At 42.4% G+C, this 71,057-nt stretch overlaps 3 protein-coding genes and 1 non-coding gene across 7 annotated transcripts; 3 read left to right on the forward strand and 1 right to left on the reverse strand.

Annotated features, from left to right (window-relative positions):
- Positions 1–17,789: 17,789 nt before the first annotated feature.
- Positions 17,790–22,571, reverse strand: MRPL32 (mitochondrial ribosomal protein L32). Its single transcript, XM_047694543.1, has 3 exons — positions 22,405–22,571; positions 20,822–21,003; positions 17,790–18,354 (listed from the first exon to the last, which is right to left on the reverse strand). Exons 1-3 carry the CDS (start codon positions 22,532–22,534, stop codon positions 18,100–18,102), a joined length of 567 nt encoding a protein of 188 aa, XP_047550499.1. The 5' UTR covers positions 22,535–22,571; the 3' UTR covers positions 17,790–18,099.
- Positions 22,572–22,707: 136 nt separating this feature from the next.
- Positions 22,708–33,189, forward strand: PSMA2 (proteasome 20S subunit alpha 2). The gene is made up of 8 exons (XM_047694542.1): positions 22,708–22,817; positions 26,461–26,537; positions 27,254–27,386; positions 29,167–29,289; positions 30,012–30,093; positions 31,623–31,696; positions 32,765–32,822; positions 32,908–33,189. The coding sequence occupies exons 1-8, from the start codon at positions 22,777–22,779 to the stop codon at positions 33,022–33,024; spliced, it is 705 nt and encodes a 234-aa protein (XP_047550498.1). The 5' UTR covers positions 22,708–22,776; the 3' UTR covers positions 33,025–33,189.
- Positions 33,190–37,820: 4,631 nt separating this feature from the next.
- C11H7orf25 (chromosome 11 C7orf25 homolog) lies at positions 37,821–41,422 on the forward strand. Of its 4 annotated transcripts, XM_047694539.1 has the most exons (3): positions 37,821–38,234; positions 38,846–39,006; positions 39,183–41,422. In XM_047694539.1, exon 3 carries the CDS (start codon positions 39,204–39,206, stop codon positions 40,479–40,481), a length of 1,278 nt encoding a protein of 425 aa, XP_047550495.1. In that variant the 5' UTR covers positions 37,821–38,234; positions 38,846–39,006; positions 39,183–39,203; the 3' UTR covers positions 40,482–41,422. The 4 variants fall into 4 exon arrangements, with proteins under 4 accessions (XP_047550495.1, XP_047550494.1, XP_047550496.1 ...); XM_047694538.1 differs by lacking the exon at positions 38,846–39,006 and having other exon boundaries at positions 37,824–38,234; positions 39,183–41,421; XM_047694540.1 differs by lacking the exons at positions 37,821–38,234; positions 38,846–39,006 and adding an exon at positions 38,249–38,434.
- A 1,216-nt stretch (positions 41,423–42,638) lies between these two features.
- Positions 42,639–42,745, forward strand: LOC125081507 (U6 spliceosomal RNA). Its single transcript, XR_007121712.1, has one exon. It is a non-coding gene; the product is annotated as a U6 spliceosomal RNA (small nuclear RNA).
- The last annotated feature ends 28,312 nt before the right edge of the window (positions 42,746–71,057 follow it).

The following is a 71,057-nucleotide window of genomic DNA, read 5'->3' on the forward strand; positions in this document are numbered from 1 at the left end:
GGTATGTTTAGTGATTGCTTCCAAAAAGCAGAGTACTGAAAGAGGGGGGGAAGTAGCCTGACAGTGGAGGAACTAGGCAAAAATTACCTCAGCTAGGTATTTTGTTATCGCAGTCTGAAGATACTAAACCTAGAGATGTGTATATACGTGTCCACGCACATGCTCACACACTCACACACATATATGAATTAATTATAAAGAATTGGCTCTTGAAATTATGAAGGCTGGCAAGTCCGAGATCTGCAGAGCCACTATTTGTCCCAGTTCAAGTCCAAAGCCTGGCATGGCAGATTGCTGTAGAGCCAGGAAGAGCTGATGCCTCAGTTAAAAGATCATCAGGCAAAAGAAATTCTGTGTCACTTGGGGGAGGGTCATCCCTTTGGTATATTTAAGCTTTCAACTGATTAGATGAGACCCACCACAGTTTGAGGGCGATTTGCTTTACTCAGTCTACTAATTTAAATGTTATTCTCATCTAAAAACATCCTCACAGAAACACCCAGTTGGTTTGCTCTGGGTTTCTGTGCAGAAAACAAGTAAACACACAAAGAGAAAAGCGAAAATAAAACCATCCAAACAAACAAAAATACCCAGAATAATGTTTGGCCATCAAATTAACCATAACAGAACCTAGAGAAACATGATGAATAAATGTGATGTGGTTTCCTAAATAGGATCTTGGAACAGAAAAGATCAGGCAAAATAAGGAAATCTGAGTACAGATTTTGTTTAATAACAATGTGTCAATATGGGCTTATTGAGGGACGAATGCACTATACTAATGTAAATTGCTACTAATAGAGGAAACTGTATGAGGGGTATATGGGAACTCTCTGTACTAATTTTGCAATCTTCCTGGAAATCTAAAACTATTCTAAAATTAAAAAAAAAACATTTAAAAAATGTGATAGAGTAGTATGTGTATAGGAAAGGCCACATCTGTCGAGGAAGTGTCAAGAAAGACTTCCTGGACAAGGTGGTTTTTGGAGTATCTATTTCAAATGCAGGTGAGCCCCAGAATGTGGAAGCCCTTCAATGTCAGGCTGGAAAGTTTTTATGTAAATGTCTTGGTTGGAGCACTAGATATTAAAAATTAGATCAGAGAAAAAGTGGGGAAAGGGAAGCCAAAAAGGTTATTGCTGGGTTCAGGGGAAAGTAAAGAGGGACCCAATAGGGTGCCAACTGTGGAAACAGAAAGAAACCAGTGGATCTGAGAGACACCAAGGAGTGAATTGATGGGATTTAGGAGCAGACTAGATATAATGAAAGACCCAAAGGATTTTAAAGGATTTTTCAGGGATTTTAACTTAAGAGACCTGAAGAATGGTGGTGACTAAAATGAAGGTGAGACAAGCCCAAGAGCAGATTTAGAGAAGAATGAGATTTTACACTTGCATTATCCTCCAACTATTCCGACAGGACATCTGGAAAGCCTTGAAAAATACACATGTGGTATTCGAGACAGTGCGTCTGGTTAGAGATCGAGGTATTGGAGTTATTGTCAGAGGTGGGAAATGGCTGGAGTCCTGGACGTAGAAGATACTAACCAAAAGAGAAGGAAGGAAGAAGGTGGAGGACACAGTGTTGGAAGACATGGGTGTATAAGGGGAAATAATATAGAAACCAGAGGACTTGAGGAGGTCGGAGGAGAAACAGTGATATGACTGAAGCTTGGTATAACCTACCTGCTCTCTACTTGAAGAAATAAAGCAAAAGAAAACCAATAGTCCTGTAAAATACACTGCAATTGATCTATCTAAAAAATGAGGAAAGGAGAAGTTATAACTTACTGGGAAGTCTTTTACTATTAAGTAAAAATGACCATTGAAGGTGTGGTTAACAAATTGAATGCAAAGGCATTTAAATTTACATTTAAAGAATAAGCAAAAGTTATTATATTATCCTGATATAGTTTATTATTTACTTGATACTCTTAAGAGCAAATGGTATTCAACTAATGGTTTAAAGCATGATTTCTAATATCTGTTACTTCAAGAGAGAAAATAAATGAAAATATATATCAGATAGAACACAAATCATACAGCAAAAGAAGAATAAAAAGGAGGAAACGATGTTTTAATATGCTTTAATAGGTACTGGAAATATAGACAATTTACTAATTTGACTCTAAGTGCAAGTCAGTTAATCAGCACTATTAAAATGCAAAAATACCAGATTGGGCTAAAAATGCTAGTTCTAAAGAAAACAGAATATTGTAACAGAAAAGTTAAAAAATAGGTACACCAGCAAAAATGTAAAAGGTAAACTGACTTGTACGCAATGTTGTTCATCAGGACATTAGTAATACCAAAGCAATACAAACACCCAATGTCTACTGCTATGACATTTGTTGGATGAACTTGGCACATCCACACAGTGTGGAGCTGTGTGCCCCACAGGCCTTTACTGGTCTAAAGACGATCTCTCTATCCTGCTGCAGAGATGCCTCCAGGACACACGGCCATGGGAGTCATTTAGCTCATTTATACACTCTCTCCCCAGACAGTGACAGGAGCGCACTTCTAGGCCCACTTGGATTTTGCCTTGGCCAATCCAGTGTGAGTGGATGAGTTATGCCTCACCTCTGTGTGGAGTTGTTGCAAGGCAGTGTGCGACTGGACTTTTTTTCTTTTCCTTCTGCTGAGCCCGCACAGTGTTCTAGATGGCAGGTGCTCCTTCGGCTTGGGTCCCAGAGTCAGGATGGCTGTGACACAAAATGGTGCTCCTAGCTGATTGGCAAGGGGCACGTAACATGAGTGAGCCACAGACTTTCGCTGCATAAAAGCCACTGAGATTTTGTGTCAGTTTGTTTCTGTCTCTTAACACAATATCTTAGCAGATACATAAACTTGTCACCAGAAGTAGGGAGCAGTGGTTAAAATTAAAAAAAAAAAAAAAAAAAAGTGGGGGGGATGGGATACTTTCTAAGGCCCAGCCGTAGGGGGTTTGGAAACTTAGTGGAAGCTGGAAGGATGGTGATTCCTGCTCTGTAGTGGTAAAACATCTGGTCACATTTGATCATAGAGGATAATGGGTAGAGAAGGACCTTCCTGAGATCCAGAGAGTCATAAAAAGAATGGCCTGGGAGCCCCTGCAGAGAGAGAGAGCATCCTGCTCAAGAAACAGCCCCTCTGTAGAGGGTCTTCATGACTGCAGTGTGATCCCAGAGTGCAGTAGGATCCCAGAGCTGCTACGGAGATTGCTCTGTGCCCCCCATTGGTCCACTTTCCAGATGGGGATGTCCACCATGACAGTCTTCCCCCAGCCCTTCAGGGTATGTTGGTGGGAGTATGAGTGTGTGTGGTGGGTGAATGTTCAGATAACTTGTCCTTTTGACTTGTAAGTCTCTGGGTCCAGGAATCATATCAAATGTGAAGAGATACAACCATCTTAGAGAACTATTTAATAGGTAAATATAAATATGGCATGAGTTACTACAAATAAAATATATTTCTGTCCTGGGGCACCTGGGTGGCTCAGTGGGTTAAGCCTCTGCCTTCGGCTCAGCTCATGATCCCAGGGTCCTGGGATCGAGCCCCGCATTGGGCTCTCTGCTCAGTGGGGAGTTTGTTTCCCTTCCTCTCTCTCTCTGCCTGCCTCTCTGCCTACTTATGATCTCTGTCAAATAAATAAATAAAAATCTTTAAAAATATATATATTTCTGTCCCAGAGCCCAGCAATTTCACTCTGAGATAAAAACCCAAGAATGTATATAACCACCAAAAGACAATACGGCATCTTTATCCAAGATAATCCAAAATAAGAAACCGTTGAAATGTCCATCAATAGTAGAATGAATAAATAAATTGTCGTATTTTTACAATAGAATAGAATTGAACAATATACAGGAATGAACACTATCTCATGGATATGATGTTGCGTGAAAGGAGTCTAACATAAAAGAGTATATATTGTATGATTCTATTTATATGAAATTCAAGAACAGCCAAACTATATTGGTAGAAATCAGCGTAGTAGCTATCGCTGTGTTGGGGAAATGGCACAAAGAAACCTCCCAGGGCTCTAGAGGTGTTCTGTTATACCTCAGCAACAAAATTTCAAGTAAAATAAAATATAAACAAAATAAGAAAAGCCACATCTGGATTCAGTGTAGAGACATACACTTGTAGGGGGTACCACCAATCATCCGAAGGGTCTGGACTTGGAGACTAATGCCAGGAATGGGTTAGCATCCTGAGGTCAGACAAGTGTATTTGTATGCAGGAAAGAATCTGAAGCAAGTATTTACTGCCAAGAAAAGTGGGCTGTGATAGTTCCTGTGGCTGTTCCCAGGTGGGCTGGCTTTCTCTCTTCCCAAGCATATAATAAAGTTGCACTTCTCGAAAACAGCTATGACCATACTTTCTACAGCCAGTGAAATGGGAGTGAAACGTGGTGAGTCCCTTGGAAAGCAGAGCAGGCCATGCCACATTCCCTTCCCTCTGCAACTCACCAGGTAGAGCTGTTCCCTCTGCTCCAGGCCAGAGGGAGCACAATGGGGGCAGCAGAGCCCCTGCCACCTAAGAGGGACATGGACTCTGAGATGACAAGTGGACTCGTGTTTCAAGCTACTGAGGGCTCAGTGTTGGAGGTGAACAGTACACACACAGGCAGACACCGGTCTATCCTGATAGCTAGCAATCCTTAAGTAGAAAAGGCGAGTGGTATGAGAAATGTATTTTTTAATGTATCCTTTTATAAAAGGGGGAGGAGTATGAATAGATATGGATGTTTGCTGGAAGAAACAGTGGAAGAAAGAAATAGTGGAATAACACCACAAAGACTAGTTTTTAAAAAATTACTGATGAGGGACAAGAAGAAAGAGTTAAGAGGACACAGAGAGAAGCCAGACTCCTCTGACTACACCTTAACGTATGGTTCTCACTTTTGAATCATGTAATGATCTCCCATATTCAAAATATGGAAGTAAATCAAAAGAAGCGTCCTTGTGGGTATGGAGCTGCTCAGTATCTTGACGGCAACAAAATTATTTAGAGCTATACACACACACACACACACACACACACACACACACACACACACACACGAGTCTAACTAAAACCGACAGAATCTGAACAAGATCAGTGGATTGAACAATGTTGATATCCTGGCTGTGCTATTACACTACAGTTTTACAGATGTTAGTGTTGAGGGAAACTGAGTGAGGGATGTGCATAACCTCTCTGTACTATTTCTTATAACTGGATGCAAATCTATGACTATTTCATTAAATATCAGAGTAAGTCAAGAAGAATAAAAATCATTCCCTAAGTATGAAAGCAAATTGTATAAAATGATTCAATTATATTTCAAGTTAGTGACATAATCATATGAAGAACAAAATTATTTCAAATAACTTTAGAACAAATATTTTGATTGCACATCCTTAGTGAAATATATTATAGAGACATATTAAGCAATGAAGAAATCTTTTTTTTTCTTTTTGTAAGATTTTGCTTTTCAGTAATCTCTACACCCAATGTGGGGCTCAAACTTACAACCCTGAGATCAAGAGTCACATGCTCTACTGACTGAGCCAGCCAGATGCTCTAGCTATGAAGAAATCTTAAACTGTTTTCCTTACCATCCTTAGGAATAGCAGTATGGTTATTTAATACATTTTTCTAAATTGTAAGTTAATGCAAATAAATGCTTATGTTAATATTGTTAGGAACTAAAATTCTCAGCATTCTGCAACAAAGCTGCACATGTAAAATCAAAGAAAGGAGAGTCCCACAACACGGCACTAAAATGAAAATAACAGTATAAAGTCGTTATTATTTTCCTTTTAAAAACAATATATTTCTTTTTTTTTTTTCAAAGATTTTATTTATTTATTTGACAGAGAGAGATCACAAGTAGACGGAGAGGCAGGCAGAGAGAGAGAGAGAGAGAGGGAAGCAGGCTCCCTGCTGAGCAGAGAGCCCGATGCGGGCCTCGATCCCAGGACCCTGAGATCATGACCTGAGCCGAAGGCAGCGGCTTAACCCACTGAGCCACCCAGGCGCCCAGAAACAATATATTTCTTATTAAGAATCCTGAAGGCAGTGACAACCTGAGAGCAACCAGCACTCCAGGCAAAAAGATCAGAAGCTCTAAGTACTACTCTGGGGACAGAAAGCTTGCAATAACGGTCACAACCATTCCCCTGGTGCTCATATGCTCAGGTGTTTCCGTTGGAGGCTAGACTTGGCCATGTGACTTGCTTTGGCCAATTGGACATTAGCAAATGTGATGCAAGCAGAGACTTGAAAGCACTTTCTCCTTGAGATTTATTCTCAGGGCTGCTCCTGGCGACTTGTTACTGTCAATATATGAAGAACCCCATAAACTGACTGGATAAAAGAAATATAGCCTATTTGCCCCTGGTGTTCTAGCCTACGGCCCACCAAAGTTTTGCCATGTGAGCAAGACCATCTATATAAGTTAGAGAAAGACAATTACCATATGATCTCACTGATACATGGAATTTAAGTAATAAGGCAGAGGACCATAGGGGAAGAGTAGAAAAAATTGAAACAAGACAAAACCAGAGAGGGAGTCATACCATAAGAGACTCTTAATCTCAGGAAACAAACTGAGGGTTGCTGGAGTGGAGGGGATTGGGGGCATAGGGTGGCTGGGTGATGGACATTGGGGAGGGTATGTGCTGTGGTGAGTGCTGTGAATTGTGTAAGACTGATGAATCACAGACCTGTACCCCTGAAACAGATAATACATTATATGTTATTTTAAAATTAATTAAAAAAGAATACAAATTTTAAAAAATTTAAAGACCATCTTCATAAATATCAGGGTTAGTACAAAGTGAAAATGTGGGGCCCTTTGTTTAAAACATAGTATGGACAGCATTTGTTATAATGAGCGCTGGGTGTTGTATGTAAGTGATGAATCACCGAATCCTACTCCAGAAACCAATATTGCACCGTACATTAACTACCTAAAATTTAAATTAAAAAAAAAAAAGGAAAGAAAGAAAGAAACAACAACAACAACAAAACCAGCAACAGCAGAGCCCTGCGGCCAAGTATAAGGCCCTTCAGAGCATGGGGCTCTGTGTGCCTGAAATGGTTACAGACCTGCCCTGCATGCAAATAAGACTATCTTGGATCGTTTGGGTACCTGCATTGTTTATGACAGATGTGTGTGTGAGCTCACAGAGACAAGGTGAGCAGTCTCCAGCAACCCGCAGAATCATGAGCTAACCAACTCGTTAGCTTCAGCCACTAGGTTTTGGGACAGTTGCAGGAGAAGCTACCTGACCTGGAGCACCAATGTCTAAAATATTATGAACTACTGTCTAAAGAACATCAGAGAAAAATTATAAATAAATATTGAAATCCAGTTAATAATATCCACAATGAAGTATTTAAGGGGGAAGTGTACTGATTTCTGCAACTTACTTTGAAATTCACTAGAAAAACAGCCAGGATTAGTGGATCAGTACAGCATGGAGAGACGGATACATGTGATAAAACAAGTATATTGAAATGTTAATGGCTGACTCTGGCAGATGAGCACTGTGAATTGTGTAAGACTGATGAAACACAGACCTGTACCCCTGAAACAAATAATACATTATATATTAATTAAAAAAAAAGAAACCCATCATTTTCCAAGTCCTAATAAACTAATTGATTCTGGCAAAGCTCCACCAATAGATGAAACCCTTAGATGAAAAGTTAATGGGGAACTTGACAGTGGAAGAATCAGACTGTTGCCAGCTGAGCCCACTGATCAGTGGGTCACTGAGAGCGGGTCAAACACACATTATGTGCCTCTGATGTAATATATCAAGGACACAGAACTAGCTAGGTATTAATTGTCTCAAATACAATTGAGGAGGGCCTGGGTGGCTCAGTCGTTAAGCATCTGCCTTCGGCTCAGGGTGTGGTCCCAGGGTCCTGGAGTTGAGCCCTGCATTGGGCTCCCTGCTCAGGGGGGAGCCTGCTACTCCCTCTTCCACTCTCCCTGCTTGTGTTCTCTCTCTCACTGTCTCTCTCTCTCTCTAAATAAATAAGATCTTTTTAAAAGGCACAATTGAGTTTGCATCCAATCAATCATTAAGGCTAACTTCTTGTTTACATGGAAGGGGACAGAAGAAAAAACTAAATAACATAAGGAAGTAAACATAAAAATTCAAAATGTGAAACATTCCACAGAACAATTAACCAAGGCGTGACAATGATGGGGTTGGGAACCACACTAGATTAGCAATATGTAAGAGAGCTAATGATCAAATGTAGCGAGTGGGTTTCTTTGCTTCCTAACTCAAACAACCCACCTATAAAATGATAAATTTTTAAATTAATTAATTTATTCTTTTTAAGCTGTGTGTGGAGCCCGATGTGGGGCTTCAACTCATGACCCTGAAATCAAGACCAGAGCTGAAATCGAGAGTTGGACACTTAACTAAGCCACCCAGGTGCCCCTAAAACGATATATTTAAGCAGAGAAATTTTCGTTTGGGTTGGGTATTTGAGGATAACAAGGAATTGGTATGTTTCGTTAAGTGTGATAACATTGTAACCATTAATAAAAATATCCATATTGATGAGGGTAAAATGATAAAATGTCTGGGATTTGCTTGAAAGACTTTAAGAAAAAAGTTAATTGAAAAAAGGAAAAATGAAGTAATATAGCAAAATATTGATACTTGTTGGCATATGGGAGATCGTTCTATTCCTTTTAAAAAAATATTTATTTATGTTTGAAAAACTTTTTCAAAATAAAAATAGTAGTTTCCTGGATATTTAGGTAAAAAATAGCATATCATCACAAGAAATTTTTAAATATTCAAAATGCAAGGAGAAAACTTCTGAAACTCAATTGTCACAGAACGATTTAACACATTACTCCTAGTCTGCGACAACAGATTAAAAACATATTTAGATTTGACTCATTTTATTATCCTTGGATGGATGGATATTTACAAAATAATGAAGGCAAAACTCTAATGGATTGGAGAAACAAAAGAGGGTTCATTTTATAAATGAGTAAATAAGTTGCTCCTTTTAAAGAAAACATAGTAAAACAGAAATAGGTCTATAAAATATACTCAGGGTTGGTGATGTTAACAATGAAATGGTTTTACATATAAGCCTGGGGAATTGTAAGCTAACCATTCATTTAACTGATATTGTCTTATGTATAGAGAAATGAGTACAAGATTTTTTTTTTTAAAGATGTTATTTATTTATTTGACAGAGAGAGATCACAAGTAGACGGAGAGGCAGGCAGAGAGAGAGAGGGAAGCAGGCTTCCTGCCGAGCAGAGAGCCCGATGCGGGACTCGATCCCAGGACCCCGAGATCACGACCTGAGCGGAAGGCAGCGGCTCAACCCACTGAGCCACCCAGGCGCCACATGAGTACAAGATGTTTTGACCTCAACATTTGACACTAAGAACATTTTGAAGATACTTGTTGGTGTTCAGAGTAAATTCCTTTAGGCCCACTTAATTCCGTGATCAATTTGTATCCCGCAGCGCTGACCAACAGAACGTTCTAGGTGATGGAAGTATTCTGTATCTGCACTACTTAAATGGTAGCCCATAGCCACACACAGCTACTGAAGACTTGGAAGGTGGCTATGGCAACTGAGAACATGAATTGTTAATCTAATTCTATTTTTAGTTATTATTTATTTATATGTAGATAGACACATGTGGCTCATTGCTACCAATCAGATCGGAGCTACCAACCACAATCAGACCAGTTACTTGAATATTTATTTTTATTTTACTAAAATAATTTTCACAGAGATGAACTATTTTCCATTAGTACTTTAGAAAAAGTGTTTGCTTCATTAGGCTTTATATGTTTATTTCTAACAAATTTTACACATTATAGCTTCTACCACGATGTCTGTTGTTTTCATTTTTGCATTCTTTCTCCCAAGCCCACTTTTCTCCAGTAAAAATGTTAAGATCTATATTTTATCAAGAAGAGTTAATTCTTCAACTAATTTTTATTTAAAACAAAGTTTACTTTTATAGTTTTGTCTGTTTTAGTGATAATCTTTAGTTACTATGAATTGAATACCAGATTACTAGTTTGTAACTATTTCTTAGACACTAAGAAAATTGTGAAAATTTTTGTGATAGGTATATAAATGAGATAAATAAAAAGACACAGAATCTGAGAAACAGATGGGCATAGGGTGAGGGGTGGCAGAGAAAGACACGGTGACACAGAGTGACAGATACACAGAGGAAAGCGTGAGCCGTAGCATTCTAGGCCTCACATCTGCAAACAAGGTAGGAGAGGAAAGAGATCTCCCCTGCAAGATACCCCAGAAGACTTCTGGAAACCTATCCTTACCCCTCACTGGGTGACATGCAGAATCTCGGTAACCAGGAGATTGCCATGATCTGACAGACATTCCTGAGCCAATTTCTCCTTTCATAATGAGGAGGAAAACTTCAAGCTCCCAAAATTACAGAGCCCAGCCCCACATGGATGCGAACAGAATGGCTGCTCCTTCATGGGGTCTGGGTGCCACAGATGTTTGAAAGGTAGGGTGATAGCTGGGATTGGCCTGGGACAATCCCTATGTAGGCCCATTGTCCCAGTATAATGATTTATATATCCCTCCATTTCATTTCACAAGCAACTTGGTTTAGAGGACAAATGACATGGTAATCCTACTATCAGGAGAAATCCACAAAGTCTATTACACTTACTACTTTTTGTATAAATTGGTACTAACTCTGAGAGAAGTATTGTTACTTTCAGAAGTTACAGTGAGAATGTGTGATTATCTCAATTTTCAGTGAATCTTGGTATATATAATGTTAAAGAATTAACACTTAAGGGACACCTGGGTGGTTCAGTCAGTTAAGTGTCTGCCTTCAGCTCAGGTCATGATCCCAGGGTCCTGGGATCGAGTCCCACACCGGGCTCCTTGCTCAGTGGGGAGCCTGCTTCTCTCTCTGCCTCTGCCTGCCGCTCCCCCCTGCTTGTGTACTCTCTCTCTCTCTCTCTGACAAATAAATAAATAAAATTTTAAAACAAAATAAACATTAAAAAAAAATCAAGTATAGCTGGATTGTGGTCAGAGCAGACAGTCCGAAACCCACCTCTAACATTCACCAGCTTTGTGATCTTGGTCTAGGCTTAAATTTCCTGAGCTCCAAAATGAAGCCACTGGACTACATCATTTTCTTTCAAGCTCTAACAACCTATTCTACTATAAATATCCATATGCCGTCTGGGAGGCTGGCCAACATTTGTTCTATAGAATTAAAAAGTACAGCTTTTAGATTAGCACGTGCCAACACCGAGCAGGCAATGAGGCACATGGGAGAGCCCTGGCTGGCTTGAGTGACAGGCTCCCCTCCAGAAGCTCCGGGCTGGGGGTGAGTTTGCGTCCTGTTTGCCATCCATAAATCCCAAGGCAGTCTACCATAGTGAGAGGGCCCCGAGGATTGAGGATTTATAATCGGTTTAATCTCAAACCTTAGCCTTTTTGCTGGTCTGACAACAGCAAGGTGTTGCTTGTGTGCCTAAGTCTACCTCACAGCATGGCTTAATTTCCATGGTGAGGATCCATTCTACCAGGTGATAGACGCACCCGCCAATTCAAGGTGAACAGATCCCACCATATACATACATGCAACCCGAAGAGTCATCCTTGGTTCCTGTCTGCCAGACCCTGTCAGGACCAGACTCTGGTCCTCCTTCCAGGAGTAGAGTTTGACGGGGACTGGGTGGGATGGGCAGGGCCCAGAAAAAGTTCTCAGAGTCCTGACCTCCCCTTCTCTGGCCCAGAGATATTTCATCTGGTCCCTGGGGCAGGGCAACCAACCTACTAAATAAATATGTACCTTCCACAATCATTTTCCCGGATTTAATCCTTTGCTTTCTCCCCTAAAGACCAAGAGTGAAAAAGTCTTTTTTCCCCCTCTCTTTCTGCTTATCTTTCCTTGAGAAAGTCAATACAATATTCTGGTTCCCTGAATTAGATAACGGCCAAAAGATACAGGAAGCATCACAGAAAAAGCATTAAATTTTTACAGCAATATATGCTCTAAAATTTTAATTAGTAGTCTATATAAAACATTCAGCACCGTGCCTTGTGCACTGTACACACTCAGCTGTAATTAGCAGTATCTGGTCTGCAATGTTAAAGCATATTTATAACATATGTAAAATGCCTGACATGTTCAATAAATATCACTCATATGGAAGAAAAACGATTTTGAGCTTAATATGAAGACTAAAATTGTTTTTGAAGGAGGAAGTTAACTGGAAATAGTAATTCTTTAAAAGCTTTGAGAATTTGTCTTTCCTATTGCTCACTTTATCTCCTATAAGCCACATCCTTATGCTAACTCCAAGTGTACAATTAGATGTCCCTGGCCTTCATGTTCTGGAAAACAGTATCAGCGAAAAGACCCATTAAGCCTCCCAAATGACACCTGACTTATAACACTGGCCATTAAATCATCAATACACTGGACTGAACGGAATTATTTACTTTACCTAAATCTAATGGCAGGAAAATGGGAAAAGCAAAAGTATAGATTAGGCTGTGGTGAGAACAGATTCGGAGACCTAGGCTTCTAAGCATATTCGAGAAAAGTATGAAAATGCATCAGGCTTCTCAGATTTCTTCCAGCTCCAGGTGCTACTTCAGTAAACAAAATGTGTCGGAGGGAGTTGAAAGCCATTCTGGCTAACGAACGGGACACAATCTCTCTCCACGGCCGATGGTTTGAGTCAAGGGCACTGGAGTAGCTCTTGCAGTGAATGTGTGGGATTAGGTGAGGAAAACCACAGAACCTTCACTAAGGCTAGGAAATAAGGTTGGAATAAATAAAGAAAAATATCACACTGTTGTGTGGAAAGACTATGTCAAATTCATTAAGTTTTAGGGTTAACATCTCGTGCAAAGTCTCAAAGAATACAGAACTAGAGCTCTGTCTGTCATTTCATCAACATTCTCCTCTTTTACTGGGTAGTGCCCTTGAGCACAAACATGTTTAAGCTCTAGGTTTGCAGCACACACACCTGCGGGCAGACACCCACCCTGTCATGCCCTATCCTCCTCAAGCTTTTACCTCATTTCCCTGCTCCCTTGCAGAGGAAAGCTTTTGGAAAGAACCATCCAGGAACACCGCTGTAGGAACACCTCTTCTTCAGTCCACTGCAATCTGGCTTCTGCTGCCGGCACTCGATGAAACGGATTTTGCCAGGTCACAAATGAGATCTGTCATGATCGCGGGGCCTCTCCTATCCTCATTCGGGCCTCATTGGACACAATGGGAGCTCCCTCTTCTTGACACGCTCTCCTCTCTTGGGATCTGTGGCTGGACACGCTCCTGATTTCCTCTCCGGTTTAGGGTTCTCCCCTCTCTCTTGAGTGCAGGCCCTGGATAGTCTCATTCACTTCCATGCCTTAAATATATGGGTTTGGTAGAAACAGACGAAATGTCTCCTGCCTTGCAGGACCTGGCGGGATGTTGTTTCTCTGGAGAGGAGGCACTGCAGTTCACCTGCTGCCCCCTAGTGAGGCGGCTCGGGATGCCCGGTGAACTGTGGCACTTCAGGGGAACATTCCTTCGGTATCCAGGCTGAAACTGTCAAGCCGGTTCTGAGCTTCGGTAACAGGGTCCGGGAGACCAGATCATGATGGCCTCCCAGCTTTCCTCCTGACCTGGCTCCAAAGTGCATCCCTAACACTCACTAGCAACTTCACGATCATGGAGAAGGGGAAGGCAAAGGAGGTCGACGGGACAGGAGAGGAGCGGGGTGACCCCGGGGGCATGGCCACTGCAGGAAGTGTTTCCAATACCGGATAAATTAGCCCCAGGTGCCAGAACGCGCTCTCTGTTGCCCTCTGCTGTAGAGACGAGTGAAGACAGCAGCCGGGAGAGACACCACTCGGATCAGAGGCACAGACTGAAAAAGGAATGTGGTATAGGCCACAGGGTGACCCTGCTCCTTGCGGACTGCAGGAAAGGCAGAGGAGGTATTTTTGTGGTTTGCCAGGGAACGAAACACTGGGTAGCAGAGGTCCTGAGCACAGATTCAGAAATTCTGAGGGACTAACCCTGTTCCTGAAACGTAACAGCTGCATACGAGAGGGCGGAGGCTGGGATGGTAAAGTTCTGTAAAAGGAGGGGGTTCGTGATCCCCACGCCAGGAATGTCTCAAAGTCCCCCATTTTTGTACTTCATAGAAGAAATCTTGAATTTATGTCATACATATCTTGAATTTACAAATTGTGAAAAAAGATTCATATTTTTAATAGATTTATCATAATTTCTTTAAGTGGGAGTCATCCATAGTCCACCTAAATATTTATCAAAACTCAGTTTACCCATGAAAAATACATGTATTACATAATGCAAAAGTCTTTATAGGTGTATCTGTGTGTTTCACTGGAGTTGAGTTTTTGAGTAAGGGAATCTGAGGAGAAGAGCCAGAACTTGCCCTGTTTTGAAACGATTCTGGGTGCTGCGTAAGGGGCAGAATATAGGAGACCAGGGTGGCAGCAAACACAGCAGTGAGTGGGAGACTTTGCTATTCTAGAAAAGATAATGGGGGCTCTGACTGGGGTGGCAGCAGTGCAGATGGTGGTGAGCGGTCAGATTCTAAGCATATTCTTAAATATAGAACCAGTGGGATTTGCATATTTGCTCAAATTGAATGTGAGAGAGGAAGAGACAGACTTATCTACAGAGTCAGGGATCACTGGGGTAGGTTTTGGAACTGAGCAACTAGGAGAATGGCGTTGCCATTAGCTGGGATGGAAAGGTCCAGGGAGTAGGGGAAGTAGGACTGGGAGAGAAGGGATTCCGAGTTGCAGATGCTGAGTTTAAGATATCTGCTGGGCATGTGACGGGAGATGCCATGCGGGCAATGGAACAGGAGTCTGGAGTTCAGGGGAGAGGCCCCTGCCGGAAACACCAAATTGGAAGGAGTCAACATACCGTGTTATTTAAGGCCAGGACAGGATGAGTTCCCCAAGGATGGAGCCTTGGGCACTCTGAAGGCTAGGGAGAAGAGGAGGAACAGTAAGGGAGTCTGAAGGACACTGAGGTGGGAGAGAGACAGTGAAGCCAGTGAAGGCACTGAGAGAGGAGTGAAGCCTGCCCAGGTGGGGTGTCAACAAATAGCTCTGGGTGGTTGATTCCAACAATCTGAACGGGGGACGGGGTGTGCCCTGCCCTGCAGAGGGGGAAGCACAAAGACTTGGACACACTATGAAGGCAAAGTGTGAGGGTTTAATGAGGACTCTGGTTTTGGCCAGGGGAGTGATACAATCACTTTACACTACCCTGGGGCCGTCACATCTAGAAGCTTGTATACCACATAGTGTGATATCAGGTGTAGTGGCAGAGAAAGGATTCCTAACTTTGGCTTATATACTTTGCATTGTTTCATTAACTACAATCGTGTGTCCCTTTCGTAATTTAAAAGCTATTAAAGAAAATTAATTAGAAATATGAGAAGACTGGAAACTAGTAATTGGAAAGTGCGGAGTAACAACAGCTCAGGAGAGACATGACGGGGTTAGAATGAGGACACTGGCAGGGAGACGGAATGAAGTCAGACACCAGATTTTCAGAATCTGATGATCTGCTAGGACGCAGTTAAAGAGGAGACAGCAAGCTGGAGGGGAGTGCTAGTATGCTCAGAGGGGATACACGCCTCATCGCCAGCCTTTCCCAACCGCAACATAATGTGAACCCTCCTGGAGACTTACTCTCCGAAAGTACTTGGTAAAATGTCTCCATGTCTTGAGAGCAGGGAACAAGCACGGAGGGGATCATTTCCAACACTCAGAAAAATTAACCAATCAGTTACATGAGTGATTTAATTCCAACTCATAATGCTTTTTTCCCCCTGATGATAAAAACTGGTGGTATGAACTAATAAAATGTATTTCAAAGAGGACTTTGAGGGGACAACCTCTTCAAAAAAAAAAAAAAAAAAGAGTAACACTCTTTTAGGATGCTGTTTCCTAACGGAAACTAGGTATCTGGTTTTGCCACCTACTTTGGGGATCTATTTTATATGACATTTAGCAGTCCAAACGAGAAGTGACCCTGGCCACATATGCTCCCCGGGTCTCCCTGCATGAAGAGTGCGCTGCTGAGTCAAAGGACACTGTGTCAGCTGGGGCGCACGATACACCTACACTCAGTAGGCAGTGCAAGACCTGGGGTGTGCGGACTTGGCCTCAAATTTCATGACTCAGGGATCCTACCTGAAGTATAAAAAGTTTGATGCACAGCACTTCTAAAGCTTATTCAGAGTTTAAGAAATCATCACCTGCAGGTAATTCGCCTTAGTGAGAATACCCAGATAATCGGTTCTTCCAGAATCTCGATTTCAGGCTTAGATAGAGCCAAACCTTGAAGAATTATTATATTATTATTTTTAAAGATTTTATTTATTTGACAGACAGAGATCACAAGTAGGCAGAGAGGCAGGCAGAGAGAGAGAGGAGGAAGCAGACTCCCCGTGAGCAGAGAGCCTGATGAGGGGCTCCATCCCAGGACCCTGAGATCATGACCTGAGCTGAAGGCAGAGGCTTTAACCCACTGAGGCAACCAGGAGCCCCAACCTTGAAGAATTATTTACCGGGACTCCAACACTTTGGAAGTTTTAAGGATTTGTTTTTATGACATTGTTCTTCAGTACAGTACTGTTCTATACTATACCTGATGTAACTGATTCATTTTACTTCTAGGAATACGAACACGGGTTACTCCATCACAGAATCATCACTATGAAATCCCACGGGAGAAATGGCCCTCCGGTTTTAGTACCAGGATAGTTGTGTATTTCTGGAACATGGGTCTTACCTTGCGAAGATTTATTCGTACAGGTTCTTTCAAAGGAAAGAAAACTTGAGTTGAAGTCACTGCCTGTTTCCAAAACGTATTCAGGCTAATGTGGCATGCATTTTCTTAAATCTATCTCTAGGCTTTACATTATTTTTACCTACTACTGATTTTCCATTTAACTGTAATTCCCTTACTCATCTCAGAATGTGTGTGGTTTTTTTTTTTTAAAGATTTGTTTTAGAGAGACAGTGGGCATGCACAAGTTGGGGGAGGGGCACAGGGAGAGAATCTTAAGCAGATGCCCCACTGAGCAGGGAGCCTGATGCGGGGCTCCATCTCAGGACCCTGAGATCCTGACCTGCGCCTAAACCAAGACTCGGACCTTGACCAACTGCGCCACCCAGGTGCCCCTCACAGTGTGTTTTAATAACTTACTTCACGTTTTTATTTTTTTTAAATGTGGCAGGAAACACATAAAATAGCAAACTTCAGGTTCAGGATAGATACATGAAGGGGGCAGGGAAAGGGAAATTTGAAATGAATTTTATTAAGTTAAAAAGGCCATTGCTACAAAGAGATAAGATGACAGGATGAAAAGTAAACTAAAAGATATGTACATGTTCTGTATACCAGTGAATTTACTCACATCTCCTTCTAAAAATCTCTCCCCAAACTATAAAATACAAATCTCGTGAGCCATCTAAGGAATTCTCAAAGTCATTTTGATTTAGTGTAAAATGTGAAGAGCTATTTCTAAGTAAATTAACATCACACATCCCATATAAAATGGATTTCACCAAAGGCAATTTTAATTTGCTAAAACAAAACAAAACTGAACAGAACAAATCTCCTCTTACTGCCATCTTAGAAAAACAATACCCAAAATTCAAATAACCTATTTCCCGGTGTTACTTAAAAGAAAGTATCTGTTTGTTTTTGTGTAAGAAAAACCACTGGCAGACAAACCAAATCAGAACCAAAACACGTAATTCTTGCAAGGAATTTCGAATCACTTGTTTTTATTTTCCTGTATTGGAAATTTTACGTTTACTTAAAACCTTACAGTATAACAGAAACAGACATGTTAGTCCATTGTGCCTCTGTATAAACAAATATTTTCAGAGTTTACTCCTGGTATTTTGTTCAAATTGCCCACACAAAACCAACTGCTTTGAGAGAACGTTTTAAACTAGACTGGTAATTTAAAAACAAGCGCAAACTAATGTGAAAACAAAGAATTTTCCTCTCTTTCAGGATAAATGTTTTGTATGAAGTTATCCTCTTCCAACACCTTTGGTCTTAATTCTGGGTGAACCAGGACGGTCGCTTCCTGTCTCGCTCAATGATTCTCTTACCACGATCTTGTTCAGATGGTACCTCTCCTGCGTACAGCACCACAGTCTCCACAGAAGGAGCCTTAAAAGGGCCCCCTTCTAGTTTCCCCATCTGTCTTCTGATTTCTGCAGTCTCCTTGCACACCTTCTCATAGCAATAGCCACAAAGGACGTGCTTCAGTTTCAGGTGACCACATTCAGGACAAACATCAATATTGTTCTTTAAAAAAAAAAAACAACAACAGAAACGTATTTTAAGAAGAGGCCTAATACTGCACATGTAACCAGACAGGAATGATGCTTACACTTGAACTTTATTGGACTGTTCATGTCGCATAAGGTCATATACCAGTTCAACCTCACTTTAATTTTTTTTTTTTTTTAAGTAGGCTCCATGCACATCGCAGAGCCCAACATGGGGCTTGAACTCATGGCCCCGAGACCAAGACCTGAGATGAGAGATCAAGAACTGGACATGCAACTGAGCCACCCAGGTGGCCCTCAATGCCACTTTAATAGGGGAACTGAGGACAAACAAGTTTGAATTAATAGAGAAAGTGGAACTAGAACTCAGGTCTACCAACTATGAAGCTGGCACATTTTCACTTAAACACAGCAGCGATATTATGTAAAATGATACTCTATTTCCCCATCTTCAAATACTGAACATCTAAAGGAGTCCTTCAACACAATGGGGGACCCAGACAGGCACCATTGTAATAAGAGACCAAGGGAAAGGGAACTCATTTTATACCCCCCTGGGGAAAACAAGATGACAAACATTATAGTTGGCTTCCCCTAATGTATCACTGTAACTTAAATTTCTGTATGAAGCCTCTGGTGTACTACAGTATATGGTATAACAGTTGGTATATGGTCTAATTTTTCCTTTTATGAATAACACTGATTATTCCTTAATGTAAAACTCCCTTATGCTTCAATTTGATAATGAGTTTTTACACTCAACTTCAGTAAGACAATTATAACCTCTGAAGAAATGTTTTCAATGTGCTCTAAAGGTAGATTTGCAGTAGAAAAGAAAAACTGTAAATAGGAGCATCAAAGCAATTCCAAGCACTTCATAAAATTAACATATAAATGTTTGTGAGGCAATGACAAAGAAGAGTTTCACTTTCTGAAAGGAGTAAAGAATCTTGCAAATGACTTGCCTCACCAACTTCTCATTTTCCTTGCTACACTGGACACTGGATTGTAGGTCTAACTGGAGGTATGGGAGCGATACCCAGTCAGAGCTCTCTTCCTGATCAAAGTACCAGCATAATATACTATGTGTAGCCAGAAGCAATTCAGTGAAAAAAATGAGTCCACAGGGACTAGTCTTTTCCCTCAGAATAAATGCAGTGAGGGAATTCATGGAACAGCTTACTCTCATTCCAAAATTATAAATTCTCTCAATCAAACTGTATGTATTATTGCTTTAATGACATACTTTTCAGCCCCAGACTTTTAAGTCCAGTTCCAAGTGTGACTCAGTAATACTTTTTGGCTTAAGTTCTAAGGGCATGGTTTAATAGTGAATGTTGGAAGTTTATGAAAGTCAACTCTCTGTTCTTGAGTTTCATCTGCCCTGTGCTCTTGCTGTGGAATGTCATGGCACAAACAGTAACTCAGATCATGACTGTTACAAGCATGAATTAACAAATCAAAGGTAACAAACAATGTAATTCTTGTTTACTAGATCAGTGAAGAGTATATCCATGGGGGCAGGGAGAAGGGGGAATGGGTATGGCCACCTGGAATTGTCTGAGGACAGGAACACACCAGAAAGATTCAAGAGAAGAATGTGAGTTCAAAAAAATCAGAATTTGGAGCGCCCGAGTGGCTCAGTGGGTAAGACTCTGCCTTTGGCTCAAGTCATGATCTCAAGAGTCCTGGGATCGAGCCCCACATCAGGCTCTCTGCTCAGCAAGGAGCCTGCTTTCCCCCTCTCTCTGCCTGTCTCTCTGCCTACTTGTGATCTCTCTCTCTCTCTCTGTCAAATAAATAAAATCTTAAAAAAAAAAAAAGAAAAAAAAAAAAAAAGAATCAGACTGCCTTGGCTCACATCCTGGCTCTACCACTTAATAGTTGTTTGTGACTACAGGCAAATTCTTTTTGCCTCAGTTTCTTCAATCCTAAAAATAAGCAAAGCTATATATATTTTGTAGGGCTATTGTGAGGATTTGGTAAGATAATTCACATAAAGCACTTAGACACATTAGGGGCACTAAATAGATAACAGCTATTTTTATGACCAACCTAAGGATTATCTTTCACAATATTTTATTTGTCACAGTGAAGGACAGAATAAACATGTAAGGGTTAGTAAAACTTGAGATCCAATATACCTACTGCTTCTGAATTTAATTTTAGACTCTGCTATGATTAAGATGTTTATCAACATATGACTCCAAATCACCAGCTCCTAACAAAAGTCACATAGGTTTTTTATAAACCCAGTCTTTCATCCAGACTCCAAACTCTCTCCTTGACTGTGGTCCTAACATTTAGGCTATAGGACAGTAGACATATAAACATACACAATGAGAAAGCTGTATTTTATTTAGGCCAGAGGAAAGTACATGTGTAAGCTCTAAGAATGATTTACTCATAGGCCATATAAGTACTAAGAGGAGATGCACTGGTCGATGTGAGAGAAAGCACACCCACAAAAATCAATGTATTACCTTAACTTTAATAAGTTTCTGGGGGTTTCTTCTCCTACAGCGGTTAACTTCAATGCTGCGTCTGTTCTTCGGAGCTGCCATCCAAAAGATACTATCTGAAAGGCTGGGAATCTCCTTACTTCTGTTGGTATCATTTGCTGGTTCTGTAAATACAGCTGGACCTTGGATTGCTAATGCTGGCCCTACAAAAACAAAACGTGGAAATAAAGAATAGATTTCTAGTTTCTAAATGACTCTCTACATATCATTCTCTTAACAAGAGTGATATGGCAATAGGCATATATAAAATTTAGAACACTACGAATCAACAGACATTAAACAGAAGCCTTAGCTATTAAATACACTAAAATTCAAACATAATGCAATTTTAAACAACGTGAATAGAATTTTTTTCTTAGAGGCACCTGCTGAAATGAATCAGTAAAATTTTACCAAGAATTTCTCATTTTCTGAAATATAGAACTCAGGGGTTTAGTAGTAAACATGAATGAATCACTCAAACTCTCCACATTCTACTTGGTAAGCAGTTCCTATTTTACAAGTAAATCTAAGCTTGAGGTTCCCCAAATATATTTCTAACTTGCATTCAATTCACTGCATCATGACCCCTTTTTATTATATTCCGAGTTACTTCCTTTGTCATATAGTTTGGTAGGCCCTTTAAGTCACTTAGTTCTTCATAGCATTTGGTTACTGTGTTCTCTAAAGAAAAGAATAGCTCACCATTCTGCATGATATTTACTTAAGTGACTATCAACGTTTCAGTTGTTTTTCTACGTTGCTTATAAAATCAAAGAGATTCCTTTATCCTTTCCCTGCTATTCCCCAGACTTGGAAGACGTCTTTTGGTTTCGGTTTTAGGAACTCTTAAAAATATACAAAGCTGTCTAACATTTAGCAACTGGTATTCCTTTCTAACAGATCTGAAAGTATTGCAAACCAGAGCTCAGTGGTTAACAGCACAGGCTATGCCGGCCCGTGTGACCTTGGGACTTTATGAGCCTGCTCCTTCCGCTGAAAAGTGGTGATACCTAACGGGATGGTGTGGAGATTTCCCAGAAGCACCGGTAGGCTTTGGCTTACGGTGGGCTCTCCGTTCAGACTCCCTGGGCAATATATCGGGACACCTTAGAAATAAGCGTAGAATGTAAATGAGAAAGTAATGACAATTTTAACATCCAAGATACTTCTAACTAAAATTCGTTGCCGAGGAAAACACAGGGACCAGCAGGATTCAGCTGCAGAGCTCAAACACCACAAAGGAGGACAAACTGCGTTAGGGGGTTGGAGGACTGAGATGGAAACAGGATCTAGATAGTGGCGACCCCGATCTAAGCGAACAAACTTCGATTACATTCTGTATATGAATGGGACAATCAAACGATTTTTTTTCTGTTTTTCGGGGTTGGGGGAGGCAAAACCAACTTCTTCTACTTTCCAAGTAAGGAATTATCCCGGACAACGTCTCCTACTGGCCGCGACGGATCAAAACGCGGGAGGAAAGCGAAATACAAGCTGTGCCCCCAAAGCTGCCTGGGGTCCCCTCATCCGATCTCTCCTCCACGGCGGCCTTCCTTACGTACCCCACGGAGGACTGGGTAAACCTGGCCCGGTCTGCTGAAGTTTCCGCTGTAGCAGTTCCCAACAGCTCCGGAGGAGTCCCCGGGCGGCCGGCCACGGCGGAAAAATGAGCACCAGCATGGCCGACGCCATCTTCCTCGCCGCCCGAAGGCCACTCCCACCTGACTGCTGCGTTCCGCGCCGCCTCGAGCATGCGTACAGACGCAGAGTCTAGCAAACCTGACTGCTAGAACTACATCGCCCAGCATGTCCCTGGAGCGGCTCTGACTCTCCTCCAATCAGAGAGAGAGAAAGGAAGGAGCGGGGAGGGGAAATGAAAAGAAACTGGCTCCAGTGCGCATGTGTGCGGATGTGCTTTGGCACTCCAGGTAAAGATGGCGGAGCGCGGTTACAGCTTTTCGCTGACTACATTCAGGTATGGAAGGGGCTCCCAAAGTCCTCCGCGGAACCCGGGTTGTAGGAGTTCCCTCTGCTCGGATTTTTCCGTCCTAGTCTCTGGCTTGATGCTTCCGGGGGTCCCAGTGGGAAATAGGAATGGAAATGCGACTTTGCAAAGTCATTTTCTTGGCCCGCCCGCGGCCTGGGAGCAGCGGTGCCGGGAAGCCGCGGGAACGGGGGTTTGGGGATCGAGGGCGACCTTGGGGTTGCGGGCGGCCGAGGTCCTCAACCAGGGATTTACTTTCACTTTGAAGACTGGCGAATAAGGCAGTTTTGGATTAGCTGCCTCCGGGTGTCCCGTTCGGAACTCAGGATTTCCTTCCTGACCCAAGTAGGCCTGATTGGGGAGCTTCTGGACCTTGGAATCTTGGTCCAAGGTTTGGGGTCCCTTTTTTCTTTTCGGAAAACCTCATCGTTACAGTTTGGTCTGAGTCTTAGTCTCCGTTTGGTACTTCGAAATCTCTTCCCGCTTTCGGCTTTTTCCCTGCCCCGGTTAGAAGTTTAAGGGCTAAAAATGAAAGCGCGAATCTTTCTGTCCCCCAATGTTCGTGGGCCCCAGGCTAGTAGGCTGCATTTCCGTTTTGGCGATTTTGGGGGTGGCGGGGGAGGATATGTATACTTTACAAAAAACTGTAGGCTTTTCTATTTTAGGACAAGGGATTAATAATAGCATACTTTTCAAAATATAGTTGAGATAAACTATTGTTCCAGATGTAAGAAAACCATCAGCCAAGGGTTTAATAAATCGACCCGGGAATGATTCAGTTTGACCATTTTCTTAGGGATCAGTAATCTGCTATTTAGTTGAAATGTTCTATCTGACAGCTAGCCGAAGGCAAGCGGGATCCAACTTGTTGAGTACTCTCTGTGTGGGTGCAATTTAACCTACTCCACTTCTTTCTACTACCCTGTGTGATAAATGTTAGTTCAACCTCTTACTGATGAACTAACCACAGGTCGAGCAAATCAAAACTTGTCTGAGGTCATAGATGAGTAGCTGAGTTCATGTTAAAACTGGGTTCTTTCCAATGACAAAATTAATACAGTTTCTATTACTGTATGGTGTCTTTTTAAAATACTAAAATACTTTCCATACCCTTGGCAGTTTTCAATAATAAATGATGTTTTTAAGCCTTTGTAACCATATACAATGATGGAGAACAATATTTGCTAAATAATCACTGTTCATATTTGTGAACAAAGCAAACTTGGTTCTTTAAGAAAGTATAATCTTTAGAATAAGTGGAGCTGAAACAAAACATCATCAGGGGCTGGATCCATCTGTAATAATTTATTAAAATAAACTTGTTTTTTAACATAATAGCTCAACTCTTAGACTGGAATTTTTGTTTCTAGGCTGTTTTACTCAGAATTAAACTATTAATGGTGGAAGTTATGAGGCTATAATATAGGATGAAAAGGTGTTCTTGTGGATTACATTCAGTTGAGAATATTGGCCATGAGTAAACAGTGTGTCTACTAATTAGTGTCTGCTGATGCATTCTGAATAAAGTTTTTCTTTACTCAGAAATTTTTATTGAAAGAGAGTAAAAAAGGAAACCTAACTGTACATTGGATAGTCGGGACAAGACACTGCATGTGGGGGTGAATTTGTTAGACCATAGGTGAGAAAAGCCAACTATTTGAAGACATAGGGGTAGAGAGACCCATGGACAGAGGAAAGGGGATATGTGAAAGTCCTGACGTTGGGGAAAAGCTTGAACTACAGGAATTGAAAGTAAGGCCAGTGTGCTAGAGTATGGTGGGCAATGAGTTAGCGTGTGTAGGGCCACTCTTGCAGAGCCCTGTAGGCCAGAATAAGAAGTTTGTATTTTAAATGAACCAGGAAGTTGCAGAACTTAAGTGAGAGGTGATGTGCAATGGTATCTCCGGCTAGGAAGACTGAAGTAAGGGTAGAAAAGAGGAAAACTAGGTAGAAGTCAGTTATCCCAGGTAGAGATGCTGGTACTTTGGAATGGGCCAGTGGCATGACTGACTAAAAAGATGGTTGATGGCTCAGTGAGCTCATAGACTGGTAAGCTTTCATATAGGAAGATGCAATGCTAAGATGTGTATGCAGGTGACTGTGGGAACAGAGAGAAGGTATATTTAAGTTTACGTGACGCTTTAAAATGTTCTCCAGGAGTATTTGAGCTAGATAATGAACAATTGAAAACTGGGTGGATCCAGTGAGTCATGATATGTTTATTGAAATAGTGACTGATAAAGTAAAACATGTACAGCCTGATTTTAAAAATTTGAATACCTATTGATGTTATTTCACTCAAGTTAGCTAATTTTGTCATTTAAGAGTTTTTAAACTGCCACACCTAGGCTTATTCCGTACATAGGTCTAGTTGTGTCTCTGCTAGCCAAATGATTGTGAGTCCTGGTACTAGGTTATATGTTAGCAGACTGACCGAACACTTTGTTGAGGAAGACAGACATTGTAAGAATAATTTAAGCATGATGACTCCTAGCCAGAGGGGATGTATGGGACATCATAGGCATATGTGTATGCGACTCAACCTAGTCTGAATGGTCAGGACAGCTTCTCTAAGAACATGGCATTTCTACTGAAGATTGAAGGGTGACCAGGAGAGAGTTCACCAGAGGAAGGCGAAATGCATTCCAGGCAGAGATGTTAGCTTGTCAAAGGGGTTTTTGAGTTCTGAGAGTAGTCTGTGTGTCTGGAACAAAGTTGAGGATTGAGTGACTGAGTATCCATAATATTATGAAGCTGAAACAAAAGACCTTCTGAAACTCAAGGTTATATTTTCATTAGTAGACCGGAGATATGGACTAAGCTGTGTCATTCTAGACAAATTACTTTCACTCAAGACATTTTTTTTAATCTGTAAAATTAGGTTAGTCTGCGAATTTGTGATGTTTGAACTCAATAACTGGATTGAAATGAAGTATGATCTTAAAAGCCAGTTCAGGGCTGGTATTTGGCTGTGAAACCCATAGAATCAGATATGTTACATATCATCGGCTCATAGCTTCGCCAAATAGCGTTATATAGAAAATATTTTGTCATGGGTGATAACTAGGTGATAACTAGGTCTTACATCTTGGGCCATGCCTATCTTATAAAATGTGTAACTCTACCCATACAAAATATATACTGTTGCATTGTATTTAACAAACACACAGATGTGCTAATTACATGACTATTTGGTATTTACTTATTGCTAATTTTGTGCCAGGAACAAAAGGCATCACTTCATTTAATCTTCACAACGGTCTTTTGAAATAGGTATTGTCCCGTTATCCTCACTTTATGGATGTGAAAACTGAGGCACAGTGGGGTTAAGTAATTTGAAGTCACAAGGTTGGGAAATGGTAAAAGGCAACAGTAATGATGGCTGCTGCTTTGAGAGGCAGACAAGAAAGCGGGGTTGCGGGAGGCGGGGAGGAAAAATAAGTGCTTCACTATGGATATGTTCAAGTTGCCTGGTAAACTCAGTTTCTGTACAGCTTTATAATGTGAAAGCTCAGCTGTTCTTTGGTATTTGGTTAATGGATTCGTCCCATATATCTGCCCTCTCTCAGAGATGTTTATATTATACATATTTGAGGATATGTGAATTTAGCAAATATCTTTGTTTCTTTTTAAGCCCATCTGGTAAACTTGTCCAGATTGAATATGCCTTGGCTGCCGTAGCTGGAGGAGCCCCTTCAGTAGGAATTAAGGGTAATTAAATGTTTCATTTATTTCAGATGCCTGTTAATAGTTATTCTAACGTTTTTTTGGAATTAATTAGTAATTAATACAAATAAATAGCTAGGGAAGCATAATTTTTAACAGTTCTTTCTGTTGATTTACAGTATTTTGAAGTTTAAAAAAACTAATAAGCCGGTAAGTCTAAGAAGATGATTAAAAATTTTTTTTTTTTTTTTCAAAATAAATGTAGCTCCTTTATCTCTCAGTTGTAATAACCCACAAATGGTCTTTCCCATTGAGAAAACTGAATATTCTTTTGCTTTTCCACTAATTATATATGGTTTTTATCCTTTCTTTTATTTAGAAAAAGTTAATGATAAAACTTAATCTAAAGATATCCTTTTTTTCTTTTAAAACCTGTATTATTGATTAAATTTCAAATTATAAGAACAGTAGCCAAGTAGGCAGAAGTCTGTTATTTTAAAATGTGTGGACCCTTAGGTGTCCTGGAATACTTTAAGAGATGTTGGGTAATGCATTTAGCTTTAGGAATTCCTTATACAGTGTAGATGACCAGTGAGGGAAAAATGGATTTACCATTTCTTAGGTGATTTTAATATAGAAGAGGTTTTACAGATAAAAGGAAAAAAGGAGTTTGGGTGAATTGCATCCATAATTAGAAAACTATCGAAGCAGAGTCTTTAAGTGATTAAACCTTTAGCGCCTTTTTTTTTTTTTTTTTAAAGCTGCAAATGGTGTGGTGTTAGCAACTGAGAAGAAACAGAAATCCATTCTGTATGATGAGCGGAGTGTACACAAAGTGGAACCAATTACCAAGCATATAGGCCTGGTGTATAGCGGCATGGGCCCAGATTACAGGTACTTTTACACTGTTGTTTATTTCACCTTTTTTTTTTTTTTTTTTTAAGATTTTATTTATTCATTTGACAGAGATCACAAGTAGACAGAGAGGCAGGTAGAGAGAGAGGAGGAAGCAGGCTCCCTGCTGAGCAGAGAGCCCGATGCGGGGCTCGATCCCAGGACCCTGAGATCATGACCTGAGCCGAAGGCAGCGGCTTAACCCACTGAGCCACCCAGGCGCCCCTATTTCACCATTTTACAAACTGTTTGTAATTTGTACCTTGAGAAAAATCAAGGGATGTTTTTCCTTTAACCCCCCAACCCTTTATTCTTGTACTTTGTTTATCGTTGTTGGCAGCTGACTTTAGCCTGCCTGCAGGGACCACAGTAAGGGCCGCTTTAAGGATAACTGTGCCACCCTGTTGTAAAAGAGGAGACCCAGTATTTCTCTTTACCTCTGTTTAGTGAGCTTTCCCTCCTGATCACAACTACCCAAGGGCTAAGCTGTTCTTTTATGCCTTTTCCAAATAAAAGTAATACAAGTTATAATAAACTGTATCTAGGAAGAGTTATCAGGCAGCCAAAGAAAACATTACCATTCAGAGTTAACCCCATTATATTTGTGTTCTTAGCAAACGGACAGAATTCTCAAAGGCCACTGAAGTGAAACATCACGGGGTGCCCGGGTGGCTCAATGGGTTAAAGCCTCTGCTTTCGGCTCGGGTCGTGATCCCGGGGTGCTGGGATCGAGCCCCTCGTCGGGCTCTGTGCTCAGCAGGGAGCCTGCTTCCTCCTCCTCTCTCTCTCTGCCTGCCTCTCTGCCTGCTTGTGATCTCTGTCTGTCAAATAAATAAACAAAATAGTAAAAAAAAAAAAAAGATTGGCACATTTCTGTGTTTGTCATATAACAAGCAAAGGGGGGTATTATTACTTCATTCGTGATTTTTGGGAAACAACACAGGTAGAACCAAAGTTTCACCTTAATAAATCAGAAAAAGCAGCAGTGTTGCTAGAATGTGGCCAGGCTTCACTACAGTAGATCCTGTTACCGTTGTTCGGAAGGGATGCTACAGTGTACTGGTGGAGTACACCGAGGCAGGACCACTGAGGGTAAACCGAGTCTTACACAGAAGGGTAACGTGCATGGTTCAGACCTGCAGTACAGGAGCAGTTAAAGGGCCAACCTATTTGTCCTGCTAATGTATTTGATCATCATAGAGAATATTAATAATTTTTAATAACTTAAAAATTTTTTAAAGTTATGAATAGTTTCCTGCTGTTCTTAATCTCTGAAGGGTACTCTTTGAAGTGCAGTCTGTGGAAAGGATTGCGGCAGAGTGAGAAAAGTATGCCCCGAGTAGTATGCGTGCGTATATGTACGTATGTACGTACGTGTACTACCGTGTGGGCACTTGTGTGTTTTGGTTTGACTGAGATAAAAAGACAGGATGACTGCCCTCGGGAAAGGGGGCACAATCCTGAAGAAGCCATGAAGGAAGGTAAAGCTCCCATTGTGTTACTTAATCTGTTAGTGCTGAGCTGACTGGTACCCCTTGTCCCTAATTTTCTTCCCTTTGTCTTATCCTTTTTCCATTTCCTGTGGCTCGGCTCCTCTGTGTTGCTCTGGTGTCTTCTCGCAAATTAACTGGAATCGGATGTCAGAGCAAGACTGACTTGGAGCTGCGTGTTACTGTTACACAGCCACATGTAAGACTTGCGCTGTAGGTATATGCCTGCAGGAGAAGCGTCGTTAAATAGCCGAGTGTTAACTAAATCTTCCTTCTTCCTTGTTTGTTAGAGTGCTGGTGCACAGAGCCCGGAAACTAGCTCAGCAATACTATCTCGTTTACCAAGAACCCATCCCCACAGCTCAGCTTGTGCAGAGAGTCGCTTCAGTAATGCAAGAATACACTCAGTCAGGGTGAGTTGATTTTATACTTTGAAATGTGTCAACGAACTAGAAAAAAAAGAAACCATTTTAGAAAAGGATTTACTATTCTTGTATTTACTTAATAGAGAAAATCACTATGATGGATATTTTGAATTTTTAATTGGGTGATCTAGAACGTTAAGGAAAAAAATAGAGTCGTTTCTTGCTGTTGATATAATTGCAGAAAGCGGCTTCTAGATAATGTCTTCTGCCTGTGATGAAACTGCTTCTTTATGGGCAGGCAGTTATTGCTGCTTCCAAATTTATCTCCGCAGCCACAAACGATTGTAAGCACATGATGAAAGCAATGACTCTAACACATCCATATTATTTTAATTCTCTGGAATCTGGGTGTGCACGGGGATGAGGTAATATAAAGGTAGTTGCTGAAAATGAAAGCTAGTGGAAAAGCTGCATTTTTGGAAAGTTCTCATTTTGTTAAGACACAAAATGTTACTCCACGGTTACCCCAATATTTGTGTCTCTCTATTTATCTAAATGATTTGGTTAGTGTTCCTTAGTACCATAAAGAGAATTTGTTTTGAATTGATTTGTTCAGAAGGGTATGAAGTACTTTTTAAGGAACTTACAAGTCTAATTCATTTTATCCCATGATATGCTTTATTAATACTTAAGAGTATTAATAAGTCCTTATTTTAGGTCGACTTTAACACCATGAAGATGCCGAGTAATTTCATTTTTCTTTTCTTCAGTGGCGTTCGTCCATTTGGAGTTTCCCTGCTAATTTGTGGTTGGAATGAGGGGCGACCATATTTATTTCAGTCAGATCCGTCTGTAAGTATGATACATATTGGAGGGATTTGTTAAAGTGCTCCTTGAGCATCTCATAAAAACAATAACCACAAAAAGTTTAAAATTTAGCAGTATATCCTTTTTTCTTTTGCACTGGGGCTTTAGAACACGTGGAGTATTGTATATTCATTTGCACATTTAAAATGTTGGTGATGCAGTCTTCTGATGAAGAGGGTCTGCCCTCTGTTTTCCTGCCTTCTCTTATTCGTGAACTCCACATACTTGAAAAGATTGATTGAAATAGTAGTTACCAGATCTCTTCAAGTCAGTGGAATTTTGCTGCTTTGACAAATGTGATGAAAGGTTCGTGTCTAGAGGCCAGTGCTGTACTCCTTGCCATCTGCTTAATCCTGGGGCTGACCTGAATGTGACTTTTCCTGCACAAACACAGATGTAACTCTTGAAGCCGTTGTTCTGTAAAGTGGGTGAGTTTGTCTCCTGGAAAGCAGAAGACTGGTATCTGAGTTAGGAGGGGTTTGTAGATGCTACTGCTACTTCACAACCATCTCATTTGCTGTGAGGAAAACTGGAAGAAAAAAGATTCACGATGAGGAACGGATCTTTCCAAGTTCGTGGCTCATTAAATAATTGCAGGTTCACTCCGTGTCAGTCTTATACTCTAACCTTGTAATCTAAAGAAGCGAAAGAATAATATTTTGGTTGGTTGTTACTTAATTGAGGCAACTTAAGTATTTTGAGAGGTCACGGTGTCTGTTTCCCCATCTCTGAGCTGCTGAGGCTAAATAACAAGCCCTCTTCCTTCCCTTCCATTGGGGTAGCAGAAGCCACCATCGCTTGGATCCAGGTTTCATTTTTTGCTTTTTTCTTCCCTGTTTTATCTAAAAAGCAGTTGTTTCTTTTAAAGTATGTTGTTTGGTGTGTTTCTTTCAGTATTTTTCTTGTGTGTGTGCATGTTTTTTTTTTCCAGCAGATGAGGCCATATTATATACAATATATTGCTGCTTTCATTTAACATTAGATTATGAAATACCAAAACTATGAAAATTTTTTTAAACTATGAAATATTTTTAACAAGATACTGTCTCCTTTAAATTTATTTGGCAATAATAATAAAGACTTGCTCACCGTTTTTCATACATGTACGACAGATTTTTAGAGTCCTTCAATCCTAGTAAGCTGAATAATACTTTTGCTTATTTGCCTTAAGTTAATCTGTTTCCTTTAACCAACTTCTTCACATAAATTGTATACCGTAAATTATACCTATTCAAAGTGTACGATTTGATGAGCTTTGACGGGTGTAAATACCTGAGAAAGCTGTCACCACAATCAAAATACTGACCCTCTCCATAACCTCCAGAAGTGCCTTCATGCCTCTTTGTTACTTACCTTTTGTAAAAATAGCCTATTTTGTGACATATTCCATTGCATTCCAATATTCTCTGAACTTAGAAGTCGGAGACAGATTTATACAACTAAAAAAGAAATGGCAGGGTGATACAATAAGATTAATGATTTAATATGGTTTATCCTCTTCTCTTCCTCATTAGGGAGCTTACTTTGCCTGGAAAGCCACAGCAATGGGAAAGAACTATGTGAACGGGAAGACTTTCCTCGAGAAAAGGTAGGCTAACCGTAGCTAGATTTAGCAAGCTTACTTCATTGTTCTCCATTTTGTTTAAATCACTAACATTATGATTTTAAACACATTTGTTTTATTACTTTGTATACAAATACTCATTTGTGTAGCCTAATTACAAATAAACAAAAACTTCTCTTCACTCTGGCTTCCTAGTCTTCAGTATATTAACTGGTAATATTATGTATTTCTTATGAACTTTTTTTCCTACGTTCTTATAGTTGTTTCCTAAATGTTGTTTCTATTTTTCATCTTGTTTCTCCTTCTACAGTCTAAAAAAATTAAAAACTCTTGGAATTGGAGTAAGAAATTTGGGAGGAAAGTTTAAATGAGTTAGTGGTAACAGTTTACATTATAACAGTTACAGAAATTGTGAAGCCAAATACCTGGTAGTAATGGTAGCTTAAATATATGATATGTGTGCTTGATGAAAAGTGGAATACTATGTAAAAATCTGTCAACTACCCTAACACAACAACCTGCTCTTATTTCCAGCCGTATTCCGGACTGAGCATTAGTCCCCCAAAGTGTGTCCTGCATTTTGAATGGTAGAAGTTTGTAACTGACTAGAACCAACAGATGGACCTTCTCAGTACATTTTTCACATAATGTTAAGATGACTAAAAATCTTAAACCTGGGATTAATTGGTAAACTTAAAAGTGCTTTCTTAAAGCACTTTCCTTTTACATATTAATAGTTTTCAAACATTTCACATGAAGTTAAAACTTAGGAGAACAAACATAGGAAATTTTAGCAAAGGTCTGACTTCTTTATTTAAAAAATTATAATATTACCACCATATTCTGGGTATATTAAAATATTTATACTCCTGTTAGATTTTCGAGCTCCATTAGGATTGGAGGACATTAGGATTGCATGCCAAATAATTCTTATTTGGGGACAGCTGTTGCAGTGAGTGGAGTAAAAGAATCTGTAGCTTAGTGTTTTTAGGAGAGTTACAGATTTTTAAAAATTCTTATGCTGCTGCTGTCAGGTTTAAATCATAATGTAAATTGTGCCATAAATCATTGTTTTTTCAAAAAATTCTTTAGATACAATGAAGACCTGGAACTTGAAGATGCCATTCATACAGCCATATTAACCCTAAAGGTTAGCATAATTTCGAACAATGGGATTTATAATGAGTTTATAATTAAGTGTGGAAAATTGACCTTTTGCCCTCCCTCTTCAATAGGAAAGCTTTGAAGGACAGATGACAGAAGACAACATAGAGGTTGGAATCTGCAATGAAGCCGGATTCAGGAGGCTCACTCCGACTGAAGTTAAGGATTACTTGGCAGCCATAGCATAATAACTGAGTGACTGAAAAATCTGGAATCTCAGATAATCCCTCTACTCAAACATGTTTAAAGTATGTTTTGTTTTGCAGACTTTTTGCATACTTATTTCTACATGGTTTAATGGACTGATGTTTTTAAAATGACACTTATAAATCATAATAAACTGTTAAATCCAACTTCTAGCTTTTTAGGAGTTAGTGAAATTTTAAAATAGTTATTTCCTGCTTTTTATCACAGTTGACTTCTGGAAACTACACTGCAAAGCAGAATGGTGAAATCACTCGTTAGTCTTCATGCAGTTTTGGTTCAGTCAAATCTTGTTAGACGCCCTGCTGTCAGATGTTGTCTGTGTGTGTCAGTAAAGCAAAATGCTGATTTTGGTAAACATCACTGCGTTCAGAGCTGGGAGAATCTGCAGGCTTTCATGGATTCGTGAGACGATAGGAAGTATAGGTGTTTTGTAGGCACCGTTAGGTGTATGTCAGTGAAACCCTAGGACACTGAGGTTGCACTGGGGCTGTGAAGGGTGCTAGGCCAAAGAATGTCCTATAGGAAATCTGTGATGCAAGTAAATAAAAAGCGGTGGACTGGTTCCTATTGGTTTCTCCATCACAAGTAGGTAAATGTGTTTAAAGGAGTCCCTTAGATTCTCCTAGACTTTTTAAACTCAAGGATGAACATAAGTGCTAGAAATAAAATCCTTAATACTTAAACATCAATGCTGTGGCTTTAAGGCTCTCCCTCATTCATGTAATCTCAACCTTGGCTGTCAATTAAGACTCATAAGTAGGCAAATAATGTGACCTCTGCTTTCATTATACAGGAAGACATACTGCTTAATTTTGTTTGTTTTTAAGACATTTTTAGGATAAGAGAAATTAATGTGGCCCACAGCACAGAATTTACGAATATCATTTTTTTTTTTAAAGATTTTATTTATTTATTTGAGAGAGAAAACATGAGTGGGGTGAAGAGCAGAGGGAGAAGCTGAGCACGGAGGCCGACGCAGGGCTCGATCCTGGGACCCCTGGACCATGACCCGAGCCGAAGGCAGACACCCAACTGACGGAGCCCACCCAGGCACCGCTGAATATCATCATTTCTTACTAACAGACATAGTGGGCAGTTCCATGATTCAAATGTGGCTCAAAAGGCTTTAAGATTTAGCTGAGTGTAGGAGAACAGAGTCTTACCTTGAAGTGTTTTGGTCAGGATTCCCAGTTCTGCTCCCCCCACAGTTCTGCTCTGTATCTTAGGGGAGGTGGCAGCAACTTTATGATGGGAGGTGGCAGCTTGATCTCTGACGTCAGCATGTTTGTCTTGAAGGCCGTATCTAATCTCTTGGTCTATTGAGACTCCAGCAGCACCCTAGAAAGAGAACATAGTAGTAGAAAGGAATGGTTTTTGGGTCAGGTCTTAACTCTTTTACTTACTGGCTCAGAGGGTTTTCTGAGGACAGATTTGATGATGTAAATGAAAGGTCTGCAGGGCTCATGCTGAAGTATTCTGTAACGTTTAGCTGCCTTTGGATTTGTTCAGGCCCTCTCTAACGTCCAATGTTCAAAAACCAGAGGAATATCAAAATTCTACAAGTCAAAGAATGGAAAGTAAAGGCAGGCATATTAAGGAGAAAAGTGTTTGTAAATTCCTACTGAAGGCTCACAGAGTAAGCCCACGGAATGAAAGGAGGAAAAATTCACAGAAGCAAATCTGTGTCCATATTCTGTTCTCTGGCTCTTCCCCCATTAAATGCAAAGTGTCGTTCAGTTGATGCAGCCTAGAACACTTTTTTACCTTTGTTTTCAGTTCCTTCTTGCATTGACCAGAAAAGCCATTCCTTTTGCTCCCAGTTCTTGGGGAATTCAATTGCCGACCCCATCCCTAAATGTCTCACAACACTTCAGTCATTCCAGCTTGTGGAATTGAGCTGGTTTAAACCTCCTTAAGCATCACAGGGCTCCTAATGTTCACAGCCCCTCTCTGATCTTGGTTCATTTTTAATCTTCCCACTCCTAAAGGCTTTGCCTCCGCTTGTTCTGTCCTTTCTCTTTTCTAGTTCATCAATGAACCACAAACTTAAGTTTGCAAAATAATTATTAGTTATGAAACATGGAAAATGTTTAAATTCATATATTGATCTTTGTGATTACTGAGTACTGGTTCACTGGGCTCTGACTGGGTGATAAGGAGGGTCAAAGGAGTTTTCATCTGTTCATTGATTTTTCATGGATGAAAACTGCCAGCCTAGTCCTTAAAGTCCCCATCTTTATCAGATACCAGGTGAGTGATAATCAGCTTCCTAAGCATGAGCGTATTTTAAAAGGGTAGATAATTTTAACACTTCATTTGAGGCGATGCCCCTGAGTTTCATTACTTTTAACTTTTTTAGGTATTCCAGCAAGTACTGTCTTCCATATTTTAAATAGTAGGCTTATGCAGTTCTCCGGATTCCTGGAGGTTAGCCACTATTTAGACTTTATATTCTGCAAGGTGAGAATTTAGAACTCTTACACTATCCTCACTTTCTCTCTGCCTCAGTTTAATTAGATCACAATGTTCAGTGTAAACGCTTTTATTAATGGCTTTGCAAGTAAACTGTTATTATATTTCCTAAATAAATTTCCTGGAGGTGATAATTGCTTCACTTTTTTGTATTCTGTGTAGCTATCACCAATTCTGAGATTCCCCCAACAGGATTGTAAAACCTTTTACATAGTGTTTCCCTCAGTATACGATGTCAAGTGATCTTCGCTGTTCTCTCCCTAATCCTCCGGCATCCTTCTTCCCCTCCAAACACCTCCAGAAGTTTCTGTCTCGGAACCCTCTTTCTGCTCTGCTCTAGGATAGTTGCAGGTTTGAAACTATATTCTATCTCGGTTGGCTGGGTTTAAAAATTCTAGGTTAGAAATGATCTCCATGTTTTACAGGCATTCCTCCTAGATTCCAGTGTTGCTGATCAGAAACCTAATGCTGTTGCGTATGTGTTCCAGATCCTTTCTTTATAACTTTTTTTCCCCTCCGCAGTTACGACCTTTTATTTGCAACATTCTGAAATTTCACACTGACGTGTCCCTTTCTGTGGGTTTCTTAACATTGTGTTGAGAATTCGGTAGGCCCTTTCACTGTAGAAACTAAAATCTTTCAGTTCTGGGTCAGTTTCCTAGTGTTTGAGAAATTTCCTTTTTTTTTCTGTATTTTTTACTTGTCTTTATTGTACATTCTAGTACAGTTTTACCCACCCTTTCCTACTCGTAATTGATATTTTAAAACTGGGGATATCATTTTTAATTTTGAAAAATTCTTTCTTACACTCTCACCTCCCTTTAAAAAAGTTCTAAAGTCCTCATGTTTCATGAATGAACTACCTTTTATCTGAGGAGGCTAGTTATAGAATACTTTCAAAAAACCATTTTGTTCTACTTTCTGGTTTACTTAAAATTCCAAACAGAAAAATGTTTGGAAGTGCTGTGTTTGTGAGTTCCAAACCTACTTACTGGGGGTTGTTGCTGTAAACCATTTCTCAGTGGTCTTCCATTTGCTCAGTTTCCCCAGAAAAAAATAGGGCTTAGGAAGAGGAGTGTCAGCATCCTGGGAGAGGCAGAGAAGGAACTAACAGTATTTCACATTCCACAGAAAATTGACCACCTTCATGTGTCTGGAAGCCCTCTGACTCCCTGCTGTCAGCATGATAGTTTTTTGCCAGGAGAAGGGTGGCTAAATGCCCAGCTGCACTGGACTTGAGAGAGAACTTGAATGTTTGTTTTTACAGGGTTATAAGCAGTGCCCACTTTCGGTCCAGCTGCACTGCTCGCCTCCCTTCTACCTTCTAGGCACCTGCAGTTCCACGGCCTTTCTGGGTTCTGCTTTGTGAGTCACTTGCTGCAGACATTTTGCTCCACTGTGCAAACTTCTCCGCTTACAGAGAGGCTGCCTGGGTTAGATGACCCCTTTGTGGTGGTCTTAGCTTTAAAATATATCTACCTTGGGATCGATCCCCACATCTGGCTCTGCTCAGCAGGGAGCCTGCTTCCCCCTCTCTCTCTCTCCCCCTCTTCCCCCTCTCTCGGCCTGGCTCTCTGCCTACTTGTGATCTCTCTCTGTCAAATAAATAAAACCTTTAAAAAATAAATAAAATATATCTATCTTTTACTTTGTGAAGAGGATTAAATAAGTTAGTATGTGAAAAGCACTTGGAATAACGCCTGCCATAAAATAAGCATTGAATAAGTGTTACTGCTCTTTGTCTTCCAAAAATGTATTGACATTTCATGTGCCGTCATTTTCTTGTTCTTGTTACTTCTGTGGGTTTATTCCTTTTCCTTTCCTAAGGGTGGCAAATAAGGTTTGGGAGGAGATATACATAGGATTAATGTTAATTTGAAGTCCTTTTAAGGATTTTTTAAAATTAGCTTTACTATATCAAAAGTCCTAAGCCTGTGGTTGACTTTGGACACTCTTATTAGGCTAATACAAGTTTCTTCCTCTCCGAAGTCATTGGATCATATGTCCTCCAGAAAGGTAGCACATCTCTGGTATCACACTTGCTGTGGAGAGCTCCGAATCGCGCAGTAGAAAGTGCTTTGGCTTGGAATCAAGAGTCCCAGCTCTAGCACTTAACACTTGCGTGAAACCTTTGAACACGCTCTCTGTTCTCTCTTCTATTAAAATGAGCCGAAAATTCTTCCACTGCCTGCCACTTGTTAAGGGGTTTGAGCTTGACGGCAGAAACACAGTCCTTGGGCGCAACCGGGAGATAGTCTCCACCAAAATGCACGACTTCTGCCCCCGGAAAAGTCCAAACCGAGCTAAAGGGATTAAGCGCGGGGTCACCCTGCGAGACCGAGTGGCCGGCGCCCTACTGGGAGTGCTGCCTGGCCCCGAGAGCTCCATCTCTGCTTCCCCGGGGCGAGGTTGCCGCGAACTCGCGATCTCTTCCTGATGCAAGAGTGGGAGAAGCCGGGTGCCCTCAACAAACATGGCGGCCGCGTTAGCGTCAGCCGCGCTCGGGAGGCCACGCTCCCGCCTGGGACTCGCGGACTCGGCGTCACCCGGCGCGGGACCACGTGACTCAGGAGGCTCCCGAGGCGGCCGCGCTCGCGCGGGTTGAGCACCAGCGGCTGCTAGGAGTGGGGTGGGGTCTGCCGGGCGAGCATTCCCGGCGGGTCCCGGCCTCGCGCGCGCACGTGTTTGCCTGCTCGCGCACGCGGTCCTGGCGCAGCCGGTGAGGAGCCGGGGAGGCGGAGGGAGGGAGCGGGGCGCCACTTCCTCGGCCTGGAGGGGTTGGCCGGCCGGCGGGGCCGGGAGGGGCGGACTCCGGGCCGCCGCGCGCCCCCCCGTCCTGCCCTCCACGCCCAGCGCTGGCTTCGGGGGCTGTTTGAGCCCGAGTCAGCGCGGCCGGGCCGAGCTGTGCGGGCGGACCCGGTACGGCTGCAGGGCCCGATGCCCGCCCGGAAGGCCCCGCTGACCTCCGTGTCGCCGCGGGCTGCACTCTCGGGGTCTAGTTTGTCTTCGGGCTTTTCCTTCCTGGGAGCCGGAGCCCAGTTGGTGGGTCCCTTCCGTCTTTTAAAATGCACTGGGTTGACGTCAGATGCAGGAACGAGGCAGTCTTGATTCTGTGGCGGGTGTACCGTGTGCCCGTGCGATAGCACGAGGCAGTCGGGTAGAGGGGACCCACTCGCGAGGGAGGAAAAGATCAGAAAGGCTTAGAGTGGTCATTTTGGGAGACACTTTTGGTTTGGACCATTTGCTAACCAGCTAGTCTGTGTGGATATTTTTAATCACGCTCTCTTCACTTTCCGAGCCTTTTATAAAAATTGTTCTCCAAGCAAACAGTAAAGCTGCTGATCAGGGAGCTCCTTATGTAGCAGTTTGCCGAACTCCTGCATTTTACCCTGACCCTGGACGTGCTGAACGTGACCTTCAGACTGAAGAAATAAAGGTCTAAAAAAGCTTGTCAGAATCCAACATACCAAAAGAAGAGTTTGGAAATATAGGTATCCTTTCCTTAGTTGTCACAGGAGGAAGTCACTCCAAAATCAGCCATGCAGAAGAAGATTCAGCCTCCATAAGCTTTGTTGCTAGATTGAAGTTGTATAATCCTCAGTGAAGAATTGATTGCCATCATTTCTTAGGACTGTTTCGATTTGCCTTGTTTCTTTTCTTTCCATAGGAAAGGAATAATGCTGTCAGCATGTCTGCACACTCCATGCTCTGTGAACGAATCGCCATAGCCAAGGAACTGATCAAGAGAGCAGAATCACTTTCTAGATCAAGAAAAGGTGGCATAGAAGGTGGCGCAAAGCTGTGCAGCAAATTGAAGGCAGAGTTAAAATTCTTACAGAAAGTAGAAGCCGGGAAAGTAGCGATTAAGGAATCCCATCTACAGAGCACTAACCTAACACACCTAAGAGCCATCGTGGAATCAGCAGAAAACTTGGAAGAAGTCGTTAGTGTTCTTCATGTCTTTGGTTACACAGATACCGTGGGAGAAAAGCAGACCCTTGTGGTGGATGTGGTTGCAAATGGTGGTCACACGTGGGTGAAAGCCATTGGCCGAAAGGCTGAAGCTCTTCATAACATCTGGCTGGGCAGGGGCCAGTATGGTGACAAAAGTATCATTGAGCAGGCTGAAGACTTCCTCCAGGCCAGTCACCAGCAGCCAGTGCAGTACAGCAACCCTCACATCATCTTTGCATTTTACAACAGCGTCTCCAGCCCCATGGCAGAGAAGCTCAAAGAAATGGGCATTTCTGTGAGAGGAGACATAGTAGCCGTTAACTCTCTGTTAGATCACCCAGAAGAGCTCCAGCCCAGTGAGAGTGAGTCAGACGACGAGGGCCCTGAACTTTTGCAGGTGACCCAAGTGGACCGAGAAAATATTCTAGCAAGTGTTGCCTTTCCAACGGAAATTAAGGTCGATGTGTGCAAAAGAGTGAATCTGGACATTACGACTTTAATCACATACGTATCTGCCCTCAGCTATGGAGGCTGCCACTTTGTCTTCAAAGAGAAAGTGCTTACGGAACAAGCAGAGCAAGAGAGGAAGGAGCAGGTTTTGCCACAGTTGGAGGCGTTTATGAAGGACAAGGAGTTGTTTGCCTGTCATTCGGCTGTCAAAGACTTTCAGTCTATTCTAGATACCTTAGGAGGACCTGGGGAGAGAGAGAGGGCCACTATGCTGATTAAGCGAATTAATGTGGTGCCCGACCAGCCTTCTGAGCGTGCCTTGAGACTGGTGGCCAGTTCAAAAATCAATAGCCGCTCGCTAACAATTTTTGGGACAGGAGACACTCTAAAAGCCATCACGATGACTGCCAATAGTGGTTTTGTCAGAGCTGCCAACAACCAGGGTGTTAAATTTAGTGTGTTTATCCATCAGCCTAGAGCACTTACTGAGAGCAAAGAGGCTCTCGCCACCCCTTTACGGAAAGACTACACAACTGCAATGAACACTGATGATACCCTTTAAATATTGTCATGGAAATAAGTTATTGATACCAAAGGCTGGGTCTTCCCATCTTAAATGGGAAGGAAGAAAAGGTCTATAGTAAAAATAATACTTAGCGCTCTTAACCTGTAGAGTTGATTGTGTGTGTCATCTATAAAATACATAACCCAAAGTAGAAAAAGCACAAGAGACAAGCGTATTTACCAAACTGCCTACGTTTTAGCAACCAAGAACAGAAATACATCTATACAAAGCTTTTAGCTGTGTGACAGTACTTTTATTTGATCGAGTAGGGCAACATCCCCCTAGTGGCAATCGGCATTTCATGGGATGTGGCTACCCTGCGTCTTGCATAAAATACCTGGAGAAAACTGAAGCTGTTTTTCCTTATATTGGTTCATCATTCATGTGGGTTGAGGCTGGGAAGTTTATAATTAGTTCTTGATTATAAAGTTATGGCCATTATGAATGAAAAGAAACTTCTTGACTGCTCGTGTCAGGCATACTCTGTTGCGTGCATTTACAAAGAGTACATTAATATAGAAGAAAATAAAGTGAATACTGGGCATGTGAAACCCATGAACCGATGTATACACCTTTGTGAAAAGAAAGATAGTCCCACTACTATACACCTGGGACATTTCATGCAAAATATTAATTTGAGGAAATTGTAAAAGAATTACCAGAAACATTTTAAAAGAATTCAAATTTTACTTTTAAGTACGAAGACTTCCCATATTGCAAGTATTTGACTTATAAATACTGCCTTTACTCTCTCTTTTGCAAGTGGCAAGTGACAACTGCATTACTTCACTCTTGTGAAATGGTGGTAGGCGATCCCATGCCTGTTGCATGACACAAGTTGTAATTAAAAATAAATTTTTCGGGCACCTGGGTGGCTCAGTGGGTTAAGCCTCTGCCTTCGGCTCAGGTCATGATCTCAGGGTCCTGGGATCGAGGCCCGCATCGGGCTCTCTGCTCAGCAGGGAGCCTGCTTCCCTCTCTCTCTCTCTCTCTGCCTGCCTCTCCGTCTACTTGTGATCTCTCTCTGTCAAATAAATAAATAAAATCTTAAAAAAAAAAATTTTTACGTCCACATGGCCCTAGGTGCTTTATTTGCAACAAAGCATAGTAGCTTAGCAAAGGAGATACGTATTCACTGTATTTTAAAAATTGGGACATTAAGTCTTAGAGCTTAAGTATTAAGGCAAGCTAAGTGTGGGAGCCCGTATTAGAACACATTGCCACAGCCTGACCTCATTCTTTTGTGCCAACTTTGCTGTTTTGTGAGAAGGGACCTCAGTTTCCAGGCCCAGTGTTTGTTGGGAGGGCAGGGGTTGAATTTGTTTATAGGACGTCCATGAACACTGCAGTGAAATGCGAAAGTAGACTTGGGAATGTTTCTCTTGGGAGCGATTCCATTACTATCCCGGAATGCATTTCCTAGGGGAAAAGTTTGTGCTTGGGATTCTGATTTAGAATAGAGAGGTGGATTTAACTTGCAACTAAAATTGTATAGTGTTAAAAATTGGGCTTAGGAAAAAAAAAATTTAAAAAAAAATTGGGCTTAGGCCTTTTTGAGTACCTATTAAGGTCCTAAGGTGCTTGGTACTGAGCATTTAAAATTTTGGTCTAAAAAAAATGAGGAATTGGTTTTTGCTCCAGGGAATTCTTAGTCTGAAATGGAGTTGAGTAACTGAAGCGTAGTTCCTTTATTGAGTTGTCGTGTGCCAGCCACAGCACGAAGGCCTGAGCTTTCAGGGAGTAGCAGGAAGAAGGTAGATTTCTATCCCTTTCTTTCCACAATGCATTAATACCGACGAACTTGAATCTTTGCCAACCGGAATGTGTACAGCCACAGCACTCTTGGAAGAAGCTGATTTCTGAAGTGGCCATAGCTGTGGTTCTCCCATGATCATTTTCCTTTTTTGGACATTCAGTGATTACAGTTCCTAATGACATAATAATGCAAGCAGCAGATACGGACACGTAGTGGGGCACTGGATCCTGGAATATAAAGTAAGAAGTAGTGCCTTCTCTAGGAACACATACACACACACACACACACACACACACATACACACACACGACGACATTCGTGTATCCTAGACCTGCCGCAGCTGTCCAAAATTATATCTACAAAGGTGAAAAATAAGTAATAAAAGAATGAGCAAAGTTGTGCTTGCTTTGGCAGCACATATATTAAAATAGGAATGACACAGAGAAGGTTACCATGGCCCCTGGGCAAGGATGACATGCAAATTCGTGAAGTGTTCCACATTAAAAGAAAAAAGAATGAGCAAAATTGAATGTGAAATACCAGTTAAAAACTGTCAAGTCCAAAGAATCATATGGTTATAAAGCAAAGCGAATGTCCAAAAGATTATTTTTTAAAAGATTTTATTTATTTGACAGAGATCACAAGTAGGCAGGCAGGCAATGAGAAAGGGAGAAGCAGGCTCCCTGCTGAGCAGAGAGCCCGATGCGGGACTCGATCCCAGGACCCTGAGATCATGACCTGAGCCAAAGGCAGAGGCTTTAACCCACTGAGCTACCTGTCCAAAGGATTATGAACGTGAAGATGTATAATGTAAAATCTATGGTGAAGTGGTGGGTGAAAGAAAAAGCCATGTTAAAAAATCCTCATCTCATTTAGAAGGGACTCAACAGCAACTCTGATTGTTGCCATTAAAAAATAGCACAGGGGGGCACCTGGGTGGCTCAGTGGGTTAAAGCCTCTGCCTTTGGCTCAGGTCATGATCCCAGGGTCCTGGGATTGAGCCCCGCATCGGGCTCTCCACTCTGCGGGGGGGCCTGCTTCCTCCTCTCTCTCTGCCTGCTTCTCTGCCTACTTGTGACCTTCGTCTGTCAAATAAATAAATAAATAAAATCTTAAAAAAAAAAATAGCACAGGGGGTGCCTGGGTGGCTCAGTCGGTTAAGCGTCTGCCTTTGGCTTAGGTTGGGATTCCAGGGTCCTGGGATCAAGCCCTGCGTCGTCGGGCTCCCTGCTTGGCGGGAGGCCTCCTTCTCCCTCCCCCACTTCCCCTGCTTGTGTTTCCTCTTTCACTCTCTCTTTGTCAAAAAGATAAATAAATAGCACAATATAATTTGAGGTGTCAAACAGGAAATGTGACTGATGGTACAAGTTAAACCAAGCTGACTCACTTTCCAATGAAGGGTGAGTTTGGAGAATAAATGCAGATCATATATGGAAAGACAAGTCAAGGCGTTCCCAAGGAAGCATAAAAACCAGAAAGCATAAAAGAAGAGACATATAAAGCCAAAAAGGATAAGCTGGGGGAGAAGATAAATTATTGCAGGGAAATATACTGTATCTGTATACTGTTTGGATAAATTTGGAAAACTCAATGAAATGGGAATTAGACTCGAAGAAGTAGAAAACCTAAATAATCAATAACCATTGAAAAAAATTGTTAAAGTTACTAAGTAATGACTTCCAAAAAATGTCCAGGGTCAGTTAGCTTCATTAGATAAGTGTTTGCTTACTTTTTTTTTTTTAAGATTTTATTTTTATTTATTTGACAGAGATCACAAGTGGGCAGAGAGGCAGGCAGAGAGAGAGGAAGGGAAGCAGGCTCCCTGCTGAGCAGAGAACCCGATGCAGAGCTCGATCCCAGGACCCTGAGATCATGATCTGAGCCAAAGGCAGAGGCTTTAACCCAGTGAGCCACCCAGGCGCCCCAAGTGTTTGCTTACTTTTAAATATCAGATAATGCTCTTGTTCTAAAAAGTAATATGGAGCACAACACCGTAAGCGGGGTGGACACTATTCAACACAGCAGCCGTGGTGTCCTTACCACCCGGCCCCTTTCCTAAGAGGAGAGCTCCGGTTTGCTCCTGCTTGATCATGGAGCCTTGGTGGAGGACCAGAGCCCATCTGTGCCATCTCGGCCAGTCATCTCAGATCATCACCATATCCGGAATGTTTTCAAATTCATTTTGTGGGATATAAGCATAATTCTGATACTAAAACATGACATAGTGTCCTTAAAAAGCTGCAGCAAAATTTTGGTTTAGGTCAATTAAATAAAATCTTAAAAAAAAAAAAAAAGAATATATGCACAAACATGGGACGTCTGCATGGCTCAGTTGGTTAAAGGATTGCCTTCAGCTCAGGTCATGATCCTGGAGTCTTGGGATCGAGTCCTGCCTCGGGCTTCCTGCTCAGCAGGGAGCCTGCTTCTCTCTCTGACCCTCCCCTTCTTGTGTTGTCTTTCTCTCTCTCATTCTCTCTTTCAAATAAAATATCTATATATATAGAGAGATATATATATTGATATTGATGTAATGATCGATTGCAGGGCCTGATGTCCATCCGGAAGGCCCCGCCGACTTCCTGGTCGCCCCAGGCTGCATTCTCAGGGTCTGGTTTATCTTTGGGATTTTCCTTCCCACAAGCGGATGCTGAGTTGGTGGGCCCCTTTCCTCTTTTTTAAAATGTGCTGGGCCCCTTTCCACGTTTAAAAACCTTTCCTTTCCTGCCCCTCAGCAGATCTCCCTGCTGTTGCCAGATGGGATCCTTCACAATCATGAATCATTGAATAAAGCCAGTTCGATCTTTAAATTCACTCAGGTGGATTTTTGTTTTTTAACAATGGTGAGCAGCATCTACCTGCTTACCTCCATTGTTTGGTGATTTGAGCAAGAAATAAATACTGATAATCCACTGATGAATATACACTTTACCCGAATTAATGGTACTTCTTTTGTCTTGGAGATGTTTTGCATTTCATACAATCAAATTACTAGTCTCTCTTCCCTCCTGGTTTCTGCATCAGACTCGGAAGTCCTATTGTCAGATTGCCGTTTCCATTTCCATAAATAATAGATGGCAGTGCTTAACTCCCTATAGCCTTACCAGAATTAGGCTTCTTTAATTTTTTCAGTTGTCCAAAAAAAAAAAAAAAAAAATCTTATTTATTTGATTACCAGTGAATCTGGGATTCTTAAATATATTTAATGGTCACTGTATTTCTGCCATAAATTGCTTGTTAATATCTCCTCTCTCTCAATTGATTGATTTTATCAATCTTTTCAATGATTTATAAAATCTTTACATAAATTAAAGATTAGACCTATTATCTATTGTTCTATAACAAAGTAGTCCACAATTTAGTGGCTTAACATAATCAACATAGTATTGTATCTCATGATTTTATGGGTTAGGAACTCAAGCAGGGCTTGCCTCTGTGATTCTTCTATTCCAAGTGGCATTGCCTGGGGTCACTCAGTGTTTAGCTAGAGGACACACAACGGCTCTGCTCACAAGGCTGTCACCTTGGCAGGGATGACGGGAAGGCCCTGCTCAGCAGGTCCCGTTCCTCCTCACGTTGGCTTTCCATGAGGGTAGTTGGACTTTTTATGTTGCAAGTTAGGGATAGAAGAGGGAGTGTTCCACGAGACAGGAAGTGAAAGCCTATGGTCCTTTAAGGCCCAGTGAGGCCCAGAAACCCTATCCTATCGGTTAAAACAGCACCAGGGGCTCATTTCAGTGGGAGGGGAAATATGGCCCAGCACTTGATGGAAAGCCTGTTATAAAATTTGTGGGCCTTTAAAATCCATCATGAGGATTCAAACCTTTACCCATTGAATACATTGCAGATATCTTTTCCTGACTTTTTTTTTTTTTTTTTTTTTTTGTCTTTCAATGTTGTGGGTTTTTTTGTTACACAGATATGTTAAATTTTTATGTGATAAAATATGTTGGTTTTTATTTTTCATTATGACTTCTGGATTTTGTGCCACGTTGAGAAAGGCCTTCTCCACCAAGAATTATTTTTTAAAAATTCCCTTATACATCTTTCTGTTATTCAGTTTTATTTCAGTGTGCATATGTTCGATATATATGTAACTTACATATGAAGTCAGAACCTATAAAATATTTTCCAAAATAAAAAAGTGAGTATCAATCTTTTAGCTCATTTTATTCAATTTTATTATTGCTCTGTGAACATAATTCAATTTTGTGCTTCCATATTATACTAATAAAATAGCATTTTAGATGCCCCTTAACATAATTTTGAGGACCAGCCCAATATAAATGAGCTCTACTCATAGATGTTTAAAATTTATATTCTGCTAAACTGTTGAAAACTATTTTTTAAAAAGATTTTATTTATTTGAGATAGAACGAAAGTGAAAAAAAGAGAAAGCACGACTGGGGGTGGGGTGGGGAGGGGCAGAAGGAGAGGGAGAAGCAGGCTCTCCACGGGGCGGGGAGCCCGACAAGGGGCTCGATCCCAGGATTGGATCCAAAGGCAGTTATTTCACCGACTGAACCACCCAGGTGCCCCTAAACGATTGAAAACTATTTTAAGAGCACTTCCATGGGGCCTAACTGAATTGTGCTTCCATTTTTTTCTCCATTACTGAACTCCAGGCGGTTTTTAGGGATATTATTTTCACACTTGATTGTATGTTGAAAGGTTCTTTGGATGTGATCTGTTCTTTTCTCTCTTTCCAGAGTTTTGGGCTGATTGTTTGGGTCATACTAAGAAGAAAGCAATTGCAGATATCACTCTGAAAGATTTCTCAACTTGGATGTTAGGATTGGCCCAGGAGATGAACCCTTTTACCACAAAACATTTCATTTTAGGAAAGAAATTTTTTTGCACCTCCAACTATAAAGATATAGAAACAGAAGAGCCATGCAAAATGATCTAAATTAAACATAGATCCAAACTAAAATTAATTTCAAATTGAACATTCTGTTCTTTTTTTTTTTTTTTTTTTTTTTTTTTGGTGGACAACTACATAGACTAGTGAACCATAGAGCAAACACAGCATGCACCCACAATACAGACACAGGCAGTTATGTCCATACACATGTTGTACCCAAGTTTTCACATCTGAGAGACCACCAAGGAGCCAAGCACCGATGCAATCGCATGAGGGTTTATTTGACAAGCTTAAGCTTGGGCCCCAAGTATACCCGACACAGCAGAGTAGGGACTTGGACCCCGAGCCAGATTACAGTCAGAGTTTTTAAAAGCAGAGTAGGGGTGGACTTAGTGGTGGGTGAGAACAAAGCGGGTGTTCAGAAGGGCTATCAGGGTAAAGAAGACTGTCAGGATACTGAAGGCCTGGTTACTATCAAGCCAAGGCCGTTTTTCCCTTTAATGAGGCACTAGCCTGAAGACAATTGGGAGTTTCCTGGTAGAATGTCACATTCTTGCTATCAAGTGTCCTTGTTAGTGAGATTTGGGTTTAGAAGAAATTTAACTTTATTTACTTTTCCTTCTACCTCAGCCTCCTTCAGTTTTGTTTATGGAGGGGAGGGTGACATTAGGGCTTAAGGAACTGAGTTATTTGTCTCTGGAAATTGGGCTAGACTCGAGGTGGGTACAGCCTTGTTTATCTTGGCCTCCACAACACACACGTGTGTGTATCTATTTTGCATAGTTTTCTCTCTTTACATTAAAAAAATGAAATTTTTTTTCCTACGAAAGTTTCTTCAAAAAATCTCTGCTAAAGAAAATAGTTGTCCATAATTTATGAATTAAGGGTGGAATTGTTTTGGAGTGGTGTGTGTGTGTGTGTGTGTGTGTGTGTATGCGTGCGCGCACACAGGGAGCGGTCAAGGGGGACGGAGGGTCGTGGTTCCTAAATCTTTGGCTTAGAAGACAAAGCACAGAGCTTTTGAGGCTTTATCCTGGGATATTTTGCAGTGGATGAAGAAAGAATTCTCAGCCAGCAGGACTCCCTTAGAAGGTGAAGATAGGGCTAATAGCTACAATATTACTAACAACAGCAATATCAGTGACAACAAAAATGTCCTCTCTGGGCCTAACCCAGTCACAGAGTGAACTAAATAAATTATTATTATTATTATTTTTAAAGATTTTATTCATTCATTTGACAGACAGAGATCACAATCAGGCAGAGAGGCAGACAGAGAGAGTGGAGGAAGCAGGCTCCCCGTTGAGCAGAGAGCCCGATGTGGGACATGATCCCAGGACGCTGGGATCATGACCTGAGTGGAAGGCAGAGGCCTTAACCCACTGAGCCACCCAGGCGCCCTAAATTATTTTTAATTTCAATTTAACTCCATTGTTTTCAGTTTTTCTTTTTCAAAGAAAAAAAAGAAAAGAAGAGTGAGCACAGAGGTGGTTTAAGACTTAATGATCTCACATTAATCTCTGAGGATACATGAGTCATTCAGGAGCCCCTCTGGTGTGAAAGACACTGTACTTCATGTCAGGAATACAAATGTGAATGAGATTGTCTTGGTTCTGGCCCTCAGGGAGCTTTATGTATATCCTAATAATTACATTCTCAGGACTAATGTGCAAAACACACTGATTAGCCTTAATATGGAATTTATAAATCCAAGCGGAATGAATTGTCATTAACTTGGTCAGAAAGTCAGGATGCTTAAGAATCCATTTGCGGGGCTCCTGGGTGGCTCAGTGGGTTAAGCCTCTGTCTTCAGCTCAGGTCATGATCACAGAGTCCTAGCATCAAGCCCTGCATTGGGCTCTCTGCTCAGCGGGGAGCCTGCTTCCCTTCCTCTCTCTGCCTACTTGTGATCTCTGTCAAATAAATAAATAAAACCTTTAAAAAAAAAGAACCCATTGCTACGTGAACATGTTTTCCTATCTCTGGTGCAAGTAAGAATGTTGGAAATAAAAAGGGCTTTGGGGATCGTGTTCGCCCAGCCCATCTCTGAGGTGAAAACGGAGTTCTGGGGAAAGGAAGAGGAAGGAGAGAGCCAGAATTCTCTTTTGCTAATTACCAGCTCCTCCCACTGGGGGGCAGCACGCAATGGTCAGACATTAGGAGTCACACAGGCCTGGAGTTCCTTTCTCAGTTTGCAGCTTACCTTTACCTGCGCAAAGGACTTCACCTCACCAAGCTTTAGTTTCCTTATCTGCAAAATAAGAAGAGTATTTATTTTATAGGATTGTTATGAGGATTTAAATGAAATAAGATACTGTAGGTACAGTATTTCAAACAGAATCTGGGGCCTAGTAACCATCAGTTCTTAGGATCATGCTTCCTATACCTTTTATATGTAATTGCTGTTAATTTTTGTGCTATTTACAGGTGGTCGGTTCCCCTAGGCCCTGGCTATGTTCAAAGGTCAACTGTACTCCCCTTTCTTTCTTTCTTCTTTTTTTTTTAAGTTGTATTTATTTATTTATTTGACAGACAGAGATCACAAGTAGGCAGAGACGCAGGCAGAGAGAGAGGAGGAAGCAGGTTCCCTGCTGAGGAGAGAGCCCGACGTGGGGCGCGATCCCAGAACCCTGAGATCATGACCTGAGCGGAAGGCAGATCATGACCTCAGCTTAACCCACTGAGCCACCCAGGCGCCCCTGTACTCCCCTTTCTTTAACTCCTGGTAGTGATTCTAGTGATAATTCAGACATGGCCAAGGGACGAGCTTGTGAAGTTTGAGACTGGCACTCCATAACCCCACAGCAAACAGGGTCCTAATAAGTTTTTTTTTTTTTTTTTTTTTTGAGATTTTATTTATTTATTTGACAGAGAGAGACACAGTGAGAGGGAACACAGGGGTAGCGAGAGATGGAGAAGGAGGCTTCCTGCTGAGCAGGGAGCCTGATGCGGCGCTCCATCCCAGGACCCTGGGATCGTGACCCGAGCCGAAGGCAGACGCTTAACGACCGAGCCACCCAGGCGCCCCCAAACAAGTTTTCATGAGGGCTAGTAACCTTTTCTGTGAGGAGGAGCACATTGGCATGGGATCTTTTCTGTACATCTCGTGTCTTCGGGGCTTACAGGGGTATGGAGTGGAGGGGAGGATGGGGCCTTTGTGGGCCGGTAAACGATCTGTGGGGGGCAGTTTCAATGGTGGTGGAAACAATTCAAAGACTCCAAGTTCTACAAATCGATAGTGTTCCCCAGATTCAAGACCACTCATTTCCACGTGTGCTGCTGGCTAGCTGTTCGACCAGTGCTGGGTTTACCTCTACCTACCACCGTACACGAGCCCTCCAGTAGGCCTGGTGGGAAAGAGGACGCAGCCCCTTCTCAGCCGTGCGCACTGACGCCACCTAGCGGAAGCACGGAGAGCTACCGCGGCATCCAGTTAACAGGAGCTCCCGTTCTGTTTCCAGTTAAAGTTCTTCTTGTCTTTGTTGATCATTCGTCCTTCTCAACTTGTGAACCGCCTAAAATCCATTTTTTGAATCAAAGTGGTGACACGAGGAAAATAAGCTCCTACTAAATACTCTGTGATTTTAAGACCCATCAATTTATTTACTCAAAGACACGTATGACGAAAAGAGTGAATCACAGTGTGGTCCGCAGAGCATTTTTAGACGTGACGTGTGATTCCATGTTCCATATTTTACCACGAACAGTACGAACGAAATGAAAATATTTGGCAAGGAGGCCAATTTTGGATGGAGGGAGCCGCCTCACTGTATTTATATTCTTGGTGTCATTTTCTGACTTTGTCTTCATTCTCTTTTCTCCATTATTAATACCAACATCTGGTGAGATTCGAGCCCTCTTGGCCTTTCTTCTGTTGAAGATGCTTGTGATCTTCGTCTATAAAAGCAAAACAAATGGGTAACGTGTGAGCGGGGACCCAAAAGTAAGTTTAGTTCTGTCTCCTTAAGAGGGTGCATTTTCTGCTGTGCCTCTTTCTCAATTTTGTGCAATGCTTATTGAACTAAGGGAACTTACCCTTCCTGCATGACAAACATTGGTTCAAAAGAAAAAAAAAAGTGACAGTAGGACAAGGTTACAATCCTGAAGAAAATCCTGCTGAAAGGAAATCAAATGGGAGATGCTAATAGATCCTATTCATTTTTTAATTTCTAAGAACTGAGGCAGGCTATAGCTTGACTCCCACAAAGGGGCTGCTCTTATTTTTTTTTTTAAGATTTATTTATTTATTTGACAGACAGAAATCACAAGGAGGCAGAGAAGCAGGCAGAGAGAGAGGAGGAAGCAGGCTCCCCGCTGAGCAGAGAGCCCGATGTGGGGCTCGATCCCAGGACCCCGGGATCATGACCTGAGCCGAAGGCAGAGGCTTTAATCCACTGAGCCACCCAGGCGAGGGGCTGCTCTTATTGCCATGTTTATCAAGAATGATAGGGTGGGAGCCAAGCAGAGCAGTGGAGGGTAAAAGGGAAAATAACAAAAATAGGCTAATCCAAACGAAAGAAGATTCGAAGTGGAAAGTCAACCAGGTGTCTCTGAGTCAAGTGAGGGAGCAGAATGTTCTTACAGGAAATGGAATTCCCACATAGGTCTGTGGTTGGTGTTCTCTCAGTGGACTCTGACAGCTGTCACCACCCTCCTCAGTGATGCAGCTGGCACCTGGTGCCTGGATTGTTGTTTGGTCTCCTCAGGAGAGGTGACAAAGAGTCCCTCTGTGGCTGCTTTGTTTTCCAGTGGCTCTGTAACCACAGCCTAGTCATCCATCGAGCCTTGGCTGGCGGAGGGGTCATTTCTTCTGTAAGCAGTGGGCTTATGGTCTCAGGTGGCCAAGGTTAACATAACCGAAAAATAACAATGACAACAACCTTAAGGCCAACGAATGAAATGGGGCTCTGTATTTGATTGTTTTCTCCATTCTGCTGAGTTTATCCTATTTTTAAATTAAGGCAATTAGATAACAGAAAGGGGACAATGACAAAGTATTTTAGGAAAAATTTGCTTTCACTTCAAAATCATGCCTGCATGACAATTGGTCCAGTTAATGTAAGCTCTTCTCCACTTGCTTTCATAAGGATTGTTCTTGGCCTCTACCTGTTCGTATAAGTGATCAGATCACCAGGTCTGGAAAATAATGAATTTACCAGATTTGTACCTCGTAAGGCATTTTCTATGATAAATCAAGGAAGGCATTGTCTGTCCATAAAATCAGCACTTGTATTGGAATGTGTCCTAGGAAGGGAAATACTCTTTTCTATACTTAGAAATCAATAGAAACACACAACAACCAACCCAACATAGTTAATTCCCAAAATAATTTTCCCCACCACTCTTGCTTTTCCTGGTTCAAATCTAATCAGACTGTGGTTTAGGTGACTGGAGTGTTCTATGCTTAGCCATCAGTGGGGCTGCGGCAAGCCAGGAACGTGGAGAAGAGACTTTTCATTCAGGAAGAAACAAAGTCCTATTGAGCATATTTTCTTATTTGACAGAGAGAGATCACAAGTAGGCAGAGAGGCAGGCAGAGAGAGGAGGAAGCAGGCTCCCTGCTGAGCAGAGAGCCCAATGTAGGACCTGATCCCAGGACCCTGAGATCATGACCTGAGCTGAAGGCAGAGGCTTAACCCACTGAGACACCCAGGCACCCCTCGAGCATATTTTCTTATTAACAAACTCCTAAACAGAAAACTGTAGAACAATAGGAAGTTTTCAACCTCAGAACTGACATAGCAAAATATGAGCCAGAAAAGAGAAATAAAGGTTACACACACCTTGCGTCTTTTACTGATCCCATTCAAATCAGAATTGTTGAACACAAAGAGCTCAAAGATGCTTCAACATTTGGGCCAGTTTTTGAAAGTGCGAGTAGTAGGAGAAACCTGAGGCCCATGGCTGCTGGTTCAGTCAAACTGGTCACCTTGAGCGAGACTCCTGTCCTTCGGTATTTTGAAATCTTGCTGCACACGTGACTACACTTTGTAAGTAAAAGTGCACATTCCTCCAGTCCCATCACCACTGAAAAATCTCTAAGTTTCAGTGCGTTTGCATAAGGAAGGGCCCAAGCCAGAGGTGGGAAGGTAGGAGTCCAAGAAGGGAGCTCAGGCATGACCTGCAGTTACAGAAGAGGCCAGCAGGTGGTGCTGGCCGGCGGGCGGCGCATTCCCGCGGGGCCTTTGGTCTGGAGGCTGAGCACCCTTCCCACCCTGGATGAGGGAGACCCAGCTTCTGGAAAGTCCGCACCGCCTGCTGAGACACGGGCCAGTATGGGCATTTCAGCGAGCCGGGTGGCCTCTACCTGGTTGTTGAGCGTTAATACAGACCCGAACAATTTAAAACTACCTGTAATTCTAAAATGCGCACGCGCCTTTTATCGCACTGCCCGTGGGGGTGGGGGATAGGTTTGCAGAGCAAACTCGGAACGCGAAAGGGGGGAAAGGGAACAGGACGTGCTGGGCATCGTGCCAGACACTCTTCTGTCTCATTTGCTCCAGACAAAAGCTCTGTGAATTGTTACCCTTATCCGTTTTTCACAGATGACTAAGCTGAGGCTCAGAGAGGCAACTTACTTGCCCAATGGAGCCTGAAGCCCACGTTCTCTAAGTACAAGCCCCAAATCTAACATTTTAAGAATTAAGGTCAGTCACCTGTTTTGAGTCACTCTAACAGCAGTCTCTACCTGATCACGCAGGAGGTGCTCGTCACAATGTTTTAAAAAATGGTCCAAAGAATGTGAAGATGTCTGGCCGCCCAAAGTCAACTAGAGGGTAGAAGCACTAGGTTTTGTAAAGGATTCCAGCATAAATTCATTTGTTCTGAAAATCGGAGCCTCGCTAAAGGGTTCACTAAAGAAAATTGAAAATTCAAGTTTAAATTTGGGAGGGACCAAACTCAGGTGCCGGGCTAGAGGTATTCAACCCCCAAACGTAGGTGACAGGGATGACCTTGCCCAGCAGCAGATAATTAGCACTGAGTTTGGATGACAACGTCTGTGACTTCTGTCAGCCCCGGCATTGATCAGCCGTCCTCCTTTCTCTACATGGTTCCTTGGTGGGGCATGGGGGAACCTACTCCAGATGCATCCTGGGAGGATGTGTCCAGAAGGCCGAGGTATGAGGGAGATGGATGAGGTATTACTGTCTGAGCTCACCCTCCATTCCCACTGCTTCTCCACATTGGATATTTCTTCTACGATCTAGTTAATAATTCGTCCTGCCTTAGTACCATTCCTGAGGCCACCCGGGTCTGGGCCCTGTCCAGGGCTTAGAGTGTTTTCAGATCTGCAGCAACGAGGCAGCCTCCCAGGACCTTGCTCTCCCCTCCTGTGTGCCACGCCCCTGTGCCCTTCCTGGGTCCTTGTGGGACTTGTTGCCTCTGTGACCTGAGTGGTCCAGCGGGCCAGGCTCCGGGGCACTCCACACTTTAGGAACAGCGGGCAGAAGTCATGAGCGAAGACATTGAGGGGGTTCAGGGTTTCAACCCCAGAAGTACTTGGAATACCCCGTTAGGACCCTTCCTGTTTTACCTCAACCCCCCAAGGACAGACTTTCATTTTCCAGGCACCACCTTCATCTTCCTCTTCCACCATTTCTCCGCACCCACCCCTCATTCTTTCCTGCCCCCCCCCCCTTTCTCTGTGTCCTCTTCCAGCTGCCTTCCCCAGGAACTGGTCTTGTGGGGCAGACCTTTCCTGCTTAGCTGAGGGACATCTGGTCAGAGTGCAGATAAGGACATAGAACGGGGACCAGAGGCTGACAAACACATGACTCTCTGAGGCAGGCAAGAGGCGAGCAGACTGTGAACGCCCCCCACCCCCCACCACTGGGCTAATTTATTCATTAACAAAGGCTTGTTGGCAAAGCAGTTTTGCTCCTTTCCTAGCTTGACACTGCCCTCACCCTGTGGCTGTCCTGCCATCCTGCTGAGTGAACCGTAGTCAGGGCAGGGCTGGGAAGCAGAGGTATGGAGCCCGCCATCTTGCCCCCTCTGTACCTCCACACAGGGCCAAGCCTTTTGTAGCGTAAATGGTTATTGGGCAACTTTTCTCTGCTAGTTTCACTTGTGTGGGCAAATATGTACTTTGAAATGAGATTATCAAAATAACCTACTTCCAGTACCCATAGCGTAGAGCACCTCAAAGTAAATCCAACTTTTTATTCTGATCACAAAAGCTTAAAAATGGCAGCTTCATGGAAATAGGTAACATAAGACCTTGAAAGGTCTTTGTCAACCATTTGGTTACACACCCACCCCGAAATGCTACGTCATCGTTATGAATGAGGGGAATACTACAGATATCGCTGAGGAATTTGCTCCCCTCCCAACCCCCAGTGAATATGCATATATCTTGGGCATTAATATGTCAGTTCCAAAAACCTGTCTTTAGCCACCCCAGGGCAAAGGGCCAATTTTTTCACAAGGGCAAAAATGTTCTGCTTTGTTTTCTTTCCGTAGAAATGTACCTTTTCTCTTTCTAGATTAGGTTTTTGCATTATCTAAATAGAATAGTTTTTGGAGGAATTCACCATTGTGTGTTGCTAACTAAAGACCCTGTGTCTCTCTCTTTGATCTCTAAGATAAAGAGGCCGAACAAGGATAAAGCAAGAGCCTTTCTAAAGACGGAGCCTACCACCTCCCCTAGACCAGGCCTGCATATATCTGTAAGTTTTATTCGTTTTGTTCCTTGAAATTTCAGGATGCCATTAAGGATTTAGAAACATTGTGGGCCCATCTTAAAGTAGCAATACATTTCCATGAAATCTACAATATTAATAAATAGACATCAAACAAGAAGCTAAAATCCCAGACTGTCTGGTTTGTCACATACATGCCAAGAAATCCATGAGACTTCTAAATTGAGAAATCATTGTCCTAACAAAATAATTTTTGGTCTCTTTGCTGAAACCTCTGTTATCTGTTGCGCTCAGTGTTTCTGTCACAGCCCGTGAGATGGTTCCTGACCCTGTAGTTTCTGTCAGAGAAACCTCCTCCTTATGCAGATTATTCAAGATGTTTTTAAATAAAAAAAAGGAAAGTCGGAAGGGCCTGAAGACAGGAGATGGAGATGGGAGATGGCTCGCCAATTAGCTATCTCGGTTAGATGTTCAGGAAATGTGAGTGAGGGGATTTGGTTTATGGGCACTTTATTTTTCCTTTGAAAGATTATTGTTGACTTTTGCCGGCCTTAATGTGCCCCTGGTCCCTCTTCACAGTCTCAACCGCCAGAGGGTTTGTCCTGCTTCTTAAACATAATAGTAACCTCTTAACCCTTTGATTGGAGATGTTCCTGCTCTGCTCAGCCCGGTGGGTTTCATATTTCTCTTTCTCCTAAGTCCAACCAGCACCTGGGAAAATACACACAACCTACATCCCAGAGCGTCCTACCAACAGCTTTCTTGTCACAATGTTTTAGCGAGGTGTCCGAGGCACCGACATAGCAGCCCCACATGCTCACCTACCGGTGAACCGGAGACGCTCACCATGTCCCCTGGTCCCTCAGACCCCCTGTCTGAGTCATGAACCAGAGCTGGGCCAGACGGCTGAGTGGCCTCTGTGAACACTTCACCAGGGAGCCTGCTGGCCACTGTCTGTCCTTGTTGTTCCCAAGGACAGACAGCAGGTCACAGGTCTTCATGGGGACTGCTTTGGGAATGCTGTCACTCTGTTCCTTCAGCTGCCCCTTGCTTTGGGGAAGGAGAAAAACAAATGTTGCCCCAGTGCCTCTTTCCTTTCTCCGTTCCGTCGTCTGCCTCCGTCAGGTCTCTTGTGCCACAGGACATTGTTACGCCCTGGTGCTCCTCTTTTTTGGGGCTCTGAAGTGTCTTCCCAAAGTTCCTGGAGAGTACTGTCTACTCCCCAGGGGCTGTGCACCCATTTCCCTGGACTTGGTTCACTCCTGAGCGAGAGGGACAGAGAAGGACGGCCACACTAGATGTTGGGGACAGTGGTGTTAGCAGGCGTGGCCCCACATGGCCGCGCGCCCAAGTGCTCAGTGCTGTGGAACCCAGTCTTGGTGAGGATGCGGCAGCTCTGGGCCGTTGAGTGACAAATCCAAAGGGTTGGGGTCCTTATGACACTGCTGGGACGGAGCGGGGTGGCAGCTCTCCTAATCCCTGCCCACTTCCGCTCCCGCCGTCTGCGAAGACAGTTCTGCTGGAAACAGACACAACAGGCAGGATGGAAATATGAGTGTTACAGAGAAGTCTGAGTTAAAAATACATTTATGTTTCAGAAATGATGAAAATATTAGATCAAGAAATCCACCAAGAAAGTAACAGTTCACCAACTGAGGGGACTTTCTATGACTTGAGATACTTATCTGAACAAGGGTTTGTTTTCCCAAGAATGAGCTAGAGTTTGTTTCTACCACAGATAATCCCTGGGAAGATAACTTTTCTAGAGTCTCTTAATTATAGGCTTCTACCGCTCTAACAATTTCTAAATTCCTGTCATATTTTAAAACACTGTAATAGATAGTCCTATTTTTGAAAATCCAAATTTGGAGCATTGGCTCTAACACTGCCCTTGTTTTGCTTGTTTTAGCCAGCTTTTGTAGATAACAGGCATTAATGTATTAAAATATAGAATTACACTTATTTTTATTTTTCCAGTTATAAAAGTAGTATGTGTTATAAGAAGAAATCTGGGAGCCATAGAAAGTAGGAAAGTAGGAATTTTAAAGTATCCCGTAATTCCAGTCCCATAGTTAACATTTAAGTACTTTCTTCCAGTCTTTTTTTTTTTTTTTTGGTGATGTTTAATATTATACACGTGTAAAAGCTATATTGTATGTAATAAATGATATGTAATTTCTTATAGTAAATTTCATACATATGAGGATCACTGTATATAAATATATATGGTAATTTGTACATTTGTTATAGCAACACTAATAAAGATTATTCAAATGTTATTATAAAAATATAAAATATAAATATAATATAAATATAAAATTTTATAAAAATAAAAATAAAAATATAGATAGTAGGGGCGCCTGGGTGGCTCAGTAGGTGACCTCTACCTTGGGCTCGGGCCATGATCCCAAGGTCCTGGGATCGAGCCCCGCATCAGGCTCTCTGCTCAGCAGGGAGCCTGCTTCCCTCTCTCTCTCTGCCTGCCTCTCTGCCTACTTGTGATCTCTATTTGATAAACAAATAAAATCTTTGGAAAAAAAAAAGAAGAAAAAATATAGATAGTAAAGACAGTTGGTTTTTAAAATAACGAATAGGGTTAAAACGATGGAACTTGCCCTCAGATATAAATAATTACACTTAAAGTCTGAAACAGCTATATTTAACAGATTGTCAGAAAACGGTTTTGCTTAGTATGAAATATAAATACATGCATCCTTGAACGCAAGGTGGAATTTAAATAGTATCTGTTTACAAAGCACTGTGTGCTGAAAGGTCATTCGTAGATTGTGCTGGGAGCTGGGAATTGGGAAGCAGAGAATCCCTCCCCTGTAAGTCCCTCCATGTCTACTCTCAGGCTGAGGGTCCCGGGCTGGGCTGGGCAGGCTCTCAGGTGGCGGCGAGGGCAGGCAGAGGGAGGGGAAGAATAGAATGGGGTTCCAGGGCCCATTTTCTCTGTGGCTGCTTCTCTCTTTCCTTTTGCCTTCCTGCCCCTCCCCCATCTCCTCCAGGCCACTACCCAGGGCAGCCCTGGAGGGAAAGGGGGTCAGGAAAGGGAGATCGTGGGGGTTTCCCTTCCCTTTCTTTCACTGTCTTCTGGCTTTCTTCTTCCCTTTTTCTACCCAATCTGCCTCCAGGAGACTAGAAGGGCTGGGCCTTAAGACCCAGGACAGTGGACACAGAGGAGTGAGTAAGGTGAGGGAGGCTTGAGTCTGTACCGGGATAGCAGGGTGGGGCACACAGGGGAGACACTCAGCTTCTGAGAGAGAACAGCTATATGCAGGTCGGCAAACAGCCACTGTTGTGGAAGGGGCTCAGTGATTTGTGGATCCAACAAATCACTTTGATTAAAATCACTTCGACCAAAAACTGAATCGCTTTGATGAAATCCAACTGAAGCAGTTTGATTAAAATTCTGGTCACATCAGTCAGTAGCTATACACCCAGCTCTACGTGGTGAAAAGAAAAATGCTAAATTCTATGAAGTACAGGGAATTGAGATATTCTTTGTTTTGTTAAATTGAAAAGTTAGTGTACAGTATTAAGTTAGTTTCAGGTGTACAATATAATGATTCAAAAATTCTACACCTGACTCGGGGCTCATCACGGTCAGTATACTTTTTTTTTTTTTAAGTTTTATTTATTTGTCAGAGAGAGTTCACAAGTAGGCAGAGAGGCAGGCAGAGAGAGAAGGGGAAGCAGGCTCCCCGCTGAGCAGAGAACCCGATGCAGGTCTCCATCCCAGGACCCTCAGAGCATGACCTGAGCCGAAGGCAGAGGCTTAACCCACTGAGCCACCCAAGCACCCCACAGTCAGTGTACTCTTAATCTCCTTCACCTTTTTCACCCATCCCCCAGTCACCTCCCTCTGGTAACCACCGGCTTGTTCTCTGTATTTAAGACTCTGTTTTTGTGTTTGTTTCTTTTTTCTTTGCCATTTGTTTAGTTTCTTAGCTTCCACATGTGAGTGAAATCATATGGTATTTGTCATATTATGACTGACTTATTTCACTGAGCATTATACCCTTAAGATCCATCCATGTTGTTACAAAAGGGCAAACCTCATTCTTTTTTATGGCCGAGTAATATTCCATTGTGTATATGTACTGTAGCCGCTTCATCTGTTCATCTATTGTTGAACACTGAGTTGCTTCCTTATCTTGTCTATTGTAAATAATGCTTCAGTAAACATAAGGGGGCATATATCTTTCCAAATTAGTGTTTTCATTTTCTTTGGGTAAATACCCAGTGGCGGAATTACTGGATCATAGGGTAGCTCTATTTTTAACTTCTTGAGGAAACCCCATACTGTTTTCCAGAGTGGCTGCCCCTATTTGCATTCCTACCAACGGAACAAGAGGGCTCCCTTTTCTCCACATCTTCGCCAACACCTGTTATTTTTTGTCTTTTTGAGTCTAGCCATTCTGAGAGGTGTAATGTGACACCTCCTTATGGTTTTGATTTGTATTTCCCTGATGAGTCATGTTGAGAATCTTTTCATGGGTCTATTGGTCATCTCTATGTCTTCTTTGGAGAAATGGCTATTTAGGTCCTCTGCCCATTTTAATAGGATTATTTGTTTTTTTGATGCTGAGTTTTAAAGTTTTTTTAAAATATATTTTAGATACTAACTCCTTATCCATATGTCATTTGCAATTATCTTTTTCCATTCAGTAGGTTGCATTTTGGTTTCATTGATGATTTCCTCCATGGTGCAAAAGCATTTTATTTTGGTGTAGTCGCAATAGTTCGTTTTTATTTTGCTTTTCTTTACCTAATGAGACATATCTAGAAAAACTTAATAGCTGATGTCAAGGAGATTTTTTTGTTTGTTTTCTTCCAGGAGTTTAATGGTTTGAGGTCTCACATTTAGGTCTTTAATCCACTTTTTAGTTTATTTTTGTGTGTGGTGTAAGAAAGTGGTCTAGTTCCATTCTTGTGTGCTTTTTTTTGTTTGTTTGTTTTAAGATTTATTCTTTATTTATTTATTTGACAGAGGGAGTGTGAGTGGGGGGGGGAGGGGCAGAGGGACAGGGAAAAAGAGAATCTCAAGCAGACTCCACAGTGACTGGGGAGCCCACCATGGAGCTCAATTTCACTACCGTGGGATCATGACCTAAGCTGGAAGGGGTTGGATGCTTAATTGACTGAGCCATCCAGGTGCCCCTAGTTCCATTCTTTGGCATGTAGCCGTGCAGTTTCACCAGCACGATTTGCTAAGGAGACTATTTTTCCCCCATTGTATATTCTTGCATCCTTTGTCATGGATTAGTTGACCGTATAGATATGGGTTGATTTCTGGTCTCTCTGTTCTCTTCTATTGGTCTATGTGTCTTTATTTTGGTGCCAGTACCATACTGTTTTCATTATTATAGTTTTGTAGTAATATGTTGAAATCTGGGATTGTGATACTTCCAGCTCTGTTCTTTTTTTTTTTTTTTTTTTTTTTTTTAAGATTGAGTTGGCTATTTGGGGTCTGTTGGGGTTCCATACAAACTTCAGTGTTATTCTATTTCTGTGAAAAATGCTGTCAGGGGAATTGAGAAATTCAAACAGTTGAGAACAAATTGGAATGTTCACCAATTTAGAAGAAAGTGTCTCAGACCATACACACTGACTTGGGAAATTTAAACATTGCTTCTTCCTCATTGGTTCATAGGCTCTCAACCTGAATGCCATTTTCTTTTAAGAGATTCTGGTGTGTGTCACTTCCCTATTCACAGATCCTTCTTGTCATGTCTGGCTAGGTGACACCAAGTAACTAAATGTATCCAGACTCATTCTCCAACACCATTGAGGGCTTAGGTGGTCAGCCCTTCAGCTGTGTTACCAAGCATCAGAAAACAAATTATAGTGGTATAATTGGGGGAAGAAAAGTTATACAAAGCATGATGTTATTTCCTGATTATCCTGAGGGTGGAAGGAAGGCAGGGAACAAGCGATGATGTGGCTGAGCAGTGAACATTCCAGAGCTTTTGGGGAAGAGGATCACTTGCAAAGTTGAATTGGGGCAGACCCAGAAAATGTGAAAATAATCAACATCAGTCATCAACAGCCAATAACTCTTTATTAACTGCCTACAGGATGTTTAATATTGTTCCAAAGATATGATAGAAAGGGTGAAGAAACTGTCCTGAGTCTTTCTAAATGATTCGGTTGGTTTCACAGTGTTGGGAAGAAAAAAGGCCTGGCGTCTGTGCTGATTCTCTATTCTGAGGCAAGCCGATTTTGTCCTTGGCCAGAAAACGGGAGTGAGTAAGTCAAGTCTAAAACAGAACTTGAGAAAGCCCTGGCAAGTGCCCAAAAAGATGGGCTGTCCTTGATGCGAGTGGAGCGGGCAGCCTGACCCTAGGGAGCTGTTGCCACAGCAGACCACTGGATCTGGGCTTCAACTTCTTACAGCTGTGAATTGGGTCTCATCCATGTTGGGGGGCAGAGCGAAGGCAGAATGGCCAAAACAAAACCCACAGGGAAATGATGACAGCCAGACATGCTCATGTGTTCGTCTTTATGGAAGACTGTCCAGCCAGCCACAATCCCCTTCCACTTGCTTCATCACATGGTGTCAGGGAGGTGGTGGCACCCACGAGGCCCACCACATTCCCCTACAAGTGACCCAGGAGCCGGGACACCCTGGTTAACCCAAGGGATGCAGGAGGCAATGCTGGTGCCTTGACGTGCTTTTCTGCCTCTCATCCCTTTAGTCCATACCATACTACCTTTCTTCACGTGAACAAGAGTCTGCTTGCTCTTCTGCTCTGACATCTCTTTTATGTCTTAGCTTGGCTTCTCCCAGATCCTGCTCGGGAGCTGCTGGACTTTTCAAAAGTTCAGATGACACTCTTGAACAGGTCAGCATTATTTTACTAGTGATCTCTCAGATCAGTGCTTGGTGTGCTGAGTCATGAGCACTGGGTACTGATGACAGGGAGCACAGTTACAGAGAATGCGTCCTCTGCAAGGACAGGGAGGCGGACTGAGCAGACTCAGGGGTGCTGCCTCAGAGCCTGGCCCCCCTTTGCCTCCCACGATGCAATTGCTTGATTGTTCTGAGAAGGCCAGAGTGGAGGCCAGTGGACTGCTTTTCGTTGGGTGTGGAGAAAGAGCTTTCTGCTGAGGAAAGTCGAGGGAAGCTCTGGGAAAATGGAGGACAAGCTCTAGTATGCTAGTTTCTTGCTGGAGACTCAGCGGGAAGAAGTGAACAAACAGGGATCACTGACAGGCGTGCAAACCACATTCTGGGATTCCACCTACTATGAGGTAGCTGGGCGGCAGGGCCTCCTCAAGGCACAGCTGCAGGTGGATGTTTCCATAGATGGGGGCCCCAGAGATGAGGAGAGCCATAAAGAAGAAGAGTTGCAGTTTGGTTAGAAATCATACAGTAATATACTCTATTATCTTGCTAGAATATTCCACACAATCCCAAACTTCAAATCTTTGCAGTCAGATGTATTTTGGATTTCAGAATATTTTGGTTTTTAGAAAAGGCATTATAACATGTACTATGTACCCCCTAGTAGCGTTGGGGGCAGCACTCGGTTAAAAAACCACATTAATATTTCAGCAGTGAAATATACATATATATAATTAGTCACATTAAATGGGATATGTAAAGAATATAAATCTTTGTGTGCTTTAAGGGCTTTGTGGGTCTCAGGATTTCAGATGAAGGCCTGTGGACCATTTACGGTTTACGTACCATTTGGACATATTTCTTATCAATAATGAGCTACAAAATTAATATTTTCAAACATTTGCCTGAAAAAATCTTGAAGTGTTTAATTCCAGGGTGTTTCTCTTTTTCTCATCCTATCACATTGGTTCCCGAAGTACACAGCCCATGAAAGTCATCTCGGGAGTTGGCTGACCATGTTTATTCCTTGGCTCCATATACCCAGGAATGGGCCGTTAAAAATACATTCAGATGGTGCTGCTGCAGGTTTGCACTGGGCCTAGAAAGAGGCATCTCTGCTATTCGTTGCTCTGAGGGGCAGTCTGGAAGCCTGGAGCAAAGGGCCATGCTGCAAGGTCAAGCCATTTCAGTGACAGTGGATGTCATCAGTACGTATGTCTGGCAGAGAGAGAGGAAGGGAAGCAGGCTCCCTGCTGAGCAGAGAGCCCAATGCGGGACTCGATCCCAGGACCCTGAGATCATGACCTGAGCTGAAGGCAGCGGCTTAACCCACTGAGCCACCCAGGTGCCCCAATGTTGGAGATCTTTATTGATAACAAATATATCCTTCCTGTGTAACTACTTTAATGATCTCATGTGTCCTTCTGAACTTTGTTGTGCTCTGGAGTGGGTATGAATTTCTAGGAAATATGAACCCAACTGTGCTATAAAGCTCTCGTTTATAAAACTCTCCTATTATTTCCACTCAGTACTCTTTTGGTCAACCATTCATGCTGCTTTATTCTCATTTAGGTTATGACTTCTAATTGCACCTGTCATCTGTCATATTTATTTATCAGTTCTCCTACAATGGACCTCTCTGCTGCCTCCAACTTCCCATGACTACAGAGAACTCTGGGAGGAGAATATTGGTGAGCAGGAGAGTTCCTTGGGGTACATCCCAGGGAGTGGGATTTCTGGGTCCTGGGAAAAGAGCATACTTAATCTCCAGAGTGACTGTTCCCTTCTACACTCCCTAGTTACACCTACCTATGTTCTCCACAAGCGCATTTTCTCTACACTGTATCCTGCGATCTTCTGGAATAATGTGGAAACCCCCTTTCTAGATTGGAGCTCAAGTTGTCTTTTGGCTGGCAGTGTGGAAATACCAGTTTACTTTCAGATCAGGGTCAGAGTCTGTAGGTGGGGCCTCAGCTCAAGGAAGCCATGTGCTTGGGACAGTTTTCTAAGTGCTGTCCGGAGACCACTGTATCACCCCGGGCTGTCTCAGAGCCACTGAAAGACACTGGACACCCACCCACCTCCCCTCCACCTGCTCTGAATTAGAGCTTGGGAACCGCTAAGCTGGGTCAAGGTTTGAAAGAACAGCAATAGTTAACCTAATGGGTGGAACATTAAGCCACTAACTTTCATTCATTCATCATCATCATCATCATCATGGTCACTGTCAACATCAACACCACGATAATAGGACAAGAACAAAGACGTTACCGAGTGTCTGTACTATGGGCCTGTTTAATTCCTATGAGAGGCCTATACCTGACGATCCTTCCCACCCTGGAGATGCAGACCCCTCCCTGCCCAAGGGGCTAAAGGTCTCAAACATACAACTAATAGACCGGGCTCCTGGGACCCCCAGAACCTGACTCTTCTTCTCTTGGGATTGTCTTTAATGAGCTCCTTCTAAGATGGAGGTTTGTGTGTCTGAGGAGGTCTACTGGGGTATATCCTTGACCCTAGGTCATGACTCCCCCACTGTGAGTAGTATAAGAGTTAAGACTGGGCAAAGGGGGCGGGTGAGTACCTGGGTGGCTCAGTGGGTTAAAGCCTCTGCCTTTGGCTAGGGTTGTGATCCCAGGGTCTTGGGATTGAGCCCCACATCGGGCTCTCTGCTCTGCAGGGAGCCTGCTTCTTCCCCTCTCTCTCTCTCTCTCTCTCCCGCCTGCCTCTCTGCTTACTTGTGATCTCTGCCAAATAAATAAATAAAATCTTTATTAAAAAAAAAAAAAGGCTGGGCAAAGGGATCAGTTAAAACTTGATAAGCCAGGGGCGCCTGGGTAGCTCAGTGGGTTAAGCCTCTGCCTTCAGCTCAGGTCATGATCCCGGGGTCCTGGGATCGAGCCCCGCATCGGGCTCTCTGCTCAGCAGGGAGCCTGCTTCCTCCTCTCTCTGTCTGCCTCTCTGCCTACTGTGATCTCTCTCTGTCTGTCAAATAAATAAAATCTTTAAAAAAAAACAAAAACAACTTGATAAGCCACAAAGGAGGCTCAGGGAGCCAGGAGCGGGGGCAGCCCCCTCTATGGGACAGCAGGTTCTGGTCTCTATACCCCTCCTTGAATAACTGGGTGTGAATTGCTCCCAAGTGGGGGCATCCCTCTTAGAAAGGAGACTCCCCTGGCCCAGAGTAATTTGAGGAAGGGACTCATATCAAAGAAAAGCCAGAGCTGGACAGTAAAGTAGTAAAAACAAATTTTATTCAGGACTATAACAATAGAAGAAGAGAAACCTCAGTTTAAAACTATGCTTGATTCTGAATATTGCATGGGTGGGGTGAGTGGATAGAAAATTACTAAAAGGAGACATCAGAGGGTTGGTGGGTTCTGGCTAAACGATCCTAGCAGGGTCTTTTCTGAAGGTAGGCGGGGGTGAGCCATCTCTGGGGAATGGTGAAGGGCGAGGACCTGATCCCATGTTAAGAGTAGGGGTTCTTGGGGTGCCTGGGTGGCTCAGTGGGTTAAGCCGCTGCCTTTGGCTCAGGTCATGATCCCAGGGTCCTGGGATCGAGTCCTACATCGGGCTCTCTGCTCAGTGGGAAGCCTGCTTCCCTTCCTCTCTCTCTGCCTGCCTCTCTGCCTACTTGTGATCTCTCTCTGTCAAATAAATAAATAAAAATCTTAAAAAAAAAAAAAGAGTAGGGGTTCTTGCTAAAGCGCATCGATGGGCCTACGAGAAAGCTCAGAAGCCTGACTAAAGTTTGGTCTAGCAAAGAGCCTTGGACTCTACAAACATTAGAAGAGTGATAAGGGCTTTACTTTGGAACAAAATGATCGTAAGCCCAGTGCCCTCATTTTGCAGGAAAGGAAAGGCAGCCATGACTTCCCTGAGGCCTCATGGAAAAAGGGAGCTCCTGGGGGAATCGTGCTGTGGGAAGAGCCAGCCTGGGGTGAGGAAGGCTTGGTCTTGGGGGTCCACTCTGCTGTTTGTTCCTGGGCGGGTCAGGCCCTCTGCCTCACGGAGTCAGAAACATGGTCCCTTTGGAGCTGCCCGGAGGCCAGAGAACAGAGCTGTCACTCCCTCTTTCCTGTTCTAATTCCCAGGGAATTATAGGAAGTCAACGCTCTCAGAGAAAGTCAGATTTTTGACATTCTCACTTTTTAGGGTTGTTCTTTCTCCACTTGGACGCATTAATAATTTGTTACGAAGAAGAACAAAGTGTCTCCAGCCTTTTACGTGCCAGAGGTCTGGGAAATCACCTAAAACATTTGCGAAAACGGGCACATAAGACCATAAACACATATCACATGTCTAACCCTTTTAGGACTGTTATTATTGAAGAGTTTTCGATTGTTGTGCTCTGAAAAGGGAAATTTGTTTCTTTGAAAAATTTGTTTCATTACTGTTAGGGTGGGAGGGCTGGATTAACATTCAGGAGTGTATTAGGCCTGGAAAGCGAGCGCTCTTCTGACATCTCGGGTTTGTTTTAACCTGAATCGGCCACACGGGGGAGCTCTCGGCCTTTTCTGCTTAGCACTGCCGTCCTGATGTTAACTGGGTGGGCACCAGAGCCACAGCCACGTTTAGACCAAATGGGTAATTCCTCTTCTGGCAGGACCACCAAATCTGGTCATCCGAGGTGGCCTTGTCACTAAAATTAGTGTCAATTTAAAGTTATGTAGGAACACAGTGCAGGCATTGTGTTCCCTTGTGGGAATGGCTTGTGTGTAGCACGTCATCTTCGTAGCCAAAGACAGATTTAAATTTATATAATTAATAATTATATAAATTTATATATATTATTTAAATTTACATAGGTTCCAATGACATAAAAAAGACAAGACACATGGTTGAGGCTTTCTTTTTATTTGCCAGTTTTCTCAAGTGTGTTGATTCCCTAGCATCTACTAATGGTGATCAATAAGGATTTTGTTATTGTATCATTATGAATTCACGGGTTTGAACACATTTGATGTGTTTCAACACCTTGCAATTATTCTGCAGTCTTCCCAGTGTTGACTTCGGAGCCCCTTTGTGATGATCCTAGTCCCTGGTTCCTTTGGTGAGATGGTGTTTACAGACCACAAGCTGGGTGTGCCACACATTTTTTGGAAGAGAAGCTATTTTTCATCTCCTCGCAGTCATAAAGAGAAGGAGACCAGCATCATCAACCACGTGTAGACTTCCTGGTAAGGTCGAGCGATCGTGTGCCTTTTGCTGTCCTTCCATTTCTTTCTTTGTGTAGCTAGCCAATACCACTGACATGGTACAGGCAACGAGGGACAGGGGAGGGCTGCGGCTCAGCTCTGCCCAAGACATTGGGTACACTTGTCTCTTCCTGGAAGCTAAGCCAAGTCAGCTGTAGACAGTAGCTGGACATGGTGGGAAGAGCAAGAGCCACTGGGCTCACTAACACGTAAATCCAGATCGTGGCCAGCCACTTACTAGCTCTGAATTGTGGCCACATTGTATAAGCTCTCTGGGTCTCAGTTTCTTAGTCTATAAAATGGAATTAATAGCATCTCTCTAATACATTTTTTTTTTAAAGGAATGAGATGGATACAAAGCGAAGGTCAAGCAAAGCTTTATTTCGCGCCAAGCATCGAGAATCAAGCCGACCAGATGGGACCGCCTCTTACAGAAAGGGTGACCCCTCCCTGCCTTACAGACTAACTTTTTTTTTTTTAAAGATTTTTATTTATTTATTTGACAGACAGAGATCACAAGTAGGCAGAGAGGCAGACAGAGAGAGAGAGGAAGGGAAGCAGGCTCCCTGCTGAGCAGAGAGCCCAACGTGGGGCTCAATCCCAGGACCCTGAGATCATGACCTGAGCTGAAGGCAGAGGCTTTAACCCACTGAGCCACCCAGGTGCCCCTCTCTAATACATTTTTTATGGGGATTAAAATAGATGATCCTTTCTAGCTTAATTAATTTAACCTGGCAGGAACCTGGACACACATTGATAAAGGCTTCTTACCTCACACCCCAAATAGTAACTTGGGAATGATTATTTTAACCCTAAATAGTAACCAGGCACCCTACTCCAAATGAAATCAAGCATAGTGTGGTTGTGAAAGCAAACAAATAATGAAGAAGTCTGGACAAGGAAGCAGGCGAGCTGTGGGCTGGTCTGGTGTTAACCATTAGAATAAGGTCTAAAACATTTTCTGTCTTTAGAGAAATTTGTTGAGGCTAAGTACCTTCCCATTTCTGATTTCCCCAAAATTAGTGGCGAATGTATGCTACACCTTTAATTTATGAAATCAGGCAGGAGTCCATTGCATAAATATTAAGCTAAAAAGGCCATGTCTGAAGAGAAGGGCACCAGAGACCCCCCCGGGTCTCTTAGACTCTCTGACCTGGCACCATATCTCTTCCGGTTCGGTGATCTGGGAAGCCACCTTCTTCCACCCCTGCTTTACCTCTGCCCAGGGACAGCAATTCCTTACTTTCCAAAGTCTTATTCTTCGACCTATTTCTCATACTCAGAAAAATGCCAAGAAATTGGGCTGAGACCATTGCCCAAGTCAATATCTCTATGTGAAATCAAGCCAGTGACCAGCTCTTTTATGCCTTTTGGGTAAAAAAAATCATTAGACATGAATACAGGTAGAAGTATTCTTGTGTGTTGATGATTCAACGTGCAGATAATCTATTCCCAGACTCATTATTATATATTACAACAGAATTGTCAGAAGCACTCCCCTCAGTGGCAAGCCCCGCCATATGTCCCTACACCCTGCACACATCTCTCCGCTCACCGTATCTTTGTTCAGTTGACTGAGGGTAAAGACAATTTTTCTTTTAATGTTAAGTGCCGAGGTAGTGGCTATTACATGCAAGTTTAGAGATACTTATTTTATGGTGACCATTAAAGTCTTAAGATTCCTTCAAAAAGACTTGGTTTCATTTTAAAATACCATTCAAACTACTCAAAATTTAGAAATAGGACAAGAAAAGATAAATGATCATCTCGTCACCTATGTAACTATTGTGTGCTTTTTGCCATCTTTCTCTACATAATGACATTTTAGAAAGTATAGTTTGCACATTTTTTAGAAGGGGGAGGGGCCATGAGAGAGGGAGAGAGAGAATCCCAAGCAGGGTCCATGCCCAGGGCAGAGCCTGAGATCATGACCTGAACCGAAATCAAAAGTCGGATGCCCAGCCAACTGAGCCATGCAGGCACCCCTAGTTCGCATTTTCTATATCATATTTTTCTTAACCTAACATGATGGCATAAGCATTATGTTGTTATATAAAACTATAATCATTTAATTGGACTATTTTGAACATTCAGATTGTTTTCGTTTTTCTGATATAATAAATAGCACTACAATAAATACGTTGGCATATAGAATCGTTAAATGAATTTCAAATTACTTCTCTATGTGAAAGTTAAAGATATGGCATATCTACATTAAAGGATATTAATAGTCATGTGGATTGTGACACCTATTATCTACTTACTCCGAAAGACCATGGTATCATCTTATAACCCTATCACGCATATGCATGACTTTCTTTTCCACCACACCTTAAGGAGACATGGATATTAAAAAAAAAAACAAAGCTTTTTATTGGGGCACCTGGATGGCTCAGTCGGTTAAGCATCTGCCTTCAGCTCAGGTCATGATCCCGGAGTCTCGGGTTCGAGCCCCGCATTGGACTCTCTTTTTCAACAGGGAGTCTGCTTCTCCCCCTGCCCCACACCCTGCTCGTGTTCTCTTTCACTCTCTCTCTCTCAAATAAATAGACTCTTTAAAAAATGCCTTTTATAATAATATCATGAGAAAAATGAAATTGTGTTTGATTGTTGTTGAGAGCAAGCATCTTTCCAAATTTTGTTACGATTTGTGTTTCTGTAGGTTATGTGTAGCACGATGGATCTTGACTAGATCTTGGCAAACTGATCCAGTGTTCTTCAAATTTTTTTTTGCATTTTGCAAATGAAATTTTACACACTCTAATTTCAGAACAGATACAAATACAAGTTATCTGGTTTGAGTGGGAATGGAGTGTCCCTTGAGCCCTACAACTCAATTTTCCCTCCGTCCATGAGGCGGCTCAACAGAACCCTAGTCCTCTGTGAAATGGTCTGCAAACCACCCATTTGCCTCTGGTGGAGTCTCACCCCCTTGGCAGATATCCCTGCTGAATCCCTGTGGAGGAATCATAGTGATGTGTAGAGCCACGTCTGTACGTGGTCTGGGAGGGACCAAAGTGTTATGTGGACACCCAAGCGCCATCCACAAAATCCTTGTGGATGTGCGTGCAGGGGTGTGTGCTGGGAATATTTCTGCTGAGAAGGTATGACTTTCTCTAATAGGATAGCCTTCTACATGACCGAGCAGTATACCTAACAGCAGTAGCGAAACATCTCTCTCACAAGTGACACAAATAAAGGGTGTAATGACTCACACTATAAAAGGACCATAGGGTCTCTTTATGTGTGATCTTCTCAGGAGC

Source organism: Lutra lutra, chromosome 11, assembly GCF_902655055.1.
Source record: "Lutra lutra chromosome 11, mLutLut1.2, whole genome shotgun sequence".
Lineage (NCBI taxonomy): Eukaryota > Metazoa > Chordata > Mammalia > Carnivora > Mustelidae > Lutra > Lutra lutra.

Coding starts and splice junctions, on each gene's coding strand:
- MRPL32 (XM_047694543.1), bottom strand. CDS start 22,534: ATGGCGTCGGCCATGCTGGTGCTCATTTTTCCGCCGTGGCCGGCCGCC. Junction 21,004..22,404: donor TTTACCCAGTCCTCCGTGGG/GTACGTAAGGAA, acceptor TTGTTTTTGTAG/GGCCAGCATTAGCAATCCAA. Junction 18,355..20,821: donor AGAAACTTATTAAAGTTAAG/GTAATACATTGA, acceptor TTTTTTTTAAAG/AACAATATTGATGTTTGTCC.
- PSMA2 (XM_047694542.1), top strand. CDS start 22,777: ATGGCGGAGCGCGGTTACAGCTTTTCGCTGACTACATTCAG. Junction 22,818..26,460: donor TTTTCGCTGACTACATTCAG/GTATGGAAGGGG, acceptor TTTCTTTTTAAG/CCCATCTGGTAAACTTGTCC. Junction 29,290..30,011: donor CAAGAATACACTCAGTCAGG/GTGAGTTGATTT, acceptor TCTTTTCTTCAG/TGGCGTTCGTCCATTTGGAG.
- C11H7orf25 (XM_047694541.1), top strand. CDS start 38,453: ATGCCCGCCCGGAAGGCCCCGCTGACCTCCGTGTCGCCGCGGGCTGCA. Junction 38,558..39,182: donor TGGGAGCCGGAGCCCAGTTG/GTGGGTCCCTTC, acceptor TTCTTTCCATAG/GAAAGGAATAATGCTGTCAG.